This window comes from Myotis nattereri (assembly GCF_964212035.1).
Source record: "Myotis nattereri genome assembly, chromosome: 4".
Lineage (NCBI taxonomy): Eukaryota > Metazoa > Chordata > Mammalia > Chiroptera > Vespertilionidae > Myotis > Myotis nattereri.
Window position 1 is genome coordinate 76,069,631 of NC_138079.1, and position 72,089 is coordinate 76,141,719.

The 72,089-nt window shown below is 39.2% G+C and overlaps 1 pseudogene across 1 annotated transcript; it reads left to right on the forward strand.

Annotated features, from left to right (window-relative positions):
* The first annotated feature begins 12,391 nt into the window (after positions 1-12,391).
* LOC308518526 (high mobility group protein B3-like) lies at positions 12,392-58,242 on the forward strand (annotated as a pseudogene). Its single transcript has 2 exons — positions 12,392-12,934; positions 58,094-58,242. The product of its transcript is annotated as a high mobility group protein B3-like (transcript).
* The last annotated feature ends 13,847 nt before the right edge of the window (positions 58,243-72,089 follow it).

Consider the following 72,089-nt stretch of genomic DNA (forward strand, 5'->3'; position numbering starts at 1 on the left):
TAGGCATACTAGTGGTGATTTCTAGGTTATATGCGGGGGGGGGGGGGGGGGATATTTTAATAAAGCTGCAAGTCATTTTAGAGACACTAGGATTAGCCCAATTTCACAAGCATGATGGTAGGGAACAAGAAAAACTCTATTCCTTTTATGTTATTTTCTTCTGACAGCTTCATAATTCAGTCCATATTAAAGGTCTTGATGAAGACTGTTGGTAAAGTTAGTTCCCATAAATTACCACTGTTTCTGATTTTTAAAATATTACAAATGGTCCTAGAGTATCCACTAGTACCATGTTCAGAAATGTGCCTCTTTCATTATAATGGGCTTGATCCATTAGAGTTTCATGCTAATAAAGCCCAAGCAACAAACACTGAGGCATTGCTAAGTTTTCTTGTTCACCCCCCTCCTTTCATTAGTGAGAATGAGTCCCCTATGATTTGTGGTTAAATTATACTTATTTATTCCATTTGTTATGAATCCTATATTCACATAAAAACTCAAAATTAAATTCTGTAACACCAAAGGTTATTGATAAACTTAAATACTAAGCCTCATAATTAATTGAGGTAAAATGTCTTAACAGGTAATTAGTACTCATATTAATGAAAATTAGTCTTAAAGATGCCAGAAAATTCTAAACTTTCCAACATCAACATAAGTCTACCTTTACATTAATTTAGGTTATTTGAAAGAATTATCCTTACCAAAATAGATTTTTGTAAATATACAGATTTTTCTAATCAAACTGGCTTCCCATTCAAATCCTGTAACTCTGGAATTTACATTGGCCTATAAAGTCAAAATTTTTTCATTTATCATTCATTCACTCATCACATACTTACTGAATTCTTACATATATGATGTATATTAAATTCCTGTTGCTATTATAAAACAAATTACCACAAATGTAGTGGCTTAAAACAACAAATTTATTCTCTTATAATTCTTCTGATCAGAAGTCCAAAATGAGTCTTAAGGGATAAAAATCAAGGAGTCAGCAAATGGTTCCTTCTGGAGGATCCAGAGAATATGTCCCTCACATCCTCTACTTTTAGATGCTGCTCACAATCCTTGGCTCCTGGCCACACCACTCCCATTTCTGCTTCCAAGATCACATCATCTTCTACTCTCCTACTCCCTCAGCCTCCCTCTTATAAGGACATTTGTATCAATTCATTATAGCATCAACTCATAGCCAGAATAATCTAAAATATCTAAATACCATCAGCTCAAAAGTCCCAGATCTCAGTATCTAGTAAGATTGAGACTCTAGTTATAAATTCCTGGTCAAAATTCCTCTCCATCTGTAGACCTATGAAACTAGATAATAAATTATCTGGTCCTCAAAACAATGATGGGGGAGGCATAGGATAACAACTATAGACATTCCATTCCAAGGAAAATATGAAAGGAAGAAGCAAGTGACTAGTTCCAAAGAATTTCAAAATCTACCTGAGAAAACTCAAATAGGTTTCCAAGGCCTGCAAGTAACCTGTGGCTGAAGACTCTTGTCTGTGGACCAAGCCTCTGCCCTTGGAGTCACCCTTCCTTTTTCTGAAAGGATAGTACATAGTTTAAGCTGTGTAATCAGCCTATCTCACTCCTATAGAATTTTGGTAGTCTGAGCGCTTTCCTTCATTTTAGCTAGTCTCTGACCCTTTTTGTCCAAGCTGGCATATTTCTGTTGATAAAACATTCTCAAATCCTTTTGGGTCTCCTGTGTATATCTCAAGGATTCACTTCATTAGATAAGACACTGTTCCACAGATCTTCCCTGGGTAATCTCATCTCTATTCCTTATTCTTCTGAGATGATTGAGGGGATCAAAGAGTGATGCACCTAATCCCTTTAGCACTAGGAAAAGGTTGTCCAACCACACACTTGGTCCACTCTCCAGAATACACATTCCTGATGGTGTATCTTCTAATTTTAGCAGCCTTTGCAACCCCTACATCAGCTAGGAATTTCCCAAATCACCAAGTCTTAGTTTCCTTTGCTTAAAAGTTCTTCCTTCAATTTATCTCTTCTTCTCATATTATACTATGAGCACCAAGAAGAAATCAGGCTAAGTCAGAGAAAGATAAATACCACATGATCTCACTCATTTGTGGATTATAGAGAACAACATAGACTGATGAAAAAGGACAGACCCAAAGACTGAGAAACAGCGATCAGGCTATCAATCCCCAGAAGGAAAGTAGGGGAGGGCGGGGGTAAGGGGAAGAGATCAACAGAAGGACTTGTATACATGTATATAAGCCAAACCAATGGACATGGACAACGGGGGGATGGGAGCATGAGTTTGTGTGTGTGGGGGGGGAGGTTGGGGGTTAAAGGGGGGGATGAGGACACATTTGTAATACCTTAACTAATAATAAAAAAAAATAAAAAATAAAAAAAAAGAAATCAGGCTACACCTTCAACACTTTGCTTGAAATGATCCTCAGCTAGACATCCAAATTCATGACTTACAAGATGTGCTTTCCACATAACTATAGGACACAATTCAGCTAAGCTTCCTGACCTTATCCAACAAGGTTCCCCTTCCCTCCAGTTTCTAATAACATGTCCCGCATTTCTTCTCAGTCCTCACCAGTATTGTTTTTAATGCCTTGTTTCTACTAACACGTCTGCTTAAGGCAATCTAGACCTTTTCTATCATGTTCCTCATAATTCTTGCAGGCTCTATCCATTACACAATTTCAAAGTCACTGACATATTTTCAGATATCTGTTGCAGCAGCACTCCACTTTTAGTTACCAAAATCAATATTTACCTCCTGTTGTCTCTGTAACAAATGACCACAAACTTAGTGCCTTACAGAAATAGAAATTTATTACCTTACAATTCTGCAGGCCAGAAGCCCAAAGTAACCTTATGGAGCAAATATCACATTGTCAGGAGGGCTGGTTCCTTCTGGAGCCTTCAGAGGAGAATCTGTTTCTTGTCTCTTCCACTTACAGAGCCTAATGGCATTCTTTGGCTCCTGGTCATATCACTCCAATCTCTGCTCCTTAGTCACACTGCCTTCTTCTTTATTATAATCAAATTTCCCTCAGTATCATTCTTACAAGAATACCGGTGATTACATAAAGGGTCCACTTAGATAATCCAGGATGTACTTGCCATCTCAAGATACTTAACCACATTTACGAAGTCTCTTTGCCATATAACATATTCACAGATTCCAGGGGTTCCAGGGATTAAGACATGAGTATACTTATGGGTCATGACTCTGCCTACCATAGTAGGTATCATTCTAACTGCTTATAAACAGCTAAGAATGAGACAATTAATTTTCCTTCTAACATTTTTACTTTTAAACATGTATCGCTTCAGGTCATTCAGATAAAAAGCATCTTCTTCCTGAGAGTCAGGAAGTAAGTCAAACCCAGGAAGCATGCAGAAAGTATAAACACATAACATGGTGCAAGAATCTAAATCAGTACTGAGGACCCTGAACCAGCAGAAAGTCAAAAGCCTGAGCAACAACAAGAGCCAGAGGTTCAGGCAACAGGAGCCAGAAACAAGATCTTCAAGTGAAGAAAAGTTATATCAGGCGACAGTCTTCTCACTCTTTTCTTACTGTGGCCAATGTGAAATCAACCACTGGGTCAGCACAGCTGAAATGGAGAGTGCAAGATGAGAAACTAAACACACACACACACACACACACACACACACACACACACACACGAACTGCTTTATGCATACTAGTAGATTAACTTCTAGAATATCAAAGATCTAACTTTCCTTCTGAAAATTCTCTAAATTTACTATCTATTGCTTCTTGGCTCAATGAAAATAAAATTCGGGTTCTTATAGACTTTGATGAAGTACTACTTATCTGATTTCATAATCTCTAAACAAGATTGTATTTATCACTTGATAAAAATGTTTAATATCTTCCCCCATCTGTACAACCTCTATGCGTCTGCCTTTAAAGAGCTGTTGAACCTGGCATTTATATCTGATCGATTCCTATATGAACGTAAATCCTTAGTATTTATGAGTGCTCCATCTTGGTTTTTCATATACGAATGCAGATAGGCCATACTGTTTCTCAGAACAGACACTCACTGTCTTTATGTGAACATTTAGCATCTGTCTAGTGATGAAAGTACAATCTCTATGTGTCGGCCATAAAAACGTCAAACTGATGGAAGGTATCTATCTATTCTAAATAGGCATTTTGCTATTTGTCCCCAAATCCCAAAGCACATATTTAAAAAGTTTCATAGATAGCAACATTCTACCTCCAAGTAATTTAAACCTGTAGAATTTTAGGCATTCTAATTGTGTGTCCATGAGAATTAGCTAATATAGGGCCAGTTGTTGTTTGAGGTAATAAAGTGTTCTTATTATTTAGCACAGTGATTGGTTACCACAAAGCACCATGATAACCTAATTGTTTCTAATCCTGTTCTTCAGAGCATATGAGTATTTGGGGTCAGCAGAGAACAAGAACAGAGGAAAGCCTCTTGGGGTGCTGGGGCGAGAATGTGTGAACACACGTGCTTGTGTATGTATATTTATGAAGACACGTCTGCAGGAATTCATTTCTACCATTAAAGAAATTGATTTCAAGTAATAAAATATAAACTATTCCAAAAGGAAAATGATTGCTAAGTAACATCAGGAAATACCCTAAGGTACCACTTTCTTGCTCTCCAGTTTCACTTTATTTTGCCCTATATCAGGACCCTGAACACATAGGCGAGATTAAAATTACAGTAGTCCCCCATTATCCACAAGGGATATGATCCAAGACCCCCCAGTGAACACCTGAAACCACAGATAGTACTGAATCCTATTTATACTATAGTTTTTCCTATGCGTCCATACCTTTGCACTCCCAGGAAGCACCTTACCACTTCTCTTAGACATATCCAAATTGCCAGCATCTTGTGCTGTGGGACCATTATTAAATAAAAGAAGGGTTCCTGGGACACAAACACAGTCAACCTGATAACCCAAAGGACAACGAAGTGACTAAGCCTGCAGGTAGTTTATAAAGCATGGATATGCTGGCAAAGGGATGGTTCATGTCCCATACGGGATGGAGCAGGACAGCCTAAGGTTTCATCTCACTATTCAGAACCGTGTGCAGTTTGAAACTTATGGTTTATTCCTGAAAATTTCCACTTAATATTTTCAGACCAGGGTTGACCATGGGTAACTGGGAAGTGGAAAGTGAAACCTTGGATAAAGAGGAACTCCTGTATGAGGACACTGGAATGTCGCAATTTCTATCACACACTTTTCTTTTTACTCCCGAACCACAGTCAGCTGAATAATACATATAACCTTTCTTTTTTTTATGAAAAGCAACAGCTGGCAAATGGTTATACTGTTAGGAAAATTCTAGCAAAGTAATGTTAGTTCAAGATAATGCTGGCTGACATACACTTGTGCATTAGACAGAATAAAAAAGACTAGTGGGAATATAAGAAAGGAAAGGGTCACTGTGCCACCGTAGGATCTTGCCTTGAGCCTGGAGTGTAGACCATAGATTTGAAATTGCCACTGACTGATGCCATTAAAAGGGAAAGAAGCATCTATACAAATGGATCCATAATAATCCATTTCCCAAACTGCCATTCTATGGAACACCAGCACATATACTTGTACAATATGGAATGCAATTATTGCCTATGTTGTCTAGTCACAATTTGAAATGTCTATCTGCATAAACTGCAAAGCAAACATAGCTTAGAGCATGTTTTTTTCAATATATTTTCATCATTTCCCTTTGAGTTTATCCCATCACTTATATAACAAATGATTTTTCTTTTTCACTATATGAGTGTTTGTGTGTGTATAATACCCAATACCCAGAAGTCATTGAAGAATACTATCAATGTTTTGATGCACACAAAGAAAAGGGATTTGTGAGATTGTCTTCTTGTGTATTATCAGCAGACTGCTTTTACACTAAAATATAAACATATCAAAATTTAAAATCAATAACAGTTTCACATAACATTGGTTCCTTTGAAAACACAGTTAATTATTTACTTACCCAAATAAAACTGAGATAATCCACCCTGGCCAGGTAACGCAGTTGGTAGGGGCCTGCCCAAAAGTTTGCAGGTTCAATTACGGACAGGGCATAGCTCATACAGGAAGCATACTAGGGTTCCCCTTTCTCCCCATCCTCACCAGCACTTGTCATTTGTTGATTTGTTGATGGTAGCCATTCTGACAGGTGTAAGGTGATACCTCATTGTTGTTTTAATTTGTATTACTCAGATTATTAGTGACTTTGAGTATTTTTTCATATGCCTTTTGGCTTTCTGTATATCCCCTTTGGAGAAGTATCTACTTAGGTCCTTTGCCCACTTTTTAATTGACTTGTCTTCCTTTTGTTAAGTTATATGAGCTCCTTATATACTTTGGATATTAACCCATGCAAAGTATTGGTTTATAGTTTTCCTTTCTGGTGATGTCCGCATCTGGTTTGAGGATTACAGAAATGCTGGCCTAATAAAATTATGAAATGTTTCTCAGCTTCTATTCTCTGGAACATATTATAGAGAATTGGTATCATTTTTTTTCTTAAATATTTGGTAAAATTCACCAGTGAAATGAGCTGGGTCTGGTGCTTTTGATTTTGAAATGATATAAAGTATTGATAAAATTTTTAAAATAAAAATGGGCCTATTCAGATTAGTTATTTATGTGTGAGTTTTGGTTGATTGTATCTGTCAAAGGAACTGGTCCACTTCTTTTAAGTTATCAAATTTATGGACATAGAGTTGTTTATAATATTCCTTTATTATCTTTTTAATGTCCATAGAATCAATAGTGATATTTCCTCTTTCCTGTTTGATACTAGTAATTTGTGTCTTCTTTCTTTTTATCTTGGTTAGCCTCACTAAAGATTTACCATTTTTATGGATCTTTTCAAAAAATCATCTTTTGGTTTCTTTGATTTTTTTTATTGTTTCATTTTTCCAGTTTTATGGATTTCTATTCTCATTCTTATTATTTCTTTTCTTCTTCCTCTGAGTTTAATTTGCTCTTTTTTTCTACTTTATAAAATAGAAACTTAGATGATTGATTGTAGATCTTTATTTTTGGCTAGTATATCCATTCAATGCTAAATTAAATTTCCCTCTCAGCACTACTCTCACTGCATCTCACAAATTTTAACTTGTATTCTTATTTTCATTTAGCTAAAAGTATTTTTAGTTTCTATAGAGACCTATTCTTAGACCCATGTGTTTTTTCTTTGTTTCTTTGTTGTTGTTTTTATTGTTTAAAGTATTACAAATAGTAGTACATATGTCTCCTTTTTTTTCCCCATTGACCTCCCCCGGCCTTCCCTACCCCCCGGCACATGCCCTCAACAAACCCCCCCCACCCCCCGGTGTCTTGTGTCCATTGGTTATGCTTATATGCATGCATACAAGTACTTTTGTTGGTCTCTTAGCCCCCTGCCCCCCGCCAGCCACCCCCCGGCCTTCCTGCTGTAGTTTGACAGTCTGTTTGATACTTCTTTGCCTCTGTATCTATTTTTGTTCATCAGTGTATAATGTTATTTATATTCCCCACATGAGTGAGATCATGTGGTATTTATCTTTCACTGACTGACTTATTTCACTTAGCATAATGCTCTCCAGTTCTATCCATGCTGCTGCAAATGGTAAGAATTCCTTCTTTTTTACTGCAGTGTAGTATTCCATTGTGTAGATGTACCACAGTTTTCTAATCCACTCATCTGCTGATGGGCACTTAGGCTGTTTCCAAATCTTAGCTATTGTAAATTGTGCTGCTATGAACATAGGGGTTCATATATATCCTTTCTGATTGGTGTTTGTTTTCTTGGGATATATTCCTAGAAGTGGGATCACTGGGTCAAATTGGAGTTCCATTTTTAATTTTTTGAGGAAACACCATACTGTTTTCCACACTGGCTGCACCAGTCTGCATTCCCACCAGCAGTGCACGAGTGTTCCTTTTTCTCCACATCCTCTCCAGCACTTGTCGTCTGTTGATTTGTTGATGATAGCCATTCTGGCAGGTGTGAGATGGTACCTCATTGTTGTTTTGATTCGCATCTCTTAGATGATTAGTGACTTGGAACATGTTTTCATATGTCTCTTGGCTTTCTGTATGTCCTCTTTCGAAAAGTGTCTATTTAGGTCCTTTGCCCATTTTTTTTTATTGGATCTATGTGTTTTTAGATGTGTGATGTTTTATTTCCAAATATTTTGTGATTTTCCAGCTGCATTTATGTTGCTGATTTCTAATTTAATTCCATTATGATCTGAGGATATATTTTGCATGATTTATATTCTTTTAAATATGTGGAGATGTATTTTGTGGAACAGAATACTATCTTGGTGAATGCTACAAATGAGCTTGAATAAAAGGTATATCCTGCTATTGCTGACTGAAATATTCTATAAATGTCAATTAGATCCAGTTGATTGATGATCCTGAGAATTAGATCCTGGGGCCTCATACGTAATAGGAACTCAATAAATGCTTGTCAAATGTATGAATAAATGAATGTATTAACAAATGAAGAGTATCACATACCACATACCATAAATTATTTAATATTTCTCCTATTAAGGGACATTGAGGTACATCAAATTTTGTACTATTAAAACTCTATAGTAATTCATGTTTAAATCAGTATCTTAATATTATCTAAAATTCCATGATCTTATTGTATAAGAAAGTAAAATACAAAAAAATATTAGCTAATGAAAGGATCACTTCTAAAAGAAGTCCTCTCTCAGATTTCCCTCCATGTATAGTACTAGCATCGTCCTCTTCCCACCATTTCTTTATTGTCTGTTTCCAGTTCATTTTAGGATGTGTATTTTAATCTGTTGTTTTGGAATATTATGCAACATTAATGCAAATCTATTTATTAAATGATACCACAAATTTCACACAAGGAAATGTGTTTCATGCTGTGAGACTAAAGAAATGCTAAAATCACAAAAATGATTATAATGGATACATGGCATAGTTAAACTAGTTAACATGGGCAGAAAGGAAACTGACAACTACGATTACATGACAGATGTTTCAAAATAATTATTTTACTGTAAAAGTAAAAAGAGAGGCTTCTGAAATGATTGAGATTCTCTTAATGATTTTTTTTGCAAAAGTCATAAATGAGGAATTCAATATCATGCTATCATAAAAAGTTATTGAAAATGCTACACCAAAAATGTCCAAGATTTGATTCATATCTTGTACTAAGAAATAGCCCACAGAAGCAATTACAATTTAAATTTTATCACATAAGTAAAATTTATTTTTATAATATTTACTTTTATTTCTCTAGAATATCTCCTAATTAATTAGGTCTATTATATTTGTTCTTAATTTAAAATGGATATTTATTCTCAGATAACTAGGATCCTCAGATATTACCCCAGGGTTAAGTTACCTGGTTCCTAACCTTCTATGTAGAAAATACACCAAACCTCCCTCCTGGTATCTTACAGGCAAACTGAATGCTGATACTTGACTGCACTGATCACTAAAAAACCAGCAGTAATATTTATGGCATAAACTAATAAAAGTGGAGTCATTAACTCTAACAGCAGGAACATTTTAAGTTTTGACAGATACTAACAAGTATCCCAACAAAAAGTTTACCAAATTACAACCTCATCAATAGTTTATAAGACTATATTTTCTTTGTCCTTTGCCAAAATCTTAGATTATACAACTTTAAATCTTTTGCCAATGTATGACCAAGAGGAAGTACAGTATTATAAAACTCAGGATAAAAATCTCTCAGTCAAATAAATTTTCTTCCTCACCATTTCTTCATCATGCTGAGTTACATTCTGGAGAGAAATAACATCCATGAGAGTATGTCTTATAGATAAGAAAAATCAGGAGGGGGGGGGGTGGCAAGGGGAGGTATCTGTTTTTACTTTTTATTTCTTTTATAAGTTCCCTGGTTATACTTTCATTTCTATTTTGTCATTCTCTTTCAGAAGGCAAGGAAAAATTATGTGGATCTCCTCCCAACTCTCGCATGACTCTTTCGCAATCTTCTTTTCTTCTTCTCTTTGCCCTACAAATGCGTACACTTCCCAAGAGTCAGATTCCCGACTCCTGCTTTTCTCTCCCCATCCCCTCTCCTCAGGGACCTTAGGATTTTCGCACAGGTCCCACATAGCCACTTCTCAAATACTTTTTCTATAACTCCAGCCTTAAACTACCATTCCACCTATCTCCTAGAAATGATAACTCAGATATTTCAACACATCTTTGAGCATGTTAAAAACAAACAAAAAAACACATTCTTTCTCGATTCAAACTGGCTCCCCCTTTGACTTCCTTAATGTGACCAGTTTTGGGGGTTTTCCTAAAGAAATCATCCTTGAAAGATGAGTCATCCTATCTCTGTATTGAGGAGTATCAGGGTTTATCAACTCCTTTTTATGGGAAAGTCTTTCATTTGTACCCACAGTACCACAGTCACCATTCCTATCATCCTAACACTGACATTATTATAATGATGTGCTGCCATTTATCTCAGTCCTTGAAATAAGAAAAGAAGAGTTGCCCTAGCTGGTTTGGCTCAGCGGATAGAGTTATCAGCCTATGGACTGAAGGGTCCCGGGTTTGATTCTGGTCAAGGGCACATGCCTTGTTTGTGGGCTCAATCACCAGTGGGGAATGTGCAGGAGACAGCCGATCAATGATTCTCTCTCATCATTGATGTTTGTATCTCTTTCTACCTCTCTGAAATCAATAAAAATATGTGTTAGTTTTTGTTTTGTTTTGTTTTTAAAAAAAAGAAAAGAAAAGAAGTGTCAACAGCATCAGCTGGGGTCAGTGCCCCAGAAAGGGTAAAAAACAAATGTAAGCCCAGAATCTAGGCATTATTTGCCCCGGGGGGGGGGGGGAGGAGTGTCAAGTGTTATTCACCTGTCAGGCAAAAGAGAATGTAATCTCTGTGTATATAATAACATCGTCTTAATGGTGATAGGAATGATGAGCAATAAAAAAGAAAGGCGTTCCATTTTTTTTAATCCATGGCAACTTCTATACAAAGAAGTATTTTTGTTCTTGTTATTTTACTACTATGGCTTTGAAATATAGCATGGGATTTGTGTGCAATCACTTGCACATACAAGAGGAATCAGCTGGAAATTAAGTCCTAATTCCCGTGTATGAAAGCTGCCTAATCACTTCTTTAAGAGAAACAAAACAAAATTCGAAATATGGCACTCAGCATTCCACAGGAAACTGTTAAAAATATTACATACAGCACACCTTCAAGCTTACACTCTGGTGAGAACACTGGAACCATAGATACTGTTTTTGGATCAGGTAAAGCAGTGTTTCTCATGCAACACAGCATGGTTGAGCCAGGACTAGAATCATAGTCTTAAGGCTGCAGCCAAAAGTTACAGGTTCCAGACTCCAATTAAAAAAAATCCCCTCCCTGTCATCCTCTTTTCCTCTCCTCTGAGACTTGCCTAAGAAATCAATGTGATGAGAGCACGGTGCACACACCTGCCCACAGAGCACAGAAATGAACTCAGAAAGCCTCAAGGGACACATGCAGAACCGAGGAAAGCAGAGAGAAGCCTTCCACGTGGAATCTGCCTGTTTTCTGTATCACACATTTTCCTTCTTTCCTGAGAAGGATGTCAGCCTTCTCAGTTCTTTGTTGCATAAAACATACCTTCAAACTAAACACTAGGGACTTTACCCTGATCTGGCCCTTACGCCAGCAAAATGAGATTGCAAATGCACGCCTCCCGATTGCCTGCCTTCCTCCTCAGCCTGGTGTCCCTCCATTCTTCTTTCCAAAACTGTGTGGCAAAATCAATGTGCACCAATTTTTATCCAACATTTAGGCACCAGGTCTATAAAAATGCAAACAGTGAAGTACAGACAAGAAGGAATAAGCTCCCATACACCTTCATGTCTAACTGTACCAAGCTGCCCAACTGTAGCTCCCCTCTCCCTCTGAAAAAAAAAAAAAAAAAAAAGCAACATATGAACTTAATTGTCTTTTTTTTGGGGGGGGGGGTGTTTTGTTTTGTTTTGATTTTTGGAATTTAGAAACATGTTGACAATTAAGCACAGGAATGATTTGAGCTTTTTGTCCACTCTGACCCTTTGCCTACTTCTGTAACCGTTACCAGAACATGGACTCATCACTGCAATATACACCTGTTTCTCAGAACTTAACTAAACACTGTCCCCTGCTCTTATCAACCTTTAAGTGATAATAGCATGTACTCTTTTTTTGCTCCTCATCTTAGCCATGTCTTCTATTTTCTGTTCCATTGCTTTAAAATATCTCACTTGGAGGCATCTAGCACGAGGCTGGGGAGCGCTGAGCCTTGCATTGTGCCCTGTGTTGCCCAAGCTAGCGAACAACACAGTCAGGATGGCTACAGGTGATCCCAAGAAGCCGAAGGGCAAGATGCCTGCTTATGCCTTCTTAGTGCAGACATGCAGAGGGGAACATAAGAAGAAAAACCCAAAAGTTCCAGTCAATTTCGCAGAATTTTCTAAGAAGTGATCTGAGAGGTAGAAGACAATGTCGGCAAAAGAGAAATCTAAATTTGATGAGATGGCAAAGGAATATAAAGTACGCTATGATCAGGAAATGAAGGATTATGGACCAGCTAAAGGAGGCACGAGGAAGGACCCAAGTGCCCCCAAAAGGCCACCGTCTGGATTTTTCCTTTTCTGCTTGAAATTCCACCCCAAGAGCAAATCCACAAACCCTGGAATCTCTATTGGAGATGTGGCAAAGAAGATGGGCAAGAAGTGGAATAATTTAAGTGACAGCGAAAAGAAACTTTACAACAATAAGGCTGCAAAGCTGAAGGAGAAATGTGAGAAGGATGTCGCCGACTATTTTATGGTGCAAAGTTTGATGGTGCAAAGGGTATCGGTAAAGTTACCCAGAAAAAGGTGGAAGAAGATGAAAAAGAGGAGGAGGAAGAGGAAAAGAAAGAAACGGCGAGGAGAAGCATGAATAAAAAAACTGTTGATGTCCTTGTGAATACCTTAGTGTAGGGGAGCACCATAATTGACACAGCTCTTATTTGAGAGGTGTCTAGTGCCCACATTAGGATTAATTACACAGATGGATCATGATCATATATAGTCTCTCAAAGTGCTCTAGAAATTACCAGTGGTTTACATGAAGTGGCCATGGGTGTCCAGAGCACCCAGAAACTGTATCAAAGTTGTACGTATTTCCAAACATTTTTAAAATGAAAAGACTCATGTTCTCCTCACTCTGTGCACTTTGCTGTTGGTGTGACAAGGCATTTAAAGATGTTTCTGGCATTTTCTTTTTTTTTAAATCTGTAAGGTGGTGTTAACTATTTGGCTACTAGAGGCCCAGCACACGAAATCGTGCGCAGTTAGGGTCCCCAGGCCTAGCCTGCGATTAGGGCCATTTCTGCCCGCTCGACAGTCTCTGGCCGCCGCTGCCAGCCTGTTTCCCTCGCGGGCCCTTGTCCCGCCCTGCCGCAGGCAGCCAGCCGGTTTCCCTTGCAGGCCCTCGTCCTGCCCCACCACCACTACTGCCAGCCACCCCGTTCCCCTCGCCGGCCCCCCACCTCATAGCGACTGGTCGAGCTGTCGTTCTGGTCATCCTGCTTATGGTCTAACCTTTTATTATATAGGATTGGCTAGAAATCCTGAGTTCTCAACTGTACATCTCTATAGTTTGTAAAAAGAACAAACAACCAAGACAAGCTTTTGACGCTCTTTGCTTGGTGCTGGGCTGCGGGGAAGATGCCCTGTGGAGGGGCCGTAGCTCAGGGTGTGCACTGGGAGGCTGGACCTGTGGACAGTGCAGTGGGCATCCATTTAGCTTCAGGTTGTTTTGATTTTGTATATAGTGACAGAGCATCCCGCCATTCTTAACTGTGGAAAAAGGGGGGGTCAGCTGGCATGAGAAATGTTTGGGTCTTTCTTAGTTAAGTGTGGTAGTTTTAAACTGTTTTAAAACAAACTGTACAACTCTTCATTGTCAACAAAGTGAGAGTCACTGCATCCATAAAAGTTTGAGAACCTTCTGTGCTAAACACAATTTGCAACGTTTTGTTATTTTTTTGTATGTTTATAATGCTGAAATGTTTTTGAAGTTAAATAAAATCAGTATTATGTTTAAAAATAAAATATCTAACTTGGAGATTTTGGGGTTTTTCATTTTATTTTTTTGCTTTACTCTTTAAGTAAAACACTCTTAGAAAGATGTTTGTATTTTTGTATTTCAATACAAGTGTTTTTTTTTATTGTTGAGAGTATATTACAGATGTCCCCCCTTTTTTCTCCCATTCACCCCTCCACCCCTCCTGGACTGCCCTGCCCCAGACCTTCACCACCCTTTTGTCTGTGTCCATAGGTAAGATCTTTGGTTAATCCCCACCCCTTCCCTCTGAGAGTCAGCAGTCTATTTCCTGTTACCATGCCTCTGATTCTATTTTCTTCACCAGTTTATTTTTTTCATTAAATTTCTTTCAAGTGACCCTCATGTTTAGTCACAGGCTCCATTGAAAGTAAATACAATTGTCTCTGGGTAAGCATATGTGAGGAACAAATGAGCAAAATATACTTTTCTGATATAAAGCAAGTGGGAATATTTAGTGATAAATACAGTGACATACTCTTAGTTACAGTGAAAATGGGGTATTTGTTTTATTTCCAGATAGTATTCCTAAAAAATAAATGACATTTTCCTCAGGACTTTATTTTTTATTATATAAAATAAATATTTGTACTAAAAACTGATTTTCTAAATATTTAAGATGTTTTGTCTTACATCTTAATGGAATAAATTGATAAATTAAAAAGTGTGCACAAAATTATTTGTTCTAAAATTAAAAATAATAAATGGTCTCATTATCATTGAAACTAAATTCATTACTAAAAGCAGTTGAAACATGTTCAACCCAATTAAATGGGCTGCTATACTATAAGCTGGTATTAATTTTACCTCATTATATTAATGTAAAGCAAATCATCAAAGCAGAGTGAAACTGTAACAGCATTTGTTAGTGAATTCTACTTAATGCTCTGGCAGTATTATAGACATATCATTAAATACACGGTGCTAGTCGCAGTGCTAAATCACTTATTGAAAATATTCCTCTTAATGTAGCCCTTAATTTTGGCCACTATCAAAAGAATACTTCATCTTGAAGAGCTATCAAAATATTGATCTGAAACTCCGAATCTAATTGGCTATTTCACAATTACATTGTCTAGGGAAAAAAATAGTTGGCAACGTTTGTCACTTATGGACAATTATTCTTATAAGAATAAAGAAGATAAAGCTGCAGATCAATTACCTGTTAGATATCCTGAGTTTTGAGTGATTACCTCTTTTATCAACAATTTATTTTCTCCCAGAAATAGTGTAAAGTTAATTCTTATGCCATGCACATGTGATCATAATTGATAAAGGATTTATGATATAATCATAAATCAATTTTTGTGCTCACTCTTCTACTAAGATATATAATAAGGTAGAAAACATCATTTGTCGTATATCTTCAGTACCAAAAAAGTAGATATATTGACATGTTTTATTATTGAATTTGGTATGTTAAAATATTCCAGAATGTGGGGGGGAATTCACGCTTTTGATTATTTTCTCTCATTCTATGTAGGAAAGAAGTTTTGTTTAAATAAATGTATAGCATTTTTGAAAGCTCAAATAAACCTATTAAAATGAGCACTTAATTATTAACCTTTTGAAATAAATAGTAAGTCTTTTCCTTATACACAACTTTCTTCTTCTTAAGAAACTAGAGGCCTGGTACACAAAATTTTGCTTGGGCGGGGGGGGGGGGGGGGGGGGGAGAGGCTCTCGCAGTCCAGGAGCCCTAGGGGGATGTCCAACTGCCATGGGGAGTGGGCCTAAGCCATCAGTTAGACATCCTTAGTGCTCCCACAGAAGTGGGAGAGGTTCCTGCCACTGCCTCTGCACTCACCAGCCATGAGCACAGCTTCTAGAGCACTGACCACCAGGGGGAAGCTCTTGTGTTGAATCTGCCCCCTGGTGGTCAGTGCACATCATAGCGACCAGTCGTTCAGCTGTTCAATTTGCATATTAGCCTTTAAATATATAGGATAGCAATTGGATCTGAATAGAACAGTAATCAAGATGACAAAACAAAGCCAAAACTACTTATATGGCACATTTGCCAATTCATTTTCTATAGATAAGCTGATAAAGGAACAGATAAGACAAGGTATACAGATCAATAACTAGGTTACTGCTGATAACTACTGGACTACTGATCATTTCCTAGTCTTTGACTAAAAGAGATGTACCTACAGCATATGGAAAGAGACCTGTGAAGGAGATATGTATTTCTTTTTCACATGCGTGCTGGGATTTAGTATTCTTGGGCCACATCACTGCTGCTGTATTCCCCGAGCATGAACATAAGAGTATGTTATCTCACAAGTAACTTGCTTTTTTGAGTATATTAGGAGACAAGATCATGCAACCTTTCCCCACAGCCTGTGAATTTTCTGATTGCTCCTGGTTCTCCACTTACATAACAAAAATACAAGAGTTCTTATAGTGTTTACCCTGGGGTTACTTTTTAATAAGTGCACGAACAATTCCTTAGCTGAGGTTTAATTAACTCAAAAAGAGTTGCTAAACATTCACAGATTCTTTAGTTTGTTGTTTAGGGAAGTGTAACTTAGGAATAGTTTTTGAATACTTATTTAAAAATTATATGTGATTAAACCAAATAGAAATTTATGTTTTTCCCATAAAAGTTTGACGTTTCCGATCCCAGACTTCCATGGTTGAGCTCTGTGATATCATCATCATCATCATCAAGTGCCTTCCAGCTCACGGCTGTGTTACTACTGGAGTGTCATCCTTACCTACATAGTCCAAGCTGGCTGCCCAAGCTCCAGCTGCCGTACCTGCACTCCCACGGCAGAATAGGGAAAGGTGGAGAAATGTGTATGTCCTTTCTTTAAGGAGGCATCTTAGAAGTCCCACAGGATAGATCTCCTTATTTCTAATTGTTCAGAACTTATCACATGGCAATACCTAGCTGCAAGATGGGCTAGGAAATGTAGTTTTTAAATGGTGTGTCAACTGCCAAGTTAAACATTGGGATTCTGGTGGAGGAGATTAGATATTAAACGGCAACCAGCTCACTCTGCCACAATACCCATGACCCCTTTCAAAAAATTTTTCCGGTATAATTAAAAAAGGAAAACATAAGAAGACTATGAAATTAAACACTGCTCCTCAGACAATGCTTTAGAACTTAATGTTTGCCACAAAATAAGTATGTATGACCAGGGTATTTCTGCCGTCTACTTGCTGCAAAATTCGGAATCTAGACTGCAAGCTCCTTAAAGACAGGAACTAGACTTTAATTCTTAGTGTTTATCCATTATAAATACAATGAATGTACACTGACAATCGAATGAATGAATTAAATGATTAGGATAACTTGAGATGCAAATGATGGAAGGTAAAAATGTCATACCTCCCAAATACCTGAACATTAGATTGAGATGTAACATGCCACTTAGTAACTAGGGATGTAATGCAAGTCAATCATCCAGACTCTCTAAGGCTCAATGTCCTTCATTCTAGAATGGAGGACATAGGCCAAAAATTGTAACACTAAATTATAAAATTGATTTGGTGATACATAATGAGTCCAAACTTAGTGAATTACATCACTATTCTCCCTCATCAGGAATCTAGATACTATGATTGACTGATTTTTCTTTGTCCAGCCCTCCCACATATAATTAATTACCAAGTCCTCTCAGGGTTTACCATCTGTGTCCTAATCTGTCCAAACAGTTCCATCCATATTGCCACAATGCCAGTGTGAGACACCATCCTATATAATAGAAGTCTAATATGCTAAGTGTCCGACCATTTGTTCAACCATTCAACCAGTTGCTACGACACGTACTGACCACCAGGGGGGAAGATGCTCCGACCACTAGGTTAGCTTGCTGCTGGGGTCCAGCAGATAGGGACTGGGCGAGATGGGCCGGACACGCCCTGGACGAATCCGTGCACCGGGCCTGTTTTGGCCCAATCCCCGCAGGTCAGGCTAAGGGACCCCACTGGTGCATGAATCCTCTAGTTATGTCATAATATCTTACATAGATTACAATTAAAGCTTGTTAATAGCTCTCCTTTCCTGCAGGCTTGCTTCTCTCCAGCACATTTTCCATATAGCAAACAGAGTGATCTTTCTGAATCACTCTGTAAAGATGATCCCTAATTCAAAGGGATCCGTGGCTTTCTGTTCCCTTAGGACCTTTTAAATACCTTAGGACGGCCAAGAAGCCCTTTATCACTTGGCCTTGAATGGCTTTGGCTTTTGCTACCCCTCTTCCCTGTCTCACACCCTTTTGTCCAGCCATAGCTAACTTCTCTCAGCTTTGCTCTGTTTCACAGGCTTTGCACATGTTGTTTTCTTTATTTTAAGCAATGTTCCTCCTCTTTCTACCTTTCCCAACTTTGCTCTCTATCTAGCTAACTTTATTTTTTTCATTCAGTTATCCAGTAATCACTTCCTCTAAGAAACCTTTCCCAAACCTCACCCTACTCCAATACTCAGGGAGAAAGTCCCACCATCAGCTCCTACAGTACCCAGGCTTTCCTTATTGTGGCATTTATTAGTCTATTTTTTAATTGAATATTTAATACCCTAAGCCAGTGGTTCTCAACCTTCTTAATGCCACGACCCTTTAATACAGTTCCTCATATTGTGGTGAACCCCAATTTCATTGTTAGAAATTGAACATAATTAAAGCATAGTGATTAATCACAAAAACAATATGTAATTATATATGTGTTTTCCGATGGTCTTAGGTGACCCCTGTGAAAGGGTCATTTGACCCCGAAAGGGGTCGCGACCCACAGGTTGAGAACCGCTGCCCTAAGCAGAGACCATGCCAGTTCTCCACATTTATCATAGCACCTGCCTGGTACTTAGTAAGAACTTACTAAATAGAAATTGTAAAAATTTCAATTAATAGAACTAATGTAGGCCCTAAAGTACAGAAGAAAAGCAAAATAAATGTAAATCCTATACAGGGGGACCTCAGGCCACTCCCCTCTTCCCAGGCCTGGTGGGAAAATGCAAATTGACTGTCACTCCGCCACAAAGATGGCAGTGCCCACAGCGGAGGTGAGGGGGGCCGGTTTCCATAACGCAAAATGGCTGCACCCACAGCATTGGCCGAGTTCCCTTAATGAGCCTTAACGAGCAATCAGCAGGGACCTGAGGCTGCGCCCCCTCCCAGCCGCGCCCCCCACCCTGGCACCAGACCGGGGGACCTCAGGCTGCACCCCATGCCCAGCAGGGTTTGACAGGGGACCTCAGGCTGTGCCCCCATCCCCAGAAACAGGTCGGGGACCTGAGGCTTTGCCCCCCACCCAGCGGGGCTTGATGGGGGACCTCAGGCCACACCCCTGGCCCCGGCACCGGGCCAGGCAACCTGAGGCTGTGCCCCCACCCAACAGGGCTTGATGGGGGACCTCAGACCATGCCTCCCTCCCCAGGCCAGGGGACCTGAGGCCGCACCCCCCACCTGATGGGGCTTGACAGGGGACCTCAGGCTGCACCCCCTTCCCAGCGGGGCTTAACAGGGGACCTCAGGCCACGTCCCCCAACTGGTGGGGCCTGACGGGGGCTTCAAGGCATGCCCCCCACCCTGGCCCGGGCTGGGGGACCTCAGGCTGTGCCCTCTGCCCTGGCGCTGGGCCAGGGGACCTGAGGCTGCATCCCCATCCTGGCAGGGCTTGACAAGGGTGGGACCGGCTGGGTCTGGATCTAGCCCAATGCCGGGGGGGTGGGGGGGTGAGGCCAGGTCTGGGTCTCGCATGATTTTGGGGCATGTGGGTGGGCAGGGACTTGACTCTGGGTCCCATGGTGTGCCCCAGACTCTGACAGGAGGAAGATTTTCATATACATTTTACTAATTTTCTTTCATCTCTGACACTTCTATTATAGAGAAAGGGCAAATAGCAATATTAAAATATTTCCTCTAATTAATCCCTTTTTAGTGTGCACGAATTTTGTGCACTGGGCCACTAGTATCTATATAATTGTAAGTTTTACATTAAACTTTACTTATTTTAGTCTCTTTCTATTTTGTTGTGAACGGAGCTCTTTAGACTTCTATCCTTTACATTTTAGAGTCCAGATGCCACTGTCTGGAGCTCCTCTGCTTTTCTCACACCACAGACACATGGTTCTGGGCTGCTCAAGCCTGTGGGCCAGAATGAAAAGCTCAACTTTCAGTATTCTATTTACAGAAAAAGGGCTTATCTCTGGAGAACTCTGTTGATGTAACTCCCAACGGTTGCTGACTCTTCCAACCATTTGTCTCCAAGGAACACACTGGCTTTCTTAATATGTGCATTTCTAAGAATTGTGTGACTCACTTCTGAAATGCTCTTCAGTTTTTCACATTTGCTCTTCCTTTCATGGGAAGTAAAGGAGAAAATCACCAGAGAGTGATCAATGAAGTTTTTATCAAGTGATGACAATAAAAAATGTCATCCAATAAAAAATGATTCTTGTGGCAACTGTACTTATTATCACTTCACTCTTATATTTTCCTCTTCAATCACTGTATTATTTAGATGGAAAAACCTCACTGGGATGAGCCTTTGAGAATTTTTCATTTTTAACTTGGCCTTCTATAAGAGATATTTTTTAAATAAATATTTTCTTCTTTATTATTTTTAAGATATTTTAAATATACTTCAATGCTAGTTTAAAACATAATGTTATTTATCATACCAGAAACTAAACAACTTTATTGGACATTTTTATTTTTCTATGGAAAATAGCTCCAGAAAATTGACCATGAAGATCATTCTGAGAATGAAAACATGAGTTTTTAAAATTTAAAACTTGAATTGAAAAAAATATAACAAAGAACAACTTATAGACATATGGTCATATAGAGAAACATAGGAATATTTACTTCTATATTTTTTCATTAGCTTACCTTGTCTATTCTGAAGTGGATATGTGTCTTGGAAATATTCCTTTATGCACTTATATTTTCCTTTAATTTTGTTCTTTTCTTAATTTCATTGGCTTATCTAAGTAGTTTGAATATAAGATATTTAGCTATAAATATCTTAAATATAATAGTTACATCCAGGGATGTCAGTTTAACTGTGACAATGAGGTAAATAATCTCTCTCTCTCTTTCTCTCTCTCTCTTTCACACACACACACAGAGAGGCACAAACACATAAATACACATTTTAGCACGCATATAATATTCAGTCCTATACTAGGATACAGGGATTTATATACACAGAAAAATACAATCTCCCTACCAGTCCATAGATATATGATTAATAATTTCCTATTATAAAACTACTAGAGGCCCAATGCACAAAATCTGTGCACTCGATGGGGAAGGGTCCCTCAGCCTGGCCTGCACCCTCTCGCAGTCCGGGAGCCCCGTGATCGATCACCCGCAGAGGGAGGCCATGCCCACCTGCCATAGCACTGCTGGCCAGGTAGTCTGGACCTCCCTCTTTGCCCCTGCCCACCCATTTGGGACTCCAAGATGGATCGCCCCCACAGAGGGAGGTCCTGCTCACCCCTGTGGCTGACGGTCGGTGGCCTGGGCCTCCCTCTTTGGGGCAATCACGGAGCTCCTGATTGATCACCCTCCTGGCTGGTAGCCTGAGCCTCCCTCTGTGGGGCGATCATGGGATGATGTTGGGTCCTCCTCCCCCCAACCAATCATTTCGCACCCATCTTGGCTGGCCTGGCACCAGTCGGTGTCATAGTGAGGCCATTCAGTCGATTTGCATATTACACTTTTATTATTATAGACTAGAGGCCCGGTGCACGAAATTTGTGCACAGGAGGGTTCCTCTGCCCGGCCTGCACCATCTCCAATCTGGAACCCCTCTCACAATCCGGGACTGCTGGCTCCTAACTGCTCACCTGCCTGCCTCCCTGATCGCCCCTAAACACTCTGCCTGCCTTCCTGATGCCCCTGTTTCCCTGCCTGCCTGATCACCCCTAACCACCTCTGCCTGATTGCCCCTAACCTCTCTGCCTGCCTGCCTGATCACCTCTAAGCACCTCTGTGTGCCGGCCTGGTCACCCCTAACTGCTCCTCTACCAGCTGGATTGCCCCTAACTGCTCCCCTGCCTGCCTGATTACTCCTAACTGCCTCTGCCTGCCAGCCTGATCACCCCTAACTGCCCTCCCCTGCCAGCCTGGTCACCCCTAAGTGTCCTCCCCTGCCAGCCTGATCACCCATAATGGCCTCTGCCTCGGCCCCCACCACCATGGCTTTGTCCAGAAGGACGTCCGGATGGATGTCTGAAAGATGTCCAGTCAAATTAGCATATTACCCTTTTATTAGTATAGATAACATATATGCCCCTAAAAAGTTAAATTATACAGTAGATATTCAACTTCTTTCACCCTGCTTTTTTTTTTAACGGAGAGGAAGGGTGAGGGATAGAGAGTTAGGAACATCAATGAGAGAGAAACATTGATCAGCTGCCTCTTGCACACCCCCAACTGGGGATGTGCCCGCAACCAAGGTACATGCCCTTGACCGGAATCGGACCTGGTACCCTTCAGTCCGCAGGCTGATGCTCTATTCACTGAACCAAACCAGTTAGGGTCTCCCCCTTTTTTTTTATATATATTATCCACATTTGCAGATATCGCATTAGTTCATTTTTCCTTTGATTTTTAGAGAGAGTGGAAGGGAGAGGGATATAGAGAGAGAAACATCAATGTAAGAAACATCCCTTCAGTTGCCTTCCTTAGGAGCCCCGACCAGGGATCCAACTTGAAACCCAAGTATGTGTCAGGTTGTGCCCTGACCTAGAATCGAGCCTGTAACCTTTTCGTGCACAGGACCATGCTCACACTCAACCAACCTATCCTTTTCAGCCCAGCCATTATACAATTTCTGGAATTTTATTTCAATTAATTCTTGCAAAGTCTGTGGGTTAGGTAATATTCACATTTTGCTGATGAGGACAAAAAAAACAACAACAACCACCTCTTCATTTTGAGACATTATTCTTCACTCATTGCTGCGTTTTCCTGCCAGCCCTAGAAAGGCTCTTGACAGCAGTTTCACTGGGTATCCAGAGTCGGAAGCATTCTCCTCACCACCACCCTTTCCAAAGCTTCCTCTGCACTGGCACTGAGGCTGCCCTGGAGGGCGCTGAGGCTAGGTAATGCGAGACAATGACAGGATTTGGACCACTGGAGCCACTATACCCACCTCTCCTCTCTCAGCCTTTCTCTGCTGCGCTGGAGATAGGCCAAGGTTTGAGGTGCTAGCACTTCAGACACAGGAAGTGCTGCAGTTTTTCCCTCTCCAGAGTTGCTGTCGCTGCTTGGAGGTTATAGGGCACAGGGCAAACATGGTGGTGGACTCGGTAATGGGACTGCTATTTTTAGATACTTTTAAACACCCCAGCACTGAGGTAAGACTTCGCTTCTTGATTCTGACTCTGCTTCTCGACTGTGGGACATGTACAAAAAATCCTTAGGCATGCCTCGACTTTCCCTCCTGCTGGTGGCCTTAAATTTTGCACATAGACACCCCCTCCCCCTAGCTGGGTGTGAGCACCACATCTGCAGGAGGGCATCGGTGGCCAGGACATTTCTCTTCGTTATCTTAGGCTCCTGTGTCTTTGGTTGAGTTGTCTGTTCTGCTTGCTTTGCTCCCTTGCCCTCTTATGCCCATCAACTTTGGGCCTTGAAAATATCTTGGTTCTCAGGTTTAGCTCAGGTGGTGTTTGAGCGGGTCTCAGACTGCCTGTGTTTGACAGCAGTTCCAGAGACCGAGCAGGTCACGATGGCTTCCTGATTCCTAAATCCCTCCTCCCGGGTCCTTTTTCTAACGGGAGTTAGGTTGCCCAGGTGTGACACTCATTCGGCTTAGGATTCACCCATTAGGACATGAGATATTTGCATGGAATGGTTTTTCCGTGGAGGATACCTGCGAGGAGGAAAAACAGCAGTGAAAGGAACCAACGGTGGATTTGGAACCCCCAGACTGGGAACCTCGCTCACTTTCCGCATGTCTCCCCACTGCACTCCCCGAATGTCTCCCTTGGCAGCCGGCCTGGGCATGTGGGAGGCTTGGAAGGCAAGCCTCCAGCCCCCTCCGTGGGCTCCATGGCTCCAGCAGGTGCCGCCATCTTTGTGGCTATGGGCCCTGCCATCTTTGTAGCAGAGTGACAGTTAATTTGCATATTACCCTTTTATTAGCTAGGATTAGGCTCTAATATGTTTCAAACTGTTTGTGGCAAATTTGTATCACAATGGTGTACTCAGAAGACTTACACCTTATTTGTGTAACTCCCCAACTAAAATCTAAGGAAAAGTATTTTAAGAGGATTAAAACATAAACAAGTTGACAAATGAAAAAAAATAGCCATAAATGGGCTAGAAATGATGAGAAATTCCTGAAAACTAGAAAGCAAACACAATGAAATTGATACATGAGTGCAAAATACTGCTATAGCAGTGGAAGCAATACAACATCATTGTAACGGATCAAATGAACAGAAATGGCCACTGAGGAAAACACTGATAGAAAGTAATAAAATAATGAGTATGATTTACAACACCAACATAGAGGATCATAAAAGAATGTAAGCCAAAAATCAGCTATAAATGTTCAAGTATAAATGAGGACTAAATTTCAAAAATAGAAGTTAATGCTATTATGAAAGGGGGAAAAATGTGGATTTGGGAATGAGGAAACAGTTATGAAAGATTTATGTCCTGATGCTAAGGATAGGTCTAAGTAGATTTCTAGGAAAGGGCACTAATGCAAGTTAAGGAATTACCGGTAACACTAAACGTAAGTTCAATATTGTTTATAAAATCTACATCATTAATAGCATTAATTTCATGTGCACAATTTTAATTTTGATTGTAAAACGGTAAGTTTTTAAAATAATAATCCATGTAATTCCCTTGATATTTAGCACATGTTTATTATAGTTTGTAATATACAAATTTGTAGAATGCTAAGGAGTTATATCCAGGATTTAAACATCTTAGCATTACTGAAAGAGCCAGAAAATAACCTATTTCTAAGTATTACTGTCATGGTACCACTGTTTTTTTTTAAACCTGTGAAATTGAGCTTCATGATAATTAATTATCTGACAGTTTTTATACTGAAAGAAAAAGATAATGATGAAGACTAATATAAATGTTGACATTTAACAAAATGTTGTAAAAGAAAATTTTATTATACTACAGAGGCTACTTACAAATTGATTTCTTAATAACCCAAAAGAATAAATGGACCTAACAAAAGTCTCTAAATTACTCTTACAGAATAGCTTCTGTGGATATATCTTGCCTTTAAAGATGATGAAACTGCTCAACTGCTATCCTTGGTTTCCCATGGATCATGAAAAATCATGAATTCAACTTTCTCAAGCCCTTTATCTTTGGGTCAAAGGAGATTAAACAGGCTCTTGAGGTCCTTATTACTTGTTATTGTTAAGGTTAAAATACATCCAGAATATGAACAGCGTTTAGCCCAGATAAAAGAAAATGTATCCACAGCTTGTCATTTAAAAATGCTTTAAATCACTTAAAGATGCAACATTTGATTTGAATATATTATTTTTACACTGAAAAAATGAAAGTCTGAGTGTATAGCATTTTACTTTTGTTTATAAATGTAATAATGTCAAAATGATTCCTTTGATGTGTTGACCTATGAAATTCTTTTGTCATGTGGTGGTATTCATTAACTGTAATCATTAAGTCCATAGTAAATAACCCATTTCTGCTGTTATTTTTTAAAAAGACATACTGAAAAAAAAAAAGACATACTGACAAAGCATAAGGGAAAATTATTCTGCCTGTATCTTGCACTGGCATGAGATATGCAATTAAAATTACCACTAAACAGCGATAACATCTTTATGAAGATGGTTTGATAAGAAATTCAGGTCAAGAATGCTAGCTAGAAGAGCATTCCTTTTGCTTTAGCTAGCATCCTTTTCAGACATTCCTTGCTACAAAAAGACAACAGATGAAAGAAAAAAGGGGAACAAAGATTCTTTGTAAACATTGGTGCTTCACTCTGTGAGGCAGATGACTACTGACCCTGAGTACTCGGTAATTTCCTTGTTCAGCACTCAGCCTTGTCAGGTTGTAAAAGCTAAAGGTTCTCCAGGATTGCTTTGAACATACATTTCTATGCTCTTTTGTACTTACTGAATACTGTGCTAGCATTTCTTTGTAATCTATCGACTTTTAGTTTGTCTTTTTCCTTGTTTACTTAAAGTGCTACAATATAGGTCGGGGGGGGGGGGGGAATATTTGTGCTATCATTTTCATACTTTCCCAAACATTAAGAGCTGCATTTTATTAACCCAATATTTTCTTAGTAGAGCATATCTACGACAGATTTCATATTTTAAAATACGTCTTTAAGGAAATCAACACAATTGACAGAGTTATATTTTGAGAGATTGAGTGTTATGGTATTATTATCTAAGCTCACATTTTAAATAATTTATCTACTTTTTATATAGTTTTGTTTCTGCAGGATGACCTAAGGATTGGACAAATTATTTCTTCCATCCTATGCTTGGTACTGATGTTTGGTTTCAGATGCTATAAAATCAGGGTTGAGTTATGAGTAACTTATTCATAACACAGCTTCTAATGAAGTGCAGACATGACTTGAATAATGAATATCCTAGCCCTTTAATAAGGTTCATCTCAGGCTCGTAATAAAACCCTACATTGCTTCTATAATCCAGTGGAATTTTACCAATGTCAAATTAAGACACATAAGAGCACATTCTTAAAGTGTGATTCATAATCCTTAGGAAATGACTATAATTGATTTACAACAAACCAGCTGCACTGAGAACTCAGCAGCCCCAAGTGATTATAACAGTTGTGCTTGAGTAAACCTGTGTGCACAACATGCTATGCTGGAATTTTTTATTTGTCAGATTGTAAAGTCCAAAGATAAAACACGTGGTTAATGGAGAACTTTTAGCAAAATGTACTGGAGAATGATCTTGCTTATGTAAACATTGGTTTAAACACATTAATAAAAATGTCAGACACATTTAAAAATCACATAAAGAATCTATAGAGCTACCATGTGTTTCTCAAATGGAAGACTTATTTTCCCTTGTGGAGATTCCGCCTAGTTCAAGCCTTCTTTGTGTAAAACTCTGGCATATGCAGTGCCCTGTATCTGAAAATGATAGAGTGTGCCTTTCTGGTACAGTCTTGTCAATTACATGTGCCTTGTTTCATTAGCTACAGCTAATTATTAGCCACAGTGTTCTAGGCTATGAATTTAAATTGAGTAAAATGAGTGGTCATTTTTTATGGTTTCCTTCTAATCGTTTGAAATTCATCAGACTACTTTTATTACATGTAAAAATACTAAAAGTATAATAATCCAAATCTTTCACCTCCTTATTCAGTAACTGAATAAGTGTGGGCATTAAAGGTGACAAAGATAGATGGGGTGAACTCTGGGTTTTATTTTTTTGGCTTTACAGATTTTGCCCACAACATATGTTCAGGGCTATCAGGGTTATGACAGAGAACACGAACTAATCAGGTGGACATATTCACAAACAGTGCCTAGAACACATGGTGGTCTCCCAGTGCTAACAAGGAATGTCCAAATCACTTGCAGACATGGTCAAATAATGTACAGGTTTGTCATTTTGATTGTGGCTTTTAAAGCTGTGGGTAAAATAATCATGTTGACTATGGAACTTCTGGACTGAAAGGTGAGATGCTGGGATGACCTGATTTGCTGTTGTCATAAAAAGAGAGAAAAATATGGGCTCTGTAACAGTACTGATATTGATTCAACCATCGACATGTTTTACCGTTAAAAATAATTTGTGGTTAGGGTTTTTTTCCTGAGGCTAAATTTCTTAAGGGGAATTAATAGCAGAAACCCTTTTTTGTTCAAAAGTTTATAGCCATCTACTTACTAATTCTTTCCTTGGAACATTAACAGAAAATGTTAACTGACTCTAATTGTAAAGATCATTTGGGAATTCAGATTCTAAGGTAATTTGGTGATTTCGCTCTAATTTTACAAGTATTTAAATTTACTTGAAAACTGCCACTATTCTCCCATGTAGTAGAACATCCATGAGTGTGTGGATATGTGTATTCTTTTCTTTTTCTTTTTTTGCTTTTAATCTATTATATATTTTATGTCACTGTAAGAGGTCTCCTGGACCACTACCCAGAGCACAGCACTCTTTATTTGCAAAGAACCTCAAAAATGGAAAAATTACAGGTAATATTTAGCTAAATAAAGTAATTCAAGAATTATGAAGAGAGTTTTGTTGGGAAGAGGACTCAGAATTGTGAGATTTCCAAGTAAAGAAATCCAGTAAGAAACTGGAGAAGTCAGCAAGGACAACAGCCAAACAGAATGTCCTCTGGCTCAGCAATTATTCTACTGATTTCCCTCAGTTTTAAAAAAAAATGAGAGATCTCTCTATTAAAGTTTCAATTCTTGGGTTCCTGGCTTTCTCTCACTTTTTTTTCCCTCCACTGAGTCCTCTTCCCTCAGCCTGTTTATCATACTCAAGGTCACAGGTAATCATTATTGAACTGTGGAAAAAATTTAGAAATTAGTTATATGAATTAGAACATAAAATAGATACTATCATATTGCCCAATTAGCTTGGCCAAAAGTTTGGAGTACTCTGCAGTTCTATCCAAATAAAACAGAATGTTGTTCATAAGTGTAGGCTTTTGAGACACAGAGGCTGTTTTAGAATGTTGATTTTGATATTGCTTCATAGATGTATGAATTTGGGCAAGGCATTTAACTTTAGTAAGCCTCAATTTTCTCATCAGGAAAATGCAGGTAATAATACCTATTAAATAAGATTTGAAGAGGATTGAAACAAAAGCCATTTTGGCAAAGCATTTAGTAGGGAATCGGACACATAGGAAATGCTACGTAGGTGGCATCTACTGTATTGATGAGACAATAACCTTGGTTACTCCATTTGAATTTTCAGGCCTGGCCCTAGGCTCTAATCTTGGGGGGAGAATATCCTTATTAGTTCTATTTCTATTTGACAAAGAGGTTAAGTTTCTCTCTTTTTCATCCTCTCATTAAAATACTGTGACTTTTTCTGCTCAGGACAGTGCTTCTCTTTGACTACAACTTGAAATTGCATTTTATCAATCACCTGAACAGAGAACTACTTCAACTTCCACCCTGACCCTCGCCACCATTCCCATAACATTAACATAACTGCGTTCAAATTCATTCTTGTATACCTCAGAGAAGAGTTATCCCCTCCCTCTGGTCCATGGTTATTTCTCAAACTCCTATGGATCCTAGTTAACCCCTTTTCTATAGTTCTCACTTCTTCAATAATCTTTTCCCCTTCATTGTTTTCTTTCTCCAGATTGGCCTTTAATCCCCATCTATAAGTATATTTCAGCATATATCATCTTCAAAGAAAAAAATCCTCCTCACCCCAAGGCTTCCTCAATTTCTTATTCATAACTAAGAGTCTTGAATGTAACCACCCTGCTGATTCAATTTTCCCACTTTCATTCATTCATCAAGCTTAAGTTTTGCTATTGACCCCATCTTTTCATTGAAAGCTTTTTTCCCCTGGTCACCTTGATCTCTTATCTATAAAGTCCAATGGACATTTTTTAGTCTTTATTTGCAAAATTTGAAAATGCTGATCTTTGTCTCCCGGAAGTCTACCTCTCTTAGTTTCTATCAGCATCACTCTCTCCAGTTCTCCTCCTATGTCTCTGGCTACTTTTTGAGATCCATGATTAGATCCTTTTCTTGTACCTATTTCTGCATTATAATTATTCCATCTTTAGTTCTCTTTCATTCAATAAAAGCACACTTGTTGGTCTGACATACACACTCATGAAAATTATCTACATTTCCAGCTTAGCATCCTAATCAAGATGTTGGTCCATGAAACCACTGTCGAAAAACTACTACTTGGACAACATTTCAACATAAAGTGGCAAAAAACAACATAACAAGGCCCCTGTATAACTCACAAATCTTAATTCTCTATGTTAGAGACTTATATCATCATATTGCCAGTCTCCTGAGATGTCTAAAGGTTATTTTAGATTTCTCACTTTCCTACATTCACTCCATTTCAACATTTTTGTCAGTTCTACCTCTAATTGATATACTTAACAATTTATTTTCCTTCTCTACTACCGCTGCCTTCACCTTATGTTGGATGCTCATCTTTTCTTACCTGGATTTCCTATTTACCTCTCCTTCTATTTTTCCTTTCCTCCCTCTCCAATCTAAACCTACACTGACACAGAAGTAATTTTTCTAAATCAGATCATATCATTCTCTTAAATCATTCCAAGTCTTTCTATTACCTTCAGGATAACTTCTATCATGCAATGCATCTGTCATGGTCTTCTCCCACCACTTTCCTCTATATATTAGTGCTAATATCATGCTAAGATACTTGTAGACCCTGAAAGATTCTGTACATGCTCATGTCTTGGCTCTGTCCATACTTTTCACATTATTTTTCAATTGATCACATCCTTCTGGTTCTTTAATATTCACCTCAGCTTTCACTAATATGAAGAGACATTCTTTATCTACTGACACAGTTAAATGTGCCTTCCCTGTGCTTCTGTTATAGTTGGTAGGTATTTCTACTATAGCTCTTACCACTATGATTTTACTTATTTATGTCTTACTCACTAGACTATGAATGAGATCCTCTAAGAGGAAAACATGACCTTCACTTTGTCAGCTGCACAGGTCCTCTCACCTAATGCATATTTGACATTCTAAAAATTTTATTTAAATAATAGCTAAACAATCACCTCAATCTATGTCCCTTTGCTCTGCCATCAGCCCCTTTCGGTTGTTGATAGTGTATGCTGTGATCTTCTCTCTCCATTTTGCTTTTCCCTTTTTCCTTTCTGACTCTTGCTTTTCAGGTTTTTACAATAGGAAATTTACCTAAATATATCTGATATAGAAATCTCTATTGCTTCTTTCTGTGAGTTCTGATTTTCTTTGACATTTCTCACTGAACCCTACCTCCAGTAATTACAGGATCTTAGTTCTTCAAAACAGCAGTACATCAGCAGCACAACCCATTTGGCTTGGAGACTGCATTCATCTCAGATAAAGTCCATTACATTGCTCTCAAAAAGTTACTAATTTAAATGCCCTATAAGATCTTAAATTGAATTGATCTAATGTCTTAGCTTTGATTTCACTTAAAGCACACAATATACTAAGGCCTAACATTCATATTTCAATACAAATTTATTTCCCTTTGAGAGGTTAAATCTAAACCTTTACTAACACTTTAGGAAGAAGAGTGCTTTGCTTATGGCCAGAATCATTCTAATAATATTCCTTAAACTCACAGGCAAGGACGATTCAAGTGAAAATGTACCACAAAACAAGGAATTGACAGCTACAGATTTAATGCAGACATTTCACGGAATTGGATATCATAGAAGCCTCATTCTAACTAGAACCTATTTTTGTGTTTTTATTTCTTTTTAAAGACATTGCTTTAGGGCAATGATAATAAAGAAATAGCATTTATAAATGTTATATACTAGATGGCTAGTATGATTTCAAAGCCTTGTCTAAGTTATAATCTCAAAAGGTCACCATTCTTTCTTTTCTTAAGTTTGGAGTCAAACTTAATTAGAGGGTCTTTAAATGGATCAGACTGAATACACCAGGAGAATTTCCAAATATGTTTTTGCCTCATTATATATACATCCATGATGTGCTCAGCTAAACTTAATTTTGCAATTTCTACAAATATAAATTAAAAAACCAAAATTCCACAAATTCAAAAACTCAGTTGTTTATATAACCTTCAGAAACTTGATATATATTGTAGCTTCAAAGCTCTATAGAAGAGCTTGCCATGGCAGCATAACATACAAATAATTATTTTCAAAATTATCTTATCCTCTAAAACAGGGGTCCTCAAACTTTTTAAACAGGGGGCCAGTTCACTGTCCCTCAGACCGTTGGAGGGCCGGACTATAGTTTAAAAAAACTATGAACAAATTCCTATGCACACTGCACATATCTTATTTTGAAGTAAAAAAACAAAACGGGAACAAATACAATATTTGTATTTGCATGGGGCCCGCGGGCTGTAGTTTGAGGACCCCTGCTCTAAAATAAAAAGTGTATAAAAACATATATATGAAATTAATTAAGAAAGGAATACAAATAGCTTATTAGCATTAGAAAATATTCAACTTCAGAAAAACAACAAAAAAAAGTAAATTTAAATTAAAGAGCCAATATGTTGGTAAAGTTTTGGGGAAACGTGCACTCCTATATAGGACTGATGGAATTTGAATTGATAGGAACCTTTGTGCAGGGCATTTGTCAATAATTTAAAGAAAATCATAAAAACATATATATATTTTCTTTTTAAAAAATTTATTGTGAAAGTATTGCAGATGTTCCCTTTTCCGCCCCATTAACTCCCTTCATCGCACACCTACCCCCAGTCCTTCATCACACTATTGTCTGTGTCCATAGGCTATGCATTATCTACACTAATAAAAGAGAAAAATGGTAATTGGCGTACGGCGATACCTTTTTCATTGGCTAATCAGGGCTATATGCAAATTAACTGCCAACAAGATGGCGGCTAATTTGCATATGCAGGCACAATGCAGGGAGGCGAACAGGAAAGCAGGAAGAAGCCCCCTGCCACTGAAAGTGATCGGAAACCCAGGGGGGAGCTAAGAGCTGGGGGGCAGGGCAAAGGCGGCCCTGGGGCCACCTTTGCCCTGCCCCCCAGCCATGATCGGAGAATCAGGCGCCTTTGCCGCCCTGGCCAGTGATAGCAGGAAGTAGGGGTGGAGCCAGCGATGGGAGCTGGGCACAGTCAAAGCTGGAAGTCCCAGGAGCTAGGGGTCCCTTGCCTGGGCCTAAAGCGAAGCCCACAATCGCGGCGCCCCCCCCGCTGCCACTGCAGGTCCCTGCTGCCCGGGCCGGACGCCTAGGCCAGAGGCGTTAGGCCTGGGCAGGGGCGGAGCCTGCAACCGCGGGGAGCTGGGGGTCCCCTGCCCAGGCCTGACACCTCTGCCGGAGGCCTCAGGCCTGGTCAAGGGGCCGATCCGGTGATTGGTGATCGGAGGGTGATGAGGGTCAACTCCTCTGGCTGAGGCATCAAGCCTGGGCGGGGGGCGGAGCCTGGGATTGGGGGGATATGATGGTCCCCTTGCCCAGGCCTGAAGCCTGGGTCAGAGGCGTCAGGCTTGGGCGGGGGGGTGGAGCAAGCGATCAGAGGGAGATGGGGGTCCCCTGCCCAGGCATGATTCCTGGGCCAGAGGCCTCAGGCCTGGGTGGGGGCCAGAGCCAGTGATCGGGGGGAGATGGGGGCCCCCTGTCCAAGCCTGACACCTCTGGCGGAGGCGTCAGGCCTGGGCAAGGGGCCGATTAGGCGATCGGAGGGAGATGGGGGTCAATGCCTGAGGGCTCCCAGTATGTGAGAGGGGGCAGGCTGGGCTGAGGGACACTCTCCCCCCCACACACACACACACCCAGTGCACGAATTTCGTGCACCGGGCCCCTAGTATATATATAAAAGCCTAAGTGACCGAAAAACCGGTCGACTAGTTGCTATGCTGCACACTGACCATCAGGGGGCAGATACTCAATCCAGGAACTGCCCCTGATGGTCAATGCACTCCCATAGCAGGAGCACCGCTCAGCTGAGCTGACCGACAGGTGCCAGACACCGGGCTCATGGCTGGCAAGCCTCCCATAACAGCTATAGCTGAAGACTACTGAGTTACACTGGCACCCAAGAAAGACTACTTTAGGACTGGCCTCCCACTAACTTTTGGTATAACACTAAAATGCAAGTCCATAAATAGCTCTGGCCTCAGTTTCCTTACTTGTAAAATAAGTGAGTTACATACTACACTCTCTAATGTCCTCTCCAGCTAAAAACATGCCGCCTTCTTCATCGACGTGTCCTCTCTACTAAAAGCTTTGTTATGACTCTAACTTCAATGTATTTAAGCAATCCCATCTTTTTATTGGTAACATTAGTATCCTAAACCTAAATTAAATGTCATAAGATATTTATTTTTGAACTTTCTCATGGAATTCTTGGTAAAAATAAATACAAATAAATATATTCACAGGATGAATTACAATTCCATGTCAGTTTAACTCATTTCAGCATGTGTGGCAGGAGTAGGGTAAAGTTTATTTCATAGCTGAGGCTTACAACTCAGATATAAGTATGGTTAGAGTCATTATAAATTTAAAATATGATACTTATTCAAATTAACAGTAAGTAATCAAATTGAGTTTTGAACTAACTCAAGTTCCCAATCCAGGGCTCATGACATTTTTGTATATTTTAAACACAACCTTGGGGCTGTAGGAGAGGCAAACCTTTACCTTGCTTTGGCAAGACCTGAGAATTAAATTGAGCTAAATCATATCAATAGGAGAGAAGCATACACATGTATTTAATATAAGTTTTACTTGGCATAGGAAACTTCAGAAGGAACAAAGACACAAAGAAACAACAAAATCTACTTGCTCTTATATTAAGTTGAGCAAAGAGAGACAACTGTGGGCAAGCAACTAAACTATGTGGAGAGGCTAAACAAAGATAATAATTTTAACAAGATCTGTTTGTATAAATTTTTCTGTCTCAACTTCTCATCCTTGATTATAAGAATGTTACTGGCTTTCTGTCATAGGGAGGAAATCTTTCATATAGAAATTTCCTTTCCTGCTTTTAAGAAAAAGAGGGAAGCCCAGCTGGTGTTGCTCAGTGGTGGAGCATCACCCATGAACCAAGAGGTTGCTGATTCGATCCCAGTGAGGGTATATGCCTGGGTTGTGGGCTCAATACCCAGTAAAAGACATGCAGGAGGCAGCCAATCAATGTTCTTTCTCATCGATGTTTCTATCTCTCTCTCCCTTTTCCTTCTCTCTCTCTAAACACAAATCAATAAAAATCTGTTTTTAAAAAAAAGAAAAAGAGGGAAAGTCAAAGTAATTTTCTTTTATTTGCTGGTTTTCAAGGAGCTTTAACTCAAATAGTCAATATGACAGAGCAGCATATTTGGGGATGGCAAGTTGGAACAGCAATACTGCTGCTTCATTTTATATAAAAGAGATTTGGGAGTTCCTGTGAACCATTCTGGGATAAGCTGGGTCATGTTACTACAGATGGTCTCACGGAAGAATATAAAATTTATGACTTCTGTCACAAAAAAAAGAGGGGGGAGGGGATTAAAACTAGAGAGGCGTCATCCAAAGCTGTTCTACTCATAAGAATATGAAAAAAGCAAAGCCATCCACTAATTAAATGAAAAATATCCTCCTCTGAGAGAAAGCAGATTGGAATATTGGCAAGACTCCTATGTTAAGTGATTGTAGTATGTCACATAATATCACTCATTTTAACTGTTGAAAATCATGCTGCTAGATATCTCACTTTATATTTGAAAAGAACCACTAATGTTCATATCATACAACAGCTCTTGGTATAAGTGTGGTAAATACAGGAGAGAAGTACCTGGCAAACACTTTTTTAATACTAACAAAAGCCCATACAATGGGAGAACTCTTTTTTTAAACTAGCAATGGTATTGAGTCATGATGTAGATAATGAACTCAGTGCCTATGGAACAGTAACGCACTAGCAAAGCCATGTGCTGTTCAGTGAATAATAAAGGACTGTGTGTGAATGTCAATCCTTACACGGTTTTATTGATGTTAGGTTAGTACTGAACAATGGTGAAATTAAAGACATGCTAAAACCAAAATCATTTAGTATACACTTTTAGAGACTGTGCAAAATAACAACAAAATTGGTGAATCAACACCAAGTATGGAAGCAGCCAAGCAGAATGATACACTCAGGAGTGTTTGAAATGTGTTATGGCACTTTACTGCACTTCACGAATGTTGTGGGTTTTCTTAAAAAATTGAAGGTTGTGGCAACCTGCATCAAGCTCATCTATTGGCACCATTTTCCCAACAGCATTTGCTCACTTTGTGACACATTTTGATAATTCTCTCAATATTTGAAACTTTTTATTATTATATATTTATATTTTTATTATTATTATATTTTTGATGATCTTTGATCAGTGGTCTTTGATGTTACTGATGTAATTATTTGGGGGCAACACAAACCTCGCCCCTGTAGGATGGCGTACTTAACTGATAAATGGTGTGTGGGTTCTGACTGCTCCACTAACCTGTTGTTCCTCATGTCTATCCCTCTCCTTGGCCCTCCTGATTCTATGAGAAACAACAGTGTTGAAATTAGGCCAATTAATAACCCTACAATGGCCTCTAAGTATTCAAGTGGAAGTATGGGTTGTATGTCTCTCCCTTTAAATCAAAAGCTAGAAATGATTGAGCTTATGAGGAAGGCATGCCAAAAGCTGAGAAAGGTGGAAAACTAGGCCACTTATGCCAACAGCCAAGTTATGAATGCAAAGATAAAGTTCCCGAGGGATATTAAAGCCGCTATTCCAGTGAACATACGAATAACAAGAAAGCAAAACAGCCTTATTGCTGATATGGAGAAATTTTTAGTGGTCTGGATAGAAGATCAGCCACAACATTCCCTCAAGGCAAAATGCAATCTAGAGCAAATCCCTAATTCAATTCTATAAAAGCTGAGAGAGATGAGAACGCTGCAGAATACAATTTTGAAGCTAACAGAGGTTGGTTCATAAGGTCTAAGAAAAAAGCCATCCCTAGATGGTTTGGCTCAGACGATTAGCTCTCGGACTGAAGGGTCTCGGGTCAATTCCAGTCAAGGGCATGGACCTCAGTTGCAGGCTCAATTCCAGGCCTGGTCGGACGCATGTGGGAGGCAACCAATCCATGTGTCTTTTTCACATAGGTGTCTCTCTTGCTCTTTTTCTCTCCCCACCCCCTCTCTCTTCCCCCTGCCTTCCTTCCACTCTTTCTAAAAAAAAAATCAATGAAAAAATATCCTCAGGTGAGGATTAACAACAACAAACAAAAGCCATCTCCATAACATCAAGTTCAATGTGAAACAGAAAGTGCAAATGTAGAAACTGCAGCAAATTATCCAGATCTAGCTAAGATAATTAATGAACGTGGCTGTACTAAATGACAGATTTTCTGTGTTGATGAAACAACCTTATATTGAAAAAAGATGCCATCTAGAACTTTCACAGCTAAAGAGGAGAAGTCAGTGCCTGCTTCAATGCCTCAAAGGACAGGCTGACTCTCCCATGAAGGACTAATGCAGCTGGTTACTTCTATTTGAACCAATCTCACTTAACACTCTAAAAATCTTAGGGCCTCCTTAAGAATTATGCTATATACACTCTGCCTGTGCTCTATAAATAGAATAGCAAGCCCTGGACGACAGTACATCTGTTTACAAGCCCACTGTTAAGACCTACAGCTTAGGGAAAAAAAGATTCCTTTCAAAATATTACTGCTTGATGACAATGCAATGACCACCCAAGAGCTCTGATGGAGATGCACAGTGAGATTAATGTTGTTTTTGTGCCTGTTCACATAACACCCATTCTGCAAGCCCATAAATCAAGGAGTAATTTTGACTTTCAAATCTTATTATCTAAGAAATGCATTTCATAAGGCTCTAGCTGCCATAATGATTCCTCTGACAAATCTGGGCAAAGTAAATTGAAAAGAGTCTGAAAAGGAGTCACTATTCTAGATGCTATAAAGAACATTTGTGATTCACGAGAAGAGGTCAATATATCAGCATTCACAAGAGTTTGAAAGAAGTTGATTCCAACCCCCATGGGTGATTTTGAGGGTTCTAGACTTCAGTAGAGGAGTAACTGCAGATGTGGTGGAAACAGCAAGAGAACCAGAATTAAAAGATGTGACTGAATTGCTGCAATTTCATGATAAAACTTCAATGGATGAGGAATTATGTCTTAGGGATAAGCAAAGAAAGTAATCTCTTGAAATGTATTCTACTTCTGGGAAGATGCTGGGAAGAGTATTAAAGTGACAACAAGGTTTTAGACAATTATAGAAAGTTAGTTGATAAAGTAGAGGCGGGGTTTATAGAGTATTGGCTCTAATTTTGAAAGAAGTTCTGTGTGGCTGAAATGCTATCAAACAACACTGCATGCTACAGAGAAATGGCTCGTGAGCAGAGGAAATTGTCACAGCCATCCCAACCTTCAGCAGCCACCACCCTGATCAGTCACCATCAACACTAAGACAAAACCCTCCACCAGAAAAAAAAGATTACAATTCACTGAAGGCTCAGACAATGGTTAGCATTTGTTAGCAGTAAAGTACATTTTAATTAAGGTTCTTACTTCGTGTTTTTTTTAAACATATCACTATTGTACACTTAACTAGGTTGCAGTACGGTATAAACATAACTTTTATATGCACTGGGAAACAAAAAATTTTGTGTGACTTCCTTTATTTCAATATTTGCTTTATTGCAATGGTCTGGAGGTCTGGAACTGAACCCATAGTATCTCCAAGGTATTCCTGTAGTAAATGATGAAAATATTCCTTCATGTACATCAGGGGTCCTCAAACTACGGCCCGCGGGCCACATGCAAATACAAATATTGTATTTGTTCTGTTTTGTTTTTTTACTTCAAAATAAGATATGTGCAGTGTGCATAGGAATTTGTTCATAGCTTTTTTTTTTAAACTATAGTCCGGCCCTCCAACTGTCTGAGGGACAGTGAACTGGCCCCCTGTTTAAAAAGTTTGAGGAACCCTGATGTACATGGTCATTCAGGTAAGTACCATGTCCATAATTTCAGTTGGCTTGATCAAGTTATGTGCTTCAACAACATAGCATTATCTTAAATAGTTTCAAGTTATAAGCTTAGAACTAAAATAGCAAAACTTTTAATTGATATGTACTACAATATGGTGTGTTAAAAATACTAATCTGTGATGCAAATTCTTCAATCATCTAGGGTTTGACTCTTGAAATTGGTGATTTTTCTTTACATATTAGTGACGGAAATCAATAATAGTTTTGGGCAATATACAAACTACATCCAGCATGCAAATGAATATGCTTCTAAGTTGTCGATGCCCAGGACAAAATTGAGGGTCCATTTGCTCCTATTTCTCAAGTTAATAACATTCAAGCTTCCATTTTTTTAAAAATAATGTGGTATGAATGTTAACTTAATATCTTCAATGAGAAATCTCTCCATAATTTCAGGTTAATGTTTCATCCAAAAATATGTTGAACTGCCTTATGGAGTCATGATGTACTTGCTAACACTCTCAATGACCTATAAAAATAAGCAATAATTTTCTAACTTAAAAGAAATAACTTAAGAAAAAAAAACATTGGGATAGGACCGATTCAAGCTATACCTCATCAAATAGAAATAGATACATCTGTACAAGTTTGCAGGCAATTTTATCCCTCTTAATAATCTGTTATTTTTAAAGATTTTACTTTATTGAACTGTAATAAACCTCACTTTTTCTCTGTAAACTTTATGTAACACTGGTAATGCTCACATATACTAAGCCCTGAGATTCTGAGGAAAGGAGAAATGCAGGTACCTTGGCTAAAGTACTACCATATCTCTTGGAGATCCTAAAAATATGTTCTTTTTAGTTGAATGTAGTTAAATGCCCTTCCTAACCCATTACCCTGGTGACTAACTTTCCACATTTAGGTGTTTGTCCAATTCCCCAAGCTAGAGACTATCAATTGTCTTGTGCCCTTCTTGAAACTTCCATTCATCTCCTGATGAGCTGAAGGCTGTAATCAAAATCTGATTATTGTTTCCTCATGGGGAAAAATAAGGAAAGCATGCTTCCCAAGCTGGCAGAGTCATTCCTTTCAAGAAGACACTCAGGTTTGAAAAGAAAAGAGGAAACAGAAGAGCCCTGGTTGGTTAGGCGGTGTCCTGTGCACTGAATTTGCTTCCCGGATGGAGCCCAGATTGCAGGCTTGATCCCTAGTTGGGGGTGGGCTGCAGGAGGCAGACGATGGATGTTTCACTCCTCTCTCTCTCTCTCTCTCTCTCTCTCTCTCTCTCTCTCTATCGCTCCCTTCTTCCCTCCCTCCTTCCCTCCATCCTCCCTTCCTTTTTCCCTCTCCTTGTGCTTTCCCCTGTAAAATTCAATAAAAATATTTTTTTTTAAAAAAAAAAGAGAAAGCAGAACAATCTCTATTTCGAGACTATGAAGTAATTCCTCCTACTGATTAGACCAAAGTATGTTCAACTTACTCTTTTAAAGGTGTGTTGACAATGTGAATTATTTTAATGATGAAGAAGAATACTTTAAAACCACCCTCAAAAGAAAGAGACAATAGAGCCCTGGCCCTAAATTCCACTGTGAAAACTGGACAAAGGAAAAGGCAGCACCCAGGCCACTGGGGTGGATCCAGCTTAGCTCCTGAAGCCTGGGCAATGCTCACAAGACAAAGGGAGGCAAGTCTCTTGCTACTAGCAGGCATTGCTTCCCTCAGCTGATTTGGCAAAAAAAAAAGAGAAGAAATAAATAGATTATGAAGAACCTTTATAGAGGGACGAAAGTGAGAAAAGGCTTTTGCATTTGTGTTATCCACATACTTCCTGGCAATTGATTCAGTTTTGTTCCTGAAAAGGCTTTCAGCATAGCAGGGGACATGAAGCCTTTGGTGCTTTCTTTGTTCAAGGTTAACTTTTTACAAGTCTGATTTCCTCCCACTCACCCAGCTCTGCCACAGAGCTTTGGCATAGGAAGCATTCCAGAGCAAAATAAAATGAAATCAAATAAAGGTTCTATTGTCTGCTCCCAAGCTTGTCTTATTGGCATTTTAAAGCAATATTCAACTCTCCTATAGATGTAATTTCCATCAGTTATTCTGCCCCAGGGTAGAACACCAAGTACAAAAGGGAGGAAGGGACGAGAAACCTGACTGGAATCACCTCTCCACTGATATCTGTCATGGTTCACTTACCAACATCCCCTTCTCCTTATGCTGTGAGGACTTTCGCCCCTCCTTCTACAAACCTGACATGAAGCCAAAAACTCCCAGTGAGGAAATATTTTTATTTAACTGTGTAAAAGGTCAGACAAAAATGTGGTAAGGGCATTTTATTTTTCAACGCATATTAATCTCGGCTGTGCTCCCCCACAGAGCCTCTTGCAAAGCAGTGGGAGTCAGTGCAGCACCTTCACCCAGAGTTCTGGCTGGCACTGTTCAAGGATCTGCAGGACTGCGAGGACACGTGTGGTCAGGGGCGGAATTGCACAGCTCAGAGACCTAACCCAACTGCTTTGTTGCTGTTTTCCACCTAAGGCAGTGGTTCTCAACCTTGGCTGCACATTAGAATCACCTGGGAATCTTTTTAAAATACTGATTGCTGGGCCTCATCCTCTGGAAATTCTGTTTCTTTGTTATGGGGTGAGGCCACAACGTTAGTAACAAAGACACAGAATTTCCGGAGGATGAGGCCCAGAAATCAGGATTTTAAAAAGATTCCCAGGTGATTCTAATGTGCAGCCAAGGTTGAGAACCACTGGCCTAAGGTGTCTTCTGAGTCTCGGTGTTTAGTGGTTGATCATAACTTGAGGAGCTACCTCTAACATTATCCCAAAACGTGCTCCCATAACAATTCTACAATTTGCATCTGTGAAATGATAAAAAGTAACAAACATAAGAATGATGGGTGAAATATCCAGGGAAGACGTTGTATTTTAGTCAGTTTAAAAAAAAGAGAGAGAGAGAACTCTTTTAAGCTATTTTCTTTTTTATTTCTAGGATAAGAAGACAAAAAGGATATACCAAATCTTTTTGACATGTTGTGGCATTTTCGCTGTTTTCCATGCTTGCCTCCATTGTATCTTGCTGACCAGACTCTAAACATACATAGCCTTACTTTCATAATCACAGCAAGATCTATTTGTTGTTTACCAAACCAGATGTGTCATTGTGTCTTCCTTAAGTTTTACCTTTATTATATGAAGGGTTCATTCATTTAAAACCAGTGACTTCCTTTATTATGGGCAGTGGGGGATTGGCTATGCACTTGAGTGATTAAATTGCCAAACCTGATCCAATCCAAAGAATAGTCTCTAATCCCTACTGGTTGAGAATGTGTCCTGGACAAGGAGGTCGTAATAAAGGATGTTAGCTCATACAAATTGTTATAATGGTATGTGACAACAAAGGTGCATTCAGTACAGCCACAAAACAGTCAGCTTCCAATGCATTTTTAACTAACCACCTCCCTGTAGGTACTTCAAGCAAGTCCACCCATTGGTGCTGGGGAGCAGAACAACACAGAGGCTCTTAGGATGAGCAATCTTATACTTCTGTGGTCAGTGAAGACTCAAGATACATCTGTATAAGAATTCTGCTTCTGGGAGCTAACATTCTCATAGAGAAAATGGAAATCCCTGTTAGTGCTTTGAGGCTGTGCTACTTTCACATCACAAGCAAGGTGCTTTCCGAAATCTTAGATAAAACTTTTAGATTAACAGCTACTGTGTACAGTCTAGGCCTAAGGCAAAGAAGGATGGAAAGATTAGATTTCTTTTTATTTAAATCTTGCTGTGAAGTCATGGGAGCCAGCTGAGCTCTTGGGGGGGGGGGGGGGGAAATCAGGAAATAGTAGAGCAAGAAATGTAAGCACTTTAAATTGATAACCCTTCATAAATTTCCCTCAACCTGCTTTTATCAGACATTGAAAGTGGAGTACGATAAGTAAGTTGTTTTCATTCAAGTATTTGGAGTATGTTGAAATATTTCAAATGGCAGTTGAGTCAAACATACTTAAAGTAAGTTGCCAGGGTGTATCCTTTAAAAAGAATAAAGTCTTCTGAAATAGGATAAGTAATGTTTAACTATTACACATTACTGCTATTTTATTGTATATTGTCTATAAATTTTTAAGTTTCAATTCTGTCTCAGAACTTCTAGAAGAAAATTTGTGCATCGTTATTATTATCAACTACTAGAGGCCAGGTGCACAAAAATTTGGGCACTCGGGGGGGAGTGGAGGGTCCCTCAGCCCGGCCTGTGCCTTCTCGCAGTCTGGGACCCCTCGGGAGATAACGACCTGCTGGCTTAGGCCTGCTCCCGGGTGGCAGAGGGCAGGCCCAATCCCTAGGTATAGCCCCTGGTCGGGCTCAGAGCAGGGCCGATTGGGGAGTTGGGGCGCCACCCCCGTCATGCACAGAGCAAGGCAGATCGGAAGGTTGTGATGCCACCCTCAGTCACACTCAGTGTAGGGCCGACTGGGGGGTTGGGGCACCGCCCCCTGTCACACTCAAGGCAGGGTCGATGGGGAGGTTGTGGCGCCACCCCTGTCACGCACAGAGCAGGGCCAATCGGGGGGGTGGGGCTCCATACCCTGTCACACACAGAGCAGGATCGATCAGGGGGTTGGGGAGCTCCCCCCTGTCACTCACAGAGTAGGGTCGATACGGGAGTTGGGGCACCGCCCCCTGTCACACACAGAGCAGGGCGGATCAGGGGGTTGGGGAGCTCCCCCCTGTCACTCACAGAGTAGGGCTGATCAGGGGGTTGGGGTGCCGCCACTCTCACACTCAGGGCAGGGCCGATGGGGAGGTTATGTCTCTACCCCATCACACACAGAGCAGGGCCCGTGGTGGGGGGTTGGGCACCGCACCCTGTCACACACAGAGTTGCAGGGCGATCAGGGGGTTGGGGAGCTCCCCCCTATCAGGCACAGAGCAGGGCAGATCAGGGGTCTGGGGTTCCGCCCCGTCACACACAGAGCAGGGCCCGTGGGGGGGGGGGGGGCAGTGGGGCGCCGCACCCAGGCACACACAGAGCAGGGCCGATCAGGGCATTACGGTGCCGCACCCTGTCACACACAGAGCCCCAGAGCGATCAGGGGGTTTGGGTGCTGCCCTCTGTCACGCTGATCCCGGTGCCAGGAGGCCTGGCGGCTCCGCTGATCCCGGTGCTGGGAGGCATATTACCCTTTTACTATATAGGATAGAGGCCTGGTGCATGGGTGGGGGCTGGCTGGTTTGACCTGAAGGGTGTCCTGGATCAGGGTGGGGGTCCCCACTGGGGTGCCTGGCCAGTCTGGGTGAGGGGCTGAGGGCTGTTTTCAGGCTGGCGGGTGACTGAAGCTCCCATGAAGCTCCCAACTGCTCCTTTTTTTCTTTTTCTTTTTTATTCTGGGCGAGCTTTAGCTCTGACTCCAGCTCTGAGGCCTCTGCTGCTGAAAGCTGTATCTGGTTTGTTTGGGTTCTATAATCGAAACACTATATCAACTCCAGCTCTGAGATCCCGGCTAGCTGAAAGCTGGTTTCTGGGGTTTTGTTTAGCTACTATATTTGTAACAATGTTTCAAACTGCAAGCTCAGAGGCCCGCAAAGCAGGCGGGGAACGCTGGAGTCCTCCGTTACTGAAGCAAGCAAGCCTCATGTTAGTTTCAAACTGCCTGGCTGCCGGCCACCATCATGGCTGGCAGTTAATTTGCATATTGCCCTGATTAGCCAATGGGAAAGGTAGCGGACATATGGCTAATTACCATGTTTCTCTTTTATTAGTTAGGATAACAATAAATGTGCATTGAGAAATTACAGGTTTCTAAATTCTATTCTTGTAAGTGCTAATATAAAAGGAAAAATACATAAGAGAGACTAATCTTCCCTAGTTAAAATGGAATGCTCAAGAGTGACATACTACATAGAAGGGCTTCTTGCCATGTTTCCCAATTGGAGAAGACTTTTATACAAACTTAAATATTTGTTTATTCATTTGTTTATGCCTTTCAAAATTGAATTGTGAGGCTTGATTCATGATTTTCAGAAATCAGGGCTTTTTAAATGCAAAATCAAAACTACTAAGCCAAGTGTATGCATTGAAACATTTTATTTAATAGCCCTGAAGTATTGCTGTTGATTAAATATAATACCAGGTTATTTATCTTTAAGTTTTTAATGTTGAATGAATTTGTCCCAAAAATAATAGGACTATTTTGAGTATTGTATCTGGAAATTTTTCATATCCATTCTCTAGCCCAGGGGTGGGCAAACTTTTTGACTCAAGGGCCACAATGGGCTCTTAAACTGGACTGGAGGGCCGGAATAAAAGCATGGATGGAGTGTTTGTGTGAACTAATACAAATTCAAAGTAAACATCATTACATAAAAGGGTACGGTCTTTTTTTTTTTTTTAGTTTTATTCATTTCAAACGGGCCGGATCCGGCCCGCAGGCCGTAGTTTGCCTACGGCTGCTCTAGCCACAGAGAGGAGACCAAAAGCAATTTCAGTGTGTGTAATTTTTTATGTAGCACAAGGATTTCACCCAATATTTTGCAGCAGACCTCTAAGTTGCTTGACCTGCCTGAGTCTGTCTCACTTGGCTAGGGAGGACCTGTCAAATCCATCAAATACTGATTGGAATAGATTACTGAGTTGATGGAGCACTGGGATTAGGCCCATCTTTCTGCAAGAGACTCTGTAATTATGATGAGAGGTTATTGTTGCCTGGAAGCACAAAAAGAGACAAACCACACGGCACGCAAGGATCAACTCGGCTTTTTGTAATGCAACAGTCACTGAAAACAGCACTAGTCAACGACACACACCACTAAGCCCAGTGAACATCAGAAAGGTCGCTTTAGTACTTATAAAAAGCACAGCTGCAACACTGTAACAAAAATAATAAATGTATTTGGAAGGTTTCCAAATAAACTGCGTCTTTCCTTGAAACAGTGCCTCTCTGCTTAATTGAAATTCAGTGTTTTGTTTTTGGCTTTTATACAGAGAACATAAAATCTTCTAAGGCAATATTCTAATTTGATTATAAATATGTAATCAATTAGAAATATATAAATGTATTATATATAAATATTATCATAAAATGAATATATACATTGAATAAGCATATTATTGCTATTGCTCAAACACTGTGAGATTGGAGCTTGAAAAGCTAATATACTTGGGATTTTAGAGGGTTAAAAGCCAATGGCAGAAGCTTTTCATAAAACCAACCTGGCTGAATGTTTTAACATAGAATGTATGATTCAGCTCCCTTTAAGGATATACTGTTTAAATAAATTGTACCAGCACTAAAATGTATGACATGAGGGTTTTAAAATACATTTTCACTGAACTATCATTAACGTGGCATTTTTCTTTTCCTATGACCTCTAGAAAATTGACTACATATCGGTTTCCTTTTCGTTCACAAATGAAACGGGATCACTTATAAAAAATAAAGTCAGTTACACAGCAAGGCCTGTGCACCCTAATTGAAAGAACATGTGAAATATGACATGTCCATAGAGATCTGACCTCTGAAAGGTAAGGAGCACTACTAGGAGCATCTTTTTGTGCAATGTATTCTGATGACAGGAAAGCCAACATGTTATTTTCCATATCATCTGAACCAAGACATACATTAATAGAGAGGGATTCTGCTAGGCACAGGATTACAACTGTATTTTCTTTTAACATGAGAACCCTAATCTTCTTAGTCAGTCAAACAATGTCCACTTCTCTTACAGTAGATATTTGAAGTTTGAACATTATTAAAATGAATATATTTTTTACAATCCTCTGTGGTCTACAATTTCTAAATTTGAACATTTTGGTATCAAAGATAATGTGAAGTATAATATACATTACCTAGTTTGGAGTCTGTTAGATATCCTCTGTTTCTCTATCCCTCTCTTTTCCTCTCTCTCTAAAAATCAATAAAAACATTTAAAAAAACAAAACAAAACAAAAAAACTGTTCTTCTTGAACTTTTTTGAGGTAGAAATCACTGTCTTTATAAGTCAGAAAAACAAGGCTCAGAACACTTGTCCACAATCACAAAACTGGTAGAGAGGACCTAAAATCCAGTTTAGTTTAATTTAATTGGATGACAAGAGCCAGATTAGAAAAGTTAGAAGGCTTCCTGTCTTTGCACTCAGAGTCATTGCTTTTATAAGTGACTAGACGTGAGTGTTCAGTAGGCATTATTTTTTAAAAAAGAGTGACATTACATTTACTTACTGTTCTAGACCTGCCTCACTTCGTACATACAATACTATATTATGATTGACTTCATGCCAATTGCCTCCTTAAAATCTAAGACTAAATATTCTCTACAAAAAGACTGGTGTTTTGTCTTCATTTTTATATCCCCAGCACTTAACAGAATGCCTGGTTTATAGGAAGTTATATAGATAGATAGATAGATAGATAGATACACACACACACACACACACACACACACCAACAAACATGTCATTGTATCAAAAAATAATTGATTAATCTTTAGAAGAACTTATACAAAAATCCAATCCAAAATTCTTTCTAGAACTATAAATAAGAAAGTAAGCACAGAGTAGTAACCACATTGTTTGTTAGCTTGCCAGGCTTATCAACCTCTGTTCTTGCGAGGTTTATGGCATCTCTACTATGAGTCCATATCTTCATACAACAAGCAGTGTTCATACCACTGAACTGTTTTCTGAGATTATATCAGAAGTATACAACAAATAATCGCTTTGAGGTCCTTCATGGATTCAAGAATTAACTTATTTATTCAACCTATACACATGCGTACTGAACACTTCCTGGGTAACATTGGTGCCAAGGATACAAATATACATAAAATATGTTTCTTACTAATTATATGCTCACAGTTTAATCATTGGAAGTGTCTGCAAAAGACCATAATACAATGATGTAACACTACAGAAGTGAGTTCAAGGTGCTGACGAAAAGCAGAAGAAGGACTAATCCGAGATTTGTAAAGTGGATCTTGTTAGAAGACTATGACTTTGCCAAAAGAAAGAGGCGAGTAGAACATTCTAGGAAAATAATTGATGACACTCACTGTTATCTTCACACCAGGTGAAATAGAAGACTGGCTGATGTGCAAACACATCCCATGGACTCAGAAAAACTGTCTGAAATTTGTATAGGCCATTCTCCCATGTTTGATGCCTGTCTGCTCCTTCTGCTTCTTGCCTTGCTTTCTTCTAGATTTTAGAACTTTATCTTAGACCAGCTCCTGCCTCTCTTTGTTGACTCCCATTACTGAAATCTCTGTGATTCTACTATGCTAAAGCCTCCTTGACTATGGACAAAAACTGACCCATTACCCTGCAAGCTGGAAACTTACACAGCACTCCACTGGACAATATCTTTGCTTAATGACATGTAACAGGCAGCAGATCTCAGATGGCCTTAGACAAGGCCTTTCTGGACCTTGGTTTTATTACCTTAAAAATCATATGTGTCAACTGCTCAAATGTCATTCTTTTTATGAGGCTTATCCTGAACACTATATTCAATAAGGCAAACTGTCCTTGCCCCCTACCACCTTTAATGCACACACTTCCAATTCATTTTACCTTGCTCTATTTAAAAAAAAAATCTTTCCTTAGCACATGTCATCTAACACTCACTACTCAATATAATATATTATTGTATAGTGAAGAATTTATCCTTAAGCAAAGAAAGATTGTGCCTTTGCCTTCAGCTCCTGGGAGATAAACTTTTGGAGTATCCTGCCTAAAAATAGTATGTGTTCACCTGGGGGTTCTGAGCCATGCCATATAGTCTAACAATATGATTTATGGCAGAGACTTTGGGTCACACAGTACCAGCTCAACCTCCAGAGGGGCTAGAAGCTGAGGTGAGCTATGTGGGCAGCTGACCAACTATAATAATAATGGCAATATGCTAATTAGACTGGACATCATTCCAGATGTCCTTTCTGAGGAAGCCAGGGCCAGAGAGAAGCAAGCCTGGGTCCTGCAGGCAGTTGGAGGGAAGCCAGCCCAGGTCCCAGGTGCCTGTGAGCTGCCCAAGGGAAGCCAGCTTGTGTCCCGGGTGCCAGAGGGAAGCTGGTGCCAGCAGCCAGGGGAAGGAAGGCCTACTCTTGCACAAATTTTTGTGCATCAGGCCTCTAGTGTCTACATAATGGGACCCCCATAGAGACTCTGGACACCAAGTTTTAAGTGAGCTCCCCTTGTTGGCAATACTCTGTGATTATGATTTCAGTTCACCACTGGAAGGAGTTAATTATCTCCATGACTTCACTGGGAGAAGACAACGGGGAGTTCCACATTTAGAAACCTCCTGGACTCCATCCCATGCTTACCTTCCCTTGGCTGATTTCAATCTGTATCCTTTCACTGTAATGAATTGTAACCATGAGTATAACAGCTTTCAGTGAATTCTGTTAGTCCTAGTGAATTATCCAATCTGAATGTGTCTTGGGTTCCCAAACTTGCAGTTGGTGTCAGAGATGAAGGTGGTTTTGTGGCCTGTTCTCTAACTTTGCAGTGTTGTGCATGTTTTATTTTCAGTGCTCTTCACAAGAATGTAAACTACACGAGGGCAGGAAGCTTTGTATGTTTTGTTCAGTAAGTTATCTCAAACAAGTAGAATAGTGCTTGCAGAGAGTAATTGTTCTATAAATATTATGGAATGATTGAATTGACTATTCTATTGGTTGACTTTTCTTTTTTATTTCTATTATTAAATAACACAGAATTTTATGATTTCACTACATCATCTAGTTTTCCATTTAAATTTATTTAAAATAGAGAAATTAATAATGGATATGAGCCATCTTTTTAAAAAATAAATCATTATTGTTGAAAGTATTACATATGTCCCTTTTCCCCCATTGCCCTCTCTCATCCCCCCTCCCCCGCCGCAAGCCTTCACCACCTACTGTCTGTGTCCTTGGGTTATGCATATATGCATATGAGTTCATTGGTTGATCATTTCCCCACCCCCACCCTCCCCTGCCTTCCCTCTGAGGTTTGATAGACATTTCTATGTCACTGGGTCTATTTTTTTTTAAATATATTTTATTGATTTTTTGCAGAGCGGAAGGGAGAGGGATAGAGAGTTAGAAACATCGATGAGAGAGAAACATCGATCAGCTGCCTCTTGCACACCCCCTACCGGGGATGTGCCCGCAATCAAGGTACATGCCCTTGACCAGAATTGAACTTGGGACCTTTCAGTCTGCAGGCTGATGCTCTATCCACTGAGCAAACTGGTTACGGCACTGTGTCTATTTTTGTTCATCAGTTTATGTTGGACATCTTATCTTTCTCTGACTGGCTTATTTCATTTAGCATAATGCTCTCTAGGTCCATCCATGCTGTTGCCAATGATAAGAGTTCTTTCTTTTTTACAGCTGCATAGTATTCCATTGTGTAGATGTCCCATAGTTTTTTAATCCACTCAACTGCTGATGGGTACTTAGGCTGTTTCCAAATCTTAGCTATGGTGAATTGTGCTTCTATGAATATAGGGGTGCATATACCCTTTCTGATTGGTGTTTCTAGTTTCTTGGAATATATTCCTAGAAGTGGGATCACTGGGTCAAATGGCAGTTTCCTTTTTAAAATTTTGAGGAAACTTCAAACTGTTTTCCACAGAGGCTGCACCAGTCCTCATTCCCACCAGCAGTGCATGAGGGATCCTTTTTCTCCACCTCTTCACCAACACTTGTCGTTTATAGATTTGTTGATGATAGCCATTCTTACAGGTGTGAGGTGGTACCTCATTGTTGTTTTGATTTGCATCTCTCGGGTGATTAGTGACTCTAAGTAAGCATGTTTTCATATGTCTTTTGACTTTCTGTATGTCCATTTTGGAGAGGTGTCTATTAAGGTCTTTTGCCCGTTTTTTTTATTGGGTTGTTTATTTTTCTTTTGTTAAGTTGTTTGAGTTCCCTGTAGATTTTGGAGGTTAACCCTTTATTAACTGTATCATTGCCAAATGTGTCCTCCCATGGAGTGGGCACTCTTATTATTTTATTGATGGTTTCTTTTGCTGTGCAGAAGCTCTTTATTTTGATGTAGTCCCATATGCTTATTTTCTCCTTAATTTCCATTGTCCTAGGAGATGTATCCATAAACATGTTGCTACAAGAGATGTCTGAGATTTTGCTGCCAATGGTTTCTTCTAGAATTTTTATGGTTTCAAATCCTACATTTAAGGTTCTTATCCATTTTGAGTTTATTTTTGTGTATGGTGTAAGTAGGTGGTCTAGTTTCATATTTTTTTTTGCATGTATCTGTCCAATTTTCCCAACACCATTTATTGAAGAGACTGGCTTGACTCCATTGTATGCTCTTGCCTCCTCTGTGAAATATTAAATGAGCATAATGACTTGGGTCAATTTCTGGGTTCCCTGTTCTGTTCCTTTGGTCTATATGCCTGTTCTTTTGCCAGGCTGTTTTGAGTCCAGTGGCTTTGTAGTACAACTTGAAATCTGGCATTATGATTCCTCTAACTTTGTTTTTCTTTCTTAAGATTGCTGTAGCTATTTGGGATCTTTTTTGATTACATATAAATTTTTGGAGAATTTTTTCTAGCTCTGTGATATATGCTGTTGGTATTTTACTAGTAATAGGAATTGCACTGAATCTGTAGATTGCCTTGGGTAGTATGGACATTTTAATGATGATGATTCTACCAATCCATGAGCATGGAATATTCTTCCACTTGTGTATATCTTCCTCTATCTCTTTTTTCAATGTCTTACAGTTTTCCAAATACATGTCTTTTACCCCCTTGGTTAAGTTTATTCCTAAGTATCTAAAATTTTTAGTTGCAATGGTAAATGGGGTTGTTTGTTTGCTTTCCGTTTCTGAGAATTCATTATTAGTGTATAAAAATTCCATAGATTTCTGGGTATTAATTTTATATCCTGCTATGTTGCCAAATTCATTTATTAAATCGAGTAGTTTTCTGATGTGAGCCATCTTTTAATATTTTTGAAAACTGGAGGGGGAAGTTTTAAAGAGGGCTTCTGCTGCTTGCAATATTTATAGAAGTTGCACAAAAGCAGTCAGGTCAGAGAAGGCTCACTGTTCCTATCATTTTTAATATGATTTGGGGGGGAGGGAGGTTGTGGGGTTGTGTTGTTGTTGTGTTTAAGATTTCAGAGAAAGGAAGGGAGAGGGAGAGAGAGATAGACACATCAATAATGAGAATCATCAATCAGCTTCCTCCTGCATGCCCTTTACTGGGGATCAAGCCCACAACACAGGCATGTGCCCTGACTGGGAATTGAATCATGACCTCCTGGTTCATGGATCCATGCTCAACCAGTGAGTCACACCAGCAGGACCTTCTTTAAGATTTTTTTAATCCAATCCTCTTTGTCTGATTGGTTGATATGTGAATCTTTCTTCACATCTAAATCATAATGAATAAATATAAATAAATATAGAGTTGCCAATGAATAGAAAGATGTATAAAGAGTTTAGAGAGAAGAAACCAAGATGGTGGCATAGGTAAACACCGGAGTTTGCTGCTTCGCACAACCTCTTCAAAAATACAACTAAAGGACAGAACGGACATCATCCAGAACCACAGGAAGGCTGGCTGAGTGGAAATACTACAACTAGAAGGAAAGAGAAAAGCATACCGAGACTCAGAGGAGGTGCGGTGCAGAAGTAAAATACTAAGGTACAGAGGCACACGCGGAGGGGGCTGGCAGCTGAGGGCGCGGTTGTCTTTTTCAATCGGGAGGGAGTCTCAGGCTCTGAGCTCCAGTTCCAGGTGAGTCTTTGGAGACCCAGACTCATATGGGAGAAGCGGGACTGTCTGGCATCAGTCAGAACTCGAGGGCAGCTTTCTCTTGGAGGTGCGTGCAGCGATTGCTGGGACACTGAGAAGCAGAGCCTCTGAAGGCAGGACTAAGAGCAGCCATAACTGCTCGCTCCGCCCTGTTGATCCTGTGGGACCCGCCCCGCCCGAGCCCTGCACAGAGGCTTTTGCTGGGTAGCCTCAGGCAAAGGCTAGATTAGCACCTCCCTAGAGATCCAGGAGTGAGTGTGCCCAGTGGTCAGAGTGGGACCATCCAGTTTGCAGCTACTCAGACCCTTAAAGGACACACTCAGGGGGCAGACCCAGTGAGCATCAAAGCCCCATTGAAGCAAGTCTTGCCCCAGAGGGGTGTCTCCAGCACAGAAGTTCTCCCACTGCAGACACAGCTGATTCTCACAGCCAATTGGCCTGGAGGTCATTCCCTCCCAGTGATAGCTACAACAATCAAGGCTTAACTACAACAAGACTGCACAAAGACCACAAGGGGGTGCACCAAGAGTGTCCTCCTTGGGTAATTAGGGAGGCTGAACCACTGGGCCCTAGAGGACACTTAGCACAGAAAGCCACATTATCAACACAGGGAAGCATAAAAAATGCGGAGACAAAGAAACAGGACGCAAATGACAGAAATGGAGGAAAGCAAACTACTGGATATAGAGTTCAAAACCACACTTTTAAGGTTTTTCAAGAACTTTCTAGAAGTAGCTGATAAAAGACTGGTGAGACCGCTGATAAATGTAGTGAGATCCTCAAGAAATCTAGTCAGACCCTCGATGTTATGATAAAGGACCAACTGGAAATTAAGCATACACTGACTCCCAACAGCAGACCAGAGGATTGCAAGAATCAAGTCAAAGATTTGAAATACGAAGAAGCAAAAAACACCCAACCAGAAAAGCAAAGTGAAAAAAGAATCCAAAAATACGGAGATAGTGTAAGGAGCCTCTGGGACAGCTTCAAGTGTACTAACATCTGAACTATAGGGGTGCCAGAAGAAGAGAGAGAGCAAGATATTGAAAACCTATTTGAAGAAATAATGACAGAAAACTTCCCCTACCTGGTGAAAGAAATAGACTTACAAGTCCAGGAAGCACAGAGAACCCCAAACAAAAGGAATCCAAAGAGGACCACACCAAGACACATCATAATTAAAATGCCAAGAGCAAAAGACAAAGAGAGAATCTTAAAAGCAGCAAGAGAAAGAAACTCAGTTACCTACAAGGGAGTACCCATACGATTGTCAGCTGATTTCTCAACAAAAACTTTGCAGGCCAGAAGGGAGTGGCAAGAAATATTCAAAGTGATGAATGCCAAGAACCTACAACCAAGATTACTTTATCCAGCAGAGCTATCATTCAGAATTGAAGGTCAGATAAAGAGCTTCACAGATAAGAAAAAGCTAAAGGAGTTCATCACCACCAAACCAGTATTATATGAAATGCTAAAAGGTATCCTTTAAGAAGAGGAAGAAGAAGAAAAAGGTAAAGATACAAATTATGAACAACAAATACACATCTATCAACAAGTGAATCTAAAAATCAAGTGAATAAATAATCTGATGAACAGAATGAACTGGTGATTATAATAGAATCAGGGGCATAGAAAGGGAATGGATTGACTATTCTTGGCGGGAGAAAGGGGTGTGGGGGATGCGGAAAGAGACTGAACAAAAATCATGCACCTATGGATGAGGACAGTGGGTGGGGAGTGAGGGAGGAGGGTGGGGTGGGAACTGGGTGGAGGGGAGTTATTGGGGGGGGGAAGAGGAACAAATGTGATAATCTGAACAAGATTTAATTTAAAAAATAATAATAAATAAATAAATAAATAAATAATCAGTAAACAAACAAACAAAAAAAGAGTTTAGAGAAAAGTAGCAGATGAAGGCATGATCATTTCATTCCATCACCTAAACAAATGTTAATGCTCAGAAAGGCCACTGAGAAGTTTGCCCAAGGAAGGTGGATGCTTTGGACCTTTTGATAGTTCTAAATTGTCTTTCTTTGTGCAGGGACTAAGCTAAGCAACTCTATAGAATTTCAAAGGAGAAAATGTAAACTTAGAAGTCCAAATCAAAAACAGAGCTACTCACTTGTCTTGGTCTATTGATTTCCTATGTTCATAGAAAGGAGATTTTTTTTTTAAACTGTTAATCTTATTTATATTACATCAATAGTATAAAGGCTGAGGAGAGCACCAGGGCTGTTTAGAGGCCAATTCTACTACACCTAAATTACTCTGCCTAATAAAATGTCACAACGTATGTGCTTGAATGTGGCCGCTGACCTCACCACTTGCGGAGTCTATTAATCTTTTTCAAGTGCATTTAAAACTATTTCCATACACATACGCTCTAAATAATCATTCTAATCAGTTATTTAGATACCCTATGGAAATAGAAGCATTCTAATGTGGCAATCACTGCTATGTATACATGATTATGGCCCAGAACTAAAAACACTGCATTTTTCTCTAGCCTGACACATAGCTAGTAGACCCTTCCATCCCATTTCTTTGATAATGATACTAATTTATCTTATCATGGGGATAAAATAATTAATACATAAAAGTTTTAAAAGTCAACCTTATACCTCACTACTCTTAGCCATAGAAATCCTTTTGACTTTTAGCTTCTACATCCCTTCTATTTCTGTGCCCCCTATTCAATTCACACCGTCATTGTTTTTTGGAAATCTTTGATTCATATATGCCTCGATTATTGCCAAGAAATTGCATTATTATGATGCAGATGTTCTGAGCCTGGTTCCTTTGATTTAGCTATTTTGGCAGCTGGGAAGTTTTACTGTTACCACTCAGATATGGAATTTTGGACATGAAACACTTTGGGTCTTCTCAGTAAGCCAACAAGTGAAATTCAACTCCCATCCAGAGATTCAATGGCTAGGAACATAGAATGCAGCGTTCCGGCGGAAATGCAGCATATCCAATCACAACAAACCACTGAGAAGACTGGCTGTCTTGATACTCCTGAGCCCAACTGGAAGGCAACAAGGCAGGGAGTGAGCAATTAACCAGAAAAGAAAGAAAGGACATGTTGACACAGTTGACAGGAAAATCAGCCATTTCTTCCACATCCTAAGATCTGCGACACATTTTACCTGGTAATAAACCCAATGAGGCTTTGGAGATGGACTAGGGACATGATAGCTAGATAATTCTCTGATGGAGACAGGTTTTAACAATGCAGGGGGAAAAAATATTTTTCACTCCAAAAGATTTCTAGTTGAAAGTAATTTCCAGAGGATAGAACGCAAAATATACATGGAAAGTTCAGCAGTTCTCACTACCTCTGGTATATCAGAAGATGAAGCCTTTCACGAAAGCTCAGAACTAGTGAGTACATTACAGTAAAAGCCCAACCATGTTCAAAGGTTGTTCTCTACTTTTCTTGTCCACAAGTATGAATTGGACACAAGTGAAAAATAAGATTACATTGACTTTAGTGAGGGGGTTTCATAAAATGGAAGTGCCTTCTAGAAATAAGACTTGGTGTCAATAGTAGGGACGTTTTTATCTAAGGACATGAAGGCCACTTCCTTGCCTGTGGGAGATATCTCTGGGCACTCCTGAGTGAATAGTAGCAGCGGCAGCTCACAAAAGCTCAATGATGCTAAGGGAGAGTGGTGGGCATCCTAAAGTCAGCTACAAAGGGTGTATGAGATTTAGAAGAGGAAGTTTGTCAAAAATCACAGTCATGTCCTGATGGGGTCAGGTTGTCACAGGTCCATTTTCTTAGGTCCATCACATGGCCATTTCTACTCTAGAGACTTTCTGCTTCCTTGATCACTACCTAGAAAATGAAGCACAGTTCCTCTCTTTATTTAAATCATCAAATCTATGTTTTTCCAAATGCCCAGATGGAGCCTGAGAAACCTTCTGAGTGTAGGGATTCCTTTTTCAAGACCCTTTTTTGCCTATTCATTGCTGATTCTACCTCCCATTTTTCCAGTCTCCATAGTCCAGGGAATCTATTTTAGTTAAAGGGGAAGAAAACCTTGCTCTGAGTTTGCCACATGTTTTCATAGCTTTGAGTTCCCTTGAGTCCTATGATTTTTAAACCGAAACACTTACTCTATTTTTTGTTGTAAAAATATTTTCCTAACACATAGATTTGGCAAGTTCTGGCTCCTGACCAAATGGGAAATAGGTCAAGTGTACAGAAAATACAAAATAAAAAGCCTCCAACTACTATTTCAAAAATATTATCTCAATACAATTGCCAAATGAAAATTACAGCACCTCTCTATTGTCATAATTTAAAAAAAAACTGGAGAGAACTCAGCTGCCAATGAGAACAAAGAATATGCTCAGATAAGAGAGACACAGGGTCACATCTCGTCACATTCCAGATTTTGTTATCATTCATTCATTCATTCATTCAATCAATATTTATTGAGAACCTGAGTGCCTACTCTGTATAAAATAATCCCTGCCCTAATAGAGCTTACAATATTGTGGTTGAAGATAAAAATTAAGATATATAAGTGAAATGTAGTAAAATAATATTCAATACACATTACATAGGAAACAAAACAGGGAAGGAAATAAAAGACTAATAAGTATTAGAGTTTTAAATAGGCAGCCAGAAAAGGCCTAACTTGAAATAAAGATATTTAAATGAAGACATAAAAGAAGTGACGGAGACAGTCATGTGGGTTATATTATAACAGTGAGATAATTATCAGTCATAATTATTGATCATTTGTTACTCAATGATACATTGAGCTAAAATTTTTAGATGTTTATTTCATTTACTGTTGATAACATCTTTATGACCCAAATGCTATTATTAATTTCATTTACAAATGAGAAATAAATGAGACTTTCTCATTTCACAAGCAGCAAATATTCAACAATATGTGTGATTTAGAGGGTAAAGAAATTAACATTTACAAATGGCTGGAGTGTAGTAGAATATGCCCCTCCAAAACATGCCACTTTGATATATTATTTTGAGTTGTTGGCACTTGAAAAACAGCAAAGGCAAGGAGAGGCTTTCTCTGATCTCCCCTTATCACCTTAATTTTGAAAGATCCATCTTCCAAAAGGAATTCAGTTGTCATAAGTCTTCTCCCCCGGGAGTTTCATCAACCAGGGAGCTTGACTCTTATCCCAGAAAACACTAAAGTTGACACCACTTCCAGACAAACTTTGTCACAAACTACCATACCTCCCATCTATTCTTCTAAGAATCCATTCATCTTTCCTAAAAAAAACATTTATTCTCCCCTGAGAGGCCTACATTCTCCTTCCCTTTTCCCTATTAGGATGGTATTTAATCCTAAATTATAAAGCCACCTCCTTAAGATATGCATTTTCCCTAGATTTCTCCCATGTGTACTTGAGGCATACATGCCGCTAATATTCTATTTTTCTCTTGTTAATCTTTGATTACAAAACAAAAACTGAAGATGAGTAAAGGGAAAATTATTTTTCCTCTCCTATAGGCCAAGGAAAGATAAATAATATAGTCCACGAGGAGGAGGAGGAGGAGGAGGAGGAGGAGGAGGAGGAGGAGGAGGAGGAGGAGGAGGAGGAGGAGGGAGGAGGAGGAGAAAAGGGAGAGGGAAGGAGAGAGGGAAAGGAGGGAGAGAAGGGGAAGAGGGCGAGGAAGGGATAGAAGGAGGAAGGACGGAAGGAAGGAAGGAAGGAAGGAAGGAAGGAAGGAAGGAAGGAAGGACGGACTTTGGCTTTACCCAAAATATATCCTTGTTTCTGGAGAAAATTAAAAAGACAAATGAGTAATAAAAAGGTATGGTGGTACTGGTGCATTAGTTCAACTGCAATTTAAATGGTTAGACTTTAATTAGAATTTACCATCAGTGGAATCTTTCTGTAGCTTATTTGCATAAACGTCACATACTGATAATTATATTATTTTTGCTGGTAAGAACTTCTTTGATCATTTAAAGTTTCTGACTTTTAAATAAATTCTGGAGTTCATATCCATCAAGTTGTTCAAGCTGAGCATCTAACTGTCTAATCCCCAAAGATGTTTCAAACTGCTGCCTTCACCATGAAGTTTCTTGTTTTATTACCATTTCACAGTTTGCTTCTAACCAACACTTCAAGGAGAAGGTAAGTAGATGACCAGCCTCTTCTATGTCGTCCCCAATGCTTTTTGGAATCAGCTTATTGACACTTTTCAGTCATTTGCGTGCCTTCTCAGGTAATTTCTATCATTTTTTTCTGGACTTAGCAGACTTCTTGGAGTTGGGCACAACTAACTTTCTGGATCAGGTTGTTGAATTTTTTTATTTTATTATTAAAAAACACTCAGAGAAATGACAAAGCACGTAACCATCAGCACTTTTAAAAACAGAAGTTTCAAGTACAGGCTTCATTTTTGTTTTCATTGTGGAGGATCTTCTGTCAACAACCCAATACATTTCTTGGGTGTTGCACAGTTTTTGCCCAGAACATTTTTAGTAATAATTTTCAATTTTCTAAATGCAATTCCATTGTTCTGTAGAGAAGCAAGGCTCACTTTAAAAACACAATCATTGAGGTCATCAAATACAATTTTGCTTCTTGAGTCCCTGTGACTAGTATCTCCCCATTAGTTTTTAATGTTGGACACAGCTGTCACTTCCCATTATGTCAGTCTTTCTGAGAAAATAAATTCGCCACTTCTGTCTTGGCTTCCTTCTTGCTGAGTTTCTGTAAGTTGCTTTTCCTTCTAAATGGCCCCAGCGCTGCTAAGAGACCCAAAGAGCAGCCAACATATTTTAAAATAATTCCAGATACCCAAACCACCATAAAAACTGTATCCAAAGAAATAAAATATGTCTCCTGAAGTTGTGGAACGTATGTTAGAACAGATTTTTTTTCCCTTTTCTTAGATTCACTTTAAAAAGTTATTTTTTTCAAATTTGATTTATGTAGCTGCTGGATGTAGGAGCTCTTTTAAATAATTGCCAAGAGAACAAAATAGGAATCAAAGTGTCAAATTCCCTAACATTATTTTGTAGGTAGCCTTAAATACTTCCTAATGCCTGCGAGAAATCAAATATTGATAATCTGTCTCTGTCCATTTTTCTCTTCCCAGATAGTTAATGACATGCATTATACTTCCCTGACTTCGTGTACCTTTCATTTCAGGCAAAGCCTTTAATCCTTCTCTTTTTAGATAAAATGCCATAACCATACTGTAGTAGGTTAAGATTGATTGACAAGTGCATATCATTATGGCTTCAATAGTGGAGTATGTTTTATAGTTGAAAAAAAACGCACAACCTTGAAAATAAAGAAGTTGTGCCCTTTCTCTGAGATAAAAGGATCATATCAAATTGGCTCATTTCTTTGCTGGAATGAAATAAAAGATTTCCTGTAACAAAGACCACCACCCAAAAGGCTGCTGGGAGATCTTTCTTGACTAGATAATGCTTTGCCAATAAGGAAATCAAAAGAGATAAAAGTGAAATTTTAGGAGTTTGTCCCTTTTACTTCATTTCCTATTCATAGTTCATACATAGTTGGGAACAAAAAGAGACAATAGCAGAAAAATGCAATATTCAAAAATACAAATTTTAAAAATGTATAAAAGAATGAAGTTTGTAAATTAAAACCAAGGGTTATACTAAGTTAAACAAGCTTCTCTTAATTTACTTCTGGTCACAGATTCACAATGCATTCCTGTTTTATTCCTTTATTTCAGTATGATGTTTCAGTCTATTAAATACAAAAATATGTACGGATTTAGAAGTTTGTGTTAAAATGGGATTAAATATACCAACTGAAAACCTTAGATCCAGGTAGTCAGTGAGAAGAGAAAAAAAATTCACTCAACCAACAGTATAGAAATTGTGTGCAGATTTGCAGGCATGTGACACAGTTGCTCGCCCACTTATTAACGCATTTGAGCACTCACTATAGACCAGACACCCCAAAACTGCTCATCAACTCTCTATACCAGCAGTTCTCAACCTGTGGGTCGTGACCCCTTTGGGGGTCAAACGACCCTTTCACAGGGGTCGCCTAAGACCATCGGAAAACACATATATAATTACATATTGTTTTTGTGCTTAATCACTATGCTTTAATTATGTTCAATTTGTAACAATAAAAATATATCCTGCATATCAGATATTTATATTACTATTCATAACAGTAGCAAAATTACAGTTATGAAGTAGCAACGAAAATAATTTTATGGTTGGGGGTCACCACAACATGGGGAACTGTATTAAAGGGTCGCAGCATTAGGAAGGTTGAGAACCACTGCTCTATGCTCTGCTAATAGAACCTCACTGTGTCTCTATGCTGGGCTAAGCACCTGTTTGCCTGATAGTATAGTGGTCCCCTTATCTGCCCAGGATATGTCCAAAGACCCACAGTGGATACCAGAAGCCCTGGATAAGACCAAACCCTGTATACACTGTGTTTTTCCTATACATACATACCTATGATAAGGTTTGAGTTATTATTTAGGCACAGGAAGAGATTACCAACAATAACTAATCAAACAGAACTATCATAACAATTACTGTAATAAAAGTCATGTGAATATGGTCTCTCTCAAAATATTTTATTGTAGTCACCCTCCTTTTTGTGAGTATGTGAGATGATAAAATGCCTATGTGATGAGTGAGGTGAATGACATAGGCATTACGAGACAGCGTTAGGCTTCTCCTGCACGTTGGGGCCATGATTGAGTAAAATACAGGGTACCTCAACACAAGCACTGTGGTACCTACTGCCACATTCAATCTAATAATGGAGCCAGCTACTAAGTTGCTAACAGACAGTGTGCACAGTGAGGACTCTCTGGACAAAGAGATGATTCGCATCCTGAGCACGACAGTGGAACAGAGCAGGATTTCATCACGCTACTCAGAATGGCCCGCAATTTAAAACGTATAAATTGTTATTTCTGGGTTTTTCCATTTAATACTTTGGAATCACAGTTGGCCAAAGGTAACAAACTGCAGAAAACAAAACCATGGGTAAGGGAAAACTGTAGAAAATAAAACCATGGATAAGGGGAAACTACTGTAATTTTAGTTGATTCGCCATTTTAAACCCCTGAATGTTGTACGTCAAGAGGAGAATGTATTAGATCCAAGAGTGTATTCATCCTGGACAGCATTTATTTTTTATCCATATGTCTCCAAACCTGTGAAAGTATAATTCGGCCACACCGTGCCCTCAGAATTCCTTAATGATTTGGGGTGTCTTATTATTGAATAAGGGAAGAGGGCATGTAGTGGAGTGGAAGGAATGCATAAAAATATTCTGGCCCTACCTGGTTTGGCTCTGTGGATAGAGCATCGGCCTCCGGACTGAAGGGTCCCAGGTTCAATTCCGTTTGGGGGCATATGCCCTTGCTGAGGACTCGATCCCCAGTGGGGTGCATGCAGGAGGCAGCCAATCAATGATTCTCTCTCATCATTGATGTTTCTATCTCTTTCTCCCTCTCCCTTCCCCTCTTTAAAACCAATAAAAATATATTTTAAAAAATATTCTGTAACCTTTAACATTTTAATCTTGATCATCAAAATCCTTTGCTGTCATTTCAAAAATCAGAAAATAGCACTCAGAAGCAATTGGACACTGTCAGGTTAATTTGAGAGAAGCAAGAGAGTGGCCCAGAAACCCAGGCAAAGCAATGAGATCAAGACAAGGTACAGTCTCGCCAGAAAAGGCAGAGTGGACCTGGAGGTAAGAGGGAGTCAGAGGAATGAAACACTTGCACCGAGAGACAGCTGGAGTAGTGGGGAAGAGAGAAAAGAGGTATTGAAAGAGAGAAAAAATGCTAAATCTGGCTGTAAGAAATGCATTAGCCATAAGAGCACTGGGAAGAAAGATGACTTGGCATTACTAGCATTTTTTTATTGGCTGCCAGTGGGTGATAATGAAGAATATAACTACTAGCACAGTTTGGCACTACTGCCTTGATTCAGGCTGAGTCAGCAGTTTCACCCACCATTGCTTTTGTAATATCAGTGCAAATGTCAACATAGCAGAAAAAGACAAACAATACTTTAGTTTCATTATGAAAAAAAAAATGTGTTGATGTTTCAGACCCCCTTGGAAGGGATCAGAGGGGGTCGTGGGGGGAATTCCCAGAAGTCTGGAGACCTCACTTCGAGAATTTCTGCATATATTTTATTTTGTGATAAATAAAGTATATGCAGAATCTTCATTCCAAGGTGAGATTTCTCACTCTCCCCAAAACTACGGCCTACCACTGGAGTGAAAATGGCAAGGCAAGAGGCCCTGGTGTCTTCCTCTTCCTGACTCACTATGCGTCCCAGGAGATAACAACTGCTTCTGAGGATGCCTCCAGAGATTGAATGCTTGCTGGGCCTGTCATGGGTTAAGAGTTGCATGGAGGACTTCAATGATCCTTCAGAGACCCTGCTCTCCACAGCCGGGGACTGTTCACCTACAGCGCCCTTGAGGAATTGTATATGTCTCTGTTCTTGCAAGTCAATCTCTAAGATTCTGCTTAGCTTGAGCTTGTCTCTGGCCAAGCTGTTTATCTCAGAATTTGGTAACATTCCAGTCTGGTTCCCATCCTAAAGGATTTGTCCTCTTTCAAAAATGTACTCAAATATTTTCATCAAAGTAAAAGAGTTCTGAGTTATGATAGCAAACCAAATGTCCCTAATACCAACCAATTATAAATTATGTAAGAACATCATTATGCTCAGCAAGAGAGGTTTTATTTCATCACTGTAAATAGTCTTAGAGTACTTTCAAAGTGACCATGCTTATATGCAACCTCTGAGCTGGCCTGCAACATTGTCGATTATTTTAACTATCTTTATAGTCAATAAAATTTACTATGACCAACTGACATCTTCAGAACATTTCACCCCAAAGCTATAGAATATACCTTCTTCTCAAGTGCACACTGGACATTTTCAAAGATAGATCACATATTGGGACACAAGCAAAGTCTCTTCAAATTCAAGAAGATAGAAATCATATCAAGCATCTTCTCAGATCACAATGGTATATAATTAGAAATCAACTACAATAAAAACAATGAAAAAAAATCAAACATTTGGAGGTTAAATAGCATGCCATTAAACAATGATTGGGTTACCAAAGAGATCAAAGAAGAAATAAAAGGCATCCTGGTAACAAACGACAATGAAAGCACAACAATCCAAAATCTATAGGACACAGTGAAAGCAGTCTTCAGAGGGAAGTTCATAGCTCTATAGGCCTACCTCAAATAACAAGAAAAAAAATGGTAATAAATTATCTAACCCTATGATTAAAAGAATTAGAAAGAGAGGGACAAGAGAAGCCCAGAGTAAGCAGAAGGAAGGAAATAATAAAGATCAGAGTGGAAATAAACAACATAGAAACCAAGAAAACAATACAAAAGATCAAAAAAAAACCAAGAGCTGGTTCTTTGAAAGGATGAACAAGATTGATGAACCTCTAGCCAGGCTCACCAAGAAGCAAAGAGCTCTCTCAAAAATCAGAAATGAAAGAGGTGAAATAACAACCTACCCCACAGAAATACAAAGAACTATGAAAAAATACTATGAACAACTAACTCTATTCCAACAAACTGGACAAACTAGACAAAATGGACATATTCTTAGAAAAATACAAGCTTCCAAAACTCAATCAGGAACAATCAAAAACCTAAATAGGCCGATAACTGCTCTAAAAATTGAAGTAGTAATCAAAAATCTTCCAGCAAACAAAAGCCCTGGTCCAGACGGTTTTACAGGAGAGTTCTACCAAGCATTCAAAGAACTAAAACCTATCCTCCTCAGACTATTCCAGAAAATTCAAGAGGAAGGCACACTTCCAAGATCTTTATATGAAGCCAGCATTACCCTAATTCCAAAACCAGATAAAGATGCCACAAACAAAGAGAACTACAGGCCAATATCCTTGATGAACAGAGATTCTAAAATCCTCAAAAAAATTCTAGCAAATCAAATACAACATTATTACGTATCCCAGGGGATAACAATTGCTTCTGAGGATGCCTCTAGAGCTTGAATGCTGCTTGCTGGGCCTGTAATGAGTTAAGAGTTGCATGGAGAACTTCAGTGATTCTTCCGAGACCTTGCTCCCCACAGCCTGGGACTGTTCACCTACAGCACCCTTGAGGAATTGTATATGTCTTCGTTCTTGCAGGGCAATCTCAAAGATTCTAATTAGCTTCAGCTTGTCTATGGCCAGAAAGAACATAAACCATGACCAAGTGGGATTTATTCTGGGGATGCAAGGATGGTACAATATCTGCAAATCAATAAATGTGATTCATCACATAAACAAACTGAGAGACAAAAAAAAAACACCAACATAATCATATCAATCAATGCAGAAAAAGCATTTGACAAAATCCAACACCCTTTCTTGATAAAAACTCTCGGCAAAGTGGGAATAGAGGGATTATACCTCAACATAATAAAAGCCTTCTATAACAAACCTACAGCCAACATCATACTCAATGGGCAAAAATTAAAATCATTTCCCCTATGAACAGGAACAAAACATGGATGCCCACTTTCACCACACCTGTTTGATATACTGGAAGTGCTAGCAAAGCAATCAGACAAGAAGAAGAAATAAAAGGCATCCAAATAGGAAAAGAAAAGGTAAGACTGTCTTTATTCACAGATGACATGATACTGTACATAGAAAACCCAAAAGACTCCATCAAAAAACTACTAGACTTAATACATTAATTCAGCAATGTAGCAGGATACAAAATTAATACCCAGAAATCTATGGGGGTTTTTTATACAACATTAATGAACTCACAGAAAGAGAAACTAAAAAAAACAATCCCATTTACAATTGCACCAAAAAAAATTAAGATACCTAGGAATAAACTTAACTAAGAAGGTAAAAGACCTGTACTCAGAAAACTATAGGACATTGAAAAAAGAAATAGAGGAAGACATAAACAAATTGAAGTACATACTGTGTTCATGGATTGGTAGAATCAACATTAAAATATCCATACTACCCAAAGCAATCTACAGATTCAATGCAATCCCTATTAAAATACCAATGGCATATTTCACAGACCTAGAAAAAACTCTCCAAAAATTCATCTGGAATAAAAAAAGACCCCGAATAGCTTCAGCAATCTTAAGAAAGAAGAACAAAGTTAGAGGGATCACAATACCAAATATCAAGCTATATAACAAAGTCACGGTTCTCAAAACTGCCTGGTACTGGCACATGAACAGACATGTAGTCCAATGGAACAGAACAGAGAACCCCGAAATAGACCCACGCCTTTATGCTCAATTAATATTTGACAAAGGAGGCAAGAGCATACAATGGAGTCAAGACAGTCTCTTCAATAAATGGTGTAGGGAAATTTGGTCAGATACATGCAAAAAAAGTGAAATTAGATCACCAACTTATACCATACACAAAAACAAACTCAAAATGGTTAAAGGACTTAAATGTAAGACAGGAGACCATAAAAATCTTATAAGACACCATACGCAGTAAAATATCAAACATATGTCATAGCAATATCTTTACTGATACAGCTCCTAGGGGAGTGGAAATTAAGGAGAAAATAAACAAATGGGACTACATCAAAATTAAAAGCTTTTGCACAGCAAAAGAAACCATCAACAAAACAACAAGAAAGCCCACTGCATGGGAGAACATGTTTGTCAATGTTATTTCAGATAAGGGTTTAATTTCCAAAATTTACAGGGAACTCATACAACTTAACAAAAGGAAGATAAACAATCCAATCAAAAAATGGGCAAAGGACCTAAATAGACACTTTTTGAAAGAGGACATACAGAAGGCCGAAAGACATACGAAAACATGCTCAAATTCATAATCATCTGAGAAATGCAAATCAATGAGGTACCATCTCACACCTGTCAGAATGGCTATCATCAACAAATAAACAAACGACAAGTGGTGGAGAAGACATGGAGAAAAGGAACACTCGTGCACTGCTGGTGCGAATGCAGACTGGTGCAGCCACTATGAAAAACAGTATGGAGTCTCCTCAAAAAGTTAAAAATGGAACTCCCATTTGACCTAGTGATCCCACTTCTAGGAATATATCCCAGGAAACCAGAAACACCGATCAGAAAGGATATATGCACCCCTATGTTCATAGCAGCACAATTCACCATAGCTAAGATTTGGAAATAGCCTAAGTGCCCATCAGCAGATGAGTGGATTAAAAAATGGTGGTACATCTACACAATGAAATACTATGCTACTATAAAAAAGAAGGAACTTTTACCATTTTCAACAGCAGGGATAGAATTGGAGAGCATTATTCCAAGCAAAATAAGTCAGTCAGAGAAAGATAAATATCACATGATCTCACTCATATGTGGGATATAATAAACAACATAAACTGATGAACAAAAATAGAGACAAGGTAGCACTGAACAGACCATCCAACCTCAGAGAGAAGGTGGGGGGGGGGGGGAGAGTGGGTTAGAGGTCAACCAAGGACTTGTATGCATGCATATTAGCATAACCAATGGACACGGACACTGGGGTGGTGGGGGCTTGTCCTCGGGGGTGGGAGGGTCCGGGGGGAGGGTGTCAATTGGGGGAAAGGAGACATATGTAATACTTTAAACAATAAAAAAAATTAATTTAAAAAATTTACTATGACCAAATTAACCACAGGGTAATCCACACCTTTCCTTAGAATGATCAAAATACAGTACTTAACCACTGTATATGTCTCATTATGCTATACCAAAGCCTGACTGTTTACATTTACATTTATTTACATGTACATATATTTTTTCATAAAATCATATGTATACCTACACATATACAAATACTATTTCATATAATTACAGATTTTATTGTTGAAACCCAAAAGGTTTTAGTCTATTATAATGAAGTTTTCTCAGAAAAATTATCTACGTATTGAACTTGTACCAGAATCTCAAACAAATATTTCAGCAAGATACATGAAAACAATGATTACATGCTTAACATAGATCAACCAGTAATGTGTCTTCACTGAAGTTTAGCAATAATATAGATCCTTATTTTTTATAATATTCCTAAGCCTCAATGAAATGTTAAAAATTTTACTTAATATGAATATATCTCTTAACAAATTTAATTTAAATGCCTATTTAAGACTTAATTTAAAGTTTTGCTCTCTAAACTGTGTAGCCGGACCATACAAATTCTTAATGCCAGAAATGATTTGTACTTTAAAATCCCCAGGGGAAAAAAACAAATAAAAAGAAAAATGGATCAGCACATCCTTAGTAGCTAAACCGTTATTTACTTACTAGGTTTAGTACACGAGAGGGATATTGTCAGAGTGCTCACTGCTGTGATAAAATTAAATCATGTCAGCATTTTTCACACCCAACAAAAGAAATATGTAATACATAGAGAACTGTACTTCCTTTTAAAGAAAAAAAATCACCTTCTCAGCTCAATAGCCTACCTTAATCTGGTGATTAAATTCCAAGGATGAGTGATCTTGAGCTGCCATAAAAATACAAAGTGTATCCATATATTGGATTTTATTAATCTCCTGATTTTGACTGCCTTAGTTTCATCCTTGGAATAAACTAGAAAAGTCCATTTATGCTTACATTCTAAAGCATAATTACTATGATTAAAAAGTTGTGGTAACTTACGAGCTGTAAAACTGGTAAATTATATCCAGCCTGTAAGTAGAACTAATTATAAAGCTGTTGCTTGATTAAGGTGTTTATAATAAAGAGTATTAAAGGGATTAGTCCAAAGCTTTACATCCTGCAGCACAGAATTAATATGCAGGATTTAAACACTCAAATTAATTCAGGTGCAGCAAACAATTATATGAAATAGGAACACTCGACCCAGCTAATGACCACACTAGTCCACCAAGCTAATTTATAATCATGTACTTATTGACCTCTCTGCATGTTCACAAAAAGACTGTTCTCATGCTAATTCCTGCCTGCCAGCCACTGCCATAGCCTTCCCTGTGTGTAGTCATCATGGTGATTAATGCCAGACAGGAAGCACAGACTCTAGTCCCTAATATCACTGCCATTTCTGTTGTAATGAAACACCTCATCTTGCAAGAAGTTACATGTAAATGATAAGCCCTGTATCACCATCACCATCAAGACTGAGCATTTAGTAAGAACTTACTATGAATATTTCTAGTTTCTTCATGAACAGTTTAGTTGTGCTGCAAACCTGACCTCTGCGAAGTTATCAGCTAATTGTGATAAATATGTTAAAGAAGAGAGAGACTAAGTCAAAATAATAGCTAGTCCAGTTTAAGGTTTAAGATTCCTGTACCAGATGATTAAGCTAGTCAAAGAATAGCCCAGCCCATTGCTTAGCTTTCTTAGGATGTGTTCTGAGGTAAAGAAATGCAGTGCAGGTCTCCTCGGGTTTATTCATTCAACTTTTAAAGCAATTATTAAGCTCTACCTTCTGCAATAAGAAAAAAAATGTTAAAGTCTCTTGAGCCAAGAAAATAAGTAAGAAATATGCACTTTTGCAGAAAAGAAAGAGAAGCACATTTTAACTGCATCAGATTTGAAGGAGTTTGGGCATAAGAGAAGTACAAAGAACTATGTGAGCTCAGACACAGAAACAAGGACACCAAGGTAGTGCAGGTGTCCTATACAAAGCACAGACCGAGAGCCCAAAGACGTTGGTTAGACATTGAGTCATGCTTAACTTACCAGTTGTGTGGGTTTAGACAACTGCATGAATGTACCCAGGTCTCACTGATGAAAATTTTATTTTATACATATCTAACTGCGGACTCTGAGAAAAAAAAAAAAAGATTTGATGTGAATCTCAAGAAGGAATTTATCTGCTGCAATGGACTGCCCATAGCCAACGGTGGGCCCCAATTTTATTAAGAATAAGAGTGTAGCAGCCATTTCCTCACTACTCCATACACCAGAGAACCTCAGACTGAAGTCACGGCTCCCCGCACTCTGCCCTGCTTGTTTATGCCATCTGGTCAACAACTACAGGGAAACCCTGATTTCGTTTTTCTACCAACAGACTGAGACCTGCCCCTTTGATCATAACTGAATAATTTGGATACCTCAATTACATAAGACGGACCTGATTGAGAACCCAGGCGAGAATTTTCTCCATAAAAGGCAGCTTCCCCGTTGTCTCTGTGGAACACAATGTAGGCTGCTACCTGAATCTGAACCCCTGGCTACAGCTCCTTTTGCTCAAATAAATGCTGCTTATCCCTTATTACAGTATAAAATTAACTTTGGTTTACATAACAAAATTGTTGAATTGGGATGAAAGCTAATACCTTGTGCACACATAAAGGATCATTCTTGCGGTCAGTGCATTTCCCACCAAAGATGTGGCTAAGCCAGGCCATCCACCAAGAGAGACTACAGCTTGTCTCATTTCTTAATGTTTCTGTTTTGTTTAGTTGCCTTTTTTTTTTACCTATTTATTCATCCACTCACTATGGCTGCTTTGGCCAGAAATTCTTCTCCTCAGAGAGAGGGTAACACAGCAAGCAAGAATAAAACATCTATCTCAGTGGACAGTATTTATTTTTATTTATTTTATTTGACAATCACAATTTATATTCAATGTAATTTTGTATTAGTTTCAGGTGGACACTGTCATGGTTAGACAATTAAATACTTTACAAAGTAGTCCCCCTGATATTTCAAGTACCCACCTGGCACTGTACACAGTTATTACAATATTATTGACTATATTCCCCGTGCTGTACCTTACATCCCTATAACTATTTTATAAAAAACAATTTGTACTTTTCTTCTTTTTCATTCAACTCCCTAACCCCCCTCCCTCAGTTAACAGTTTTTAATACAAGCCTTCTTATTCTCAAAGAAGGATTTTTTTTAAGTGTTGTAAAAATTCAGAGGTGGTTTCTGATAAGTCATAAAAATTCTTTAGAATGGGCTATGTGAAAGTAACAAAATGAGTTTTGAGGCTATGGCCCTAAAGGGAGGATTGGAGTATATCTGAAAATGTATTGAAGGGAAGCAACAGAAGCGAAGGATTATCAGTCCAGGGTTCAAAGGTCTGGCCTGAAAGTTGTCCAGTGTGTGGCTGCTGAAATGTTGAGGCCCTAGCAAAACTGAGGAGCACTATGGGACTTAAAATCTGACTCCACCTCCCCGAGAAGCAACGTCTCATCCCAGAAGTGTGTCCAGTAGTAAACTGACTATGACACAAATGGGGCTTAAGCTTCTGGATCTCTTACCTGACCAGGCCTCTCCCAGGGGTTAAGATTATTTCACTCTTTCTACTCTACCATCTCCAGCACTTCACCTTGTGTTGGGTGACTTTACAGTGTTCGGAAAGTATTGGAGTCTGGCTAAGGCAAAATTGAATAGGGATACATCCAATTTATTCCCAATTAAAATTAAAAGCTCTATTAGAGATATCTAACAGGTGTCCAATAAACATACTGCTGAATAAATAAATGATTTTATAGTCTGTCATTTTCACCTCAGCCTATAATTTTGTCTGCCAAAGCTCAACAGATTGGAGACAAAATACATTTAGAAGAAATTCAGTAGACTTATCTTTAATGTTTGAATATTCCACCTTGAGAATTGTTTCAGAAGATGTTAAGAAATCCTGCATATCTGATAAGAAAGATTACTTTTGTTGGTAGCAAATAAAGGGCTTTATATTAAATGCTAGAGGCCTGGTGCACGAAATCGTGCACAGGTATGGTCCCTAGGCCTAGCCTGCAATCAGGGCCATTTTCCCCAGCTGCCAGCAGTCAGCCCCACCCCCCACCTCCCCCCACCCCAGTTCCCCATTCCCCATCCACCTATGGGAGCCTGACAGCCGGGGGAGGGACAGAGAGGTCGGCCATTTCCACCCACTCACCAGCCCCACCCCCGCCGCCAGTCACCCTCTGTGTGTGGGGCGACAGGCGGGGAGGGGGTCCTTGGCCTGACGCCACCTGCATCCCCTGCCACCCACCCCAGATCCCCGTTTGCCATTGGCGATCGGAGCCTGCCCACCAGGGAAAAGGACAAGAGGTGGTCAGTGCACCTCATAGTGACTGGTTGAGCAGTCATTCTGGTCATTCTGCTGTTATGGTCGCCGGGCTTTTATTATATAGAATTTCAGAATCCACTAGAACTAAGAGAAATTTGGCATCTAGTCTAATGAATAAAGTTTCTCTGCACAAACACTGCAACAAGTAGTCCATGCCAGAGTCACTCAGGAGTGGGGCTGTCTGGTGGATGACCTGGTCTGGTGTATATTACTTAATTTTAGAGTAATGTGGAAACAGGAATTTTCATTCTTTACATACCGAGAGTTTTTAATGACAAGGAGATAAAAGCATGGATTTGTATTGACAGTAAAAATGGGAAAGGAAAATTCTCATGATTTTAACATTAACACTATATGCTTCTCAGAGCAGAAATGGAGTTTTCTGATTTGTAAGAACCCTAAAACCTGGTATGAAGCCATAGGCATAGCAAGCTACTAAATACTTATTTCTACTAAACTGATCATGATAATCAATTGAAGAAGAGA